General features: G+C 38.4%; 3 protein-coding genes across 3 annotated transcripts; 2 read left to right on the forward strand and 1 right to left on the reverse strand.

The window, feature by feature from the left end:
* Positions 1 to 4,654: 4,654 nt before the first annotated feature.
* Positions 4,655 to 6,143, forward strand: LOC114822015 (senescence-specific cysteine protease SAG39-like). The gene is made up of 2 exons (XM_070815908.1): positions 4,655 to 5,238; positions 5,408 to 6,143. Exons 1-2 carry the CDS (start codon positions 4,803 to 4,805, stop codon positions 5,845 to 5,847), a joined length of 876 nt encoding a protein of 291 aa, XP_070672009.1. The 5' UTR covers positions 4,655 to 4,802; the 3' UTR covers positions 5,848 to 6,143.
* A 794-nt stretch (positions 6,144 to 6,937) lies between these two features.
* On the reverse strand, positions 6,938 to 42,682 carry LOC114822014 (calcium-transporting ATPase 10, plasma membrane-type-like). The gene is made up of 65 exons (XM_070815909.1): positions 42,479 to 42,682; positions 40,532 to 40,648; positions 40,406 to 40,448; positions 39,755 to 39,864; positions 39,535 to 39,666; positions 39,330 to 39,419; positions 36,365 to 36,434; positions 35,607 to 35,677; positions 35,435 to 35,518; positions 35,268 to 35,345; positions 35,117 to 35,188; positions 34,834 to 34,917; positions 34,665 to 34,747; positions 34,476 to 34,584; positions 34,339 to 34,394; positions 34,103 to 34,145; positions 33,922 to 34,005; positions 33,341 to 33,478; positions 33,177 to 33,242; positions 32,981 to 33,079; positions 32,561 to 32,671; positions 31,682 to 31,849; positions 31,455 to 31,514; positions 30,472 to 30,636; positions 30,229 to 30,345; positions 29,915 to 30,013; positions 28,578 to 28,718; positions 28,367 to 28,467; positions 27,777 to 27,822; positions 27,526 to 27,651; positions 27,072 to 27,179; positions 26,890 to 26,981; positions 26,628 to 26,727; positions 26,254 to 26,296; positions 25,603 to 25,712; positions 25,383 to 25,514; positions 25,178 to 25,267; positions 18,818 to 18,887; positions 17,517 to 17,587; positions 17,346 to 17,429; positions 17,179 to 17,256; positions 17,017 to 17,088; positions 16,732 to 16,815; positions 16,569 to 16,651; positions 16,380 to 16,488; positions 16,242 to 16,297; positions 14,924 to 14,966; positions 14,743 to 14,826; positions 14,212 to 14,349; positions 14,048 to 14,113; positions 13,852 to 13,950; positions 13,433 to 13,543; positions 12,904 to 13,071; positions 12,677 to 12,736; positions 11,740 to 11,904; positions 11,497 to 11,613; positions 10,734 to 10,832; positions 9,409 to 9,546; positions 9,194 to 9,294; positions 8,521 to 8,566; positions 8,276 to 8,401; positions 7,794 to 7,901; positions 7,610 to 7,701; positions 7,348 to 7,447; positions 6,938 to 7,254 (listed from the first exon to the last, which is right to left on the reverse strand). The coding sequence occupies exons 1-65, from the start codon at positions 42,617 to 42,619 to the stop codon at positions 7,243 to 7,245; spliced, it is 6,159 nt and encodes a 2,052-aa protein (XP_070672010.1). The 5' UTR covers positions 42,620 to 42,682; the 3' UTR covers positions 6,938 to 7,242.
* Positions 42,683 to 48,022: 5,340 nt separating this feature from the next.
* Positions 48,023 to 58,731, forward strand: LOC114822292 (zinc finger BED domain-containing protein RICESLEEPER 2-like). Its single transcript, XM_029096624.1, has 5 exons — positions 48,023 to 48,745; positions 48,864 to 49,409; positions 55,341 to 55,402; positions 55,507 to 55,643; positions 58,655 to 58,731. Exons 1-5 carry the CDS (start codon positions 48,023 to 48,025, stop codon positions 58,729 to 58,731), a joined length of 1,545 nt encoding a protein of 514 aa, XP_028952457.1.
* The last annotated feature ends 13,358 nt before the right edge of the window (positions 58,732 to 72,089 follow it).

The following is a 72,089-nucleotide window of genomic DNA, read 5'->3' on the forward strand; positions in this document are numbered from 1 at the left end:
TCAAGAATGGTGGGGCCGACGGGACCAAGAGGGAGAACCATGGTGTTGGTGGTCGAACACCAGAAGCATAGGGCGGTTAGGAGAAGCTCCTTGTCGAGAACGACATCCATAGACGAGAGAATGATGTCATCGTAGATACCGAGAGCCTTCCATTGCTCGCCGAAGAGCTTTTCCATTCGAACAACCCAGGCTGCCCAGGTTGTAGTGGTCGAAGGCCAGGAGCCTTGAGGTTTCGCCGCATCCCATCTCGACCATTCAAACCCTTGGAGCAAGGGTGATAGGTAATGCTCCTGGAGAAGTTCAGTAATGGCTGACGGTACTGCCGCTTTAAAAAGAGAACCCAAGATTTGGTGAGAAGTACTCATGTCACTTTCAAACCGTATAGTTTTGATCGAGCTTCGATCAAGAATCTTTTGACACTGATCACATTCCTTGGAAAGTTTGGAGATAAAGGAAGCCATTGTGGGAAGGATAAAAAGTACGATGTGAAAGGGGTTTTTCTGGGTTGGAGACTTGAAGATGAAGACTCGGGGAAAAGGAATGTGCTAAAGCAATGGCAGAAATTCAAAAAATTTGAACGCGTAAAGGTACAAATGAGAGGATTTCGGTATTTATAGGACGATGAAGGGAAGGGCAATCGTTCGAAATTCCAAATAAAGGGTAGAATCGATCGAGGAATTCGCTAATCATTATGAACATTCAGAAAATCCAGTTGAGAAGACCGAGGGTTTCTTGTTTTGGGGGACGCACGATTACGTGTGACGGCGAGATTTATGGTGAAAGACGGTTTGGCGTCTGCACGATACTGGATGGTTCGTAGATCGAGGCGGCAGCGTGGTGTTCAGCAACAAGACCATGATGATATGACGGTTCAGGGGGCTACACACTCCAAACGTCACTACGGATTAAACCTATAAAAGAAGGCCACGTAGAATGGTGGTTAGCAGAATCGAGATCGTGGGATCGTGTTCAATAAATGCACCTCGGAAGGGGAGCATTTGAGTTTTGAAGTTTTAACTTCACTTCTTCAAGGCCAAAGCTCAACCAGAGGGTTCAGGTCGAAGGCCTCAGAAGCGAGGGGGCAATGTTTAGGCCCAAAATAATAGTTTGGGCCGAGTAGAGAATCATTCTCGACCCGAAAGGCATTGCGGCATGGATCGTTCAGTACGTAGGCCTCCAAACCTAGGTCGGCTAGGTCAGGACGTAGGATAAGTCGAGTCCTGGTGCAATAAGGAGTCTCGGCATGATTAATAACCCGAGAGCGAATCCGGCTCAATAAAGGACTAGGTTCACAGTCATAATGAAAGTAGGATTGGTCGAGTCAGTGTTTGATTGGGAGAAGAAGTCCTAGTCCGAATGGGGTTTCAACTCGACCTTGGGGGGAGCCGTTGCTATAAATAGAAGAGGCTGTGCATCATTTGAGACCCTCGACAATTCAACACAAAACTGCCCTACGCAAGCTTTCTCAACAACTTTGAGATTTTTTCTTTTCTTTTCTCGCTGACACATCTTTCATTGTCATTAACAGCACTGTGGAAGCAACCGGTGATATCTTAAGTCGGCATAGATAGCTCTGTTATCGTAGAATCAGTCGGTCTCGCAGTATCTTCCGTTGACATGAACAGCACTGCGGCGAGGACGGTTAGTTACCTATCCAAGTCTCGGTCGAGAAGGATTTCTAGATCCTTATTGATTGAGGTCATCTCATTAGCCTCCTCGACGAAGTGAAGTGTTACAGTATATCGAGCTCGGTGCATTGTACGCCGAGTTATTTTATGATTGGATATTCCCAAGTGGGATTTAGAGTTCGCATTCGGACGGCCGAACCACGTTCACCATTAAAACTTATATTTGCTTTGAGTATTTGTGCCCTTACACTTTGGTGTCTATTCGGCGTGAGTTTACTCTGACGAATAACATCACTGTGACTGAATCCGACGACGACGACTCGTGAACTTCGTAAGAATAGTAACCTTGTCTTCAGGTTCGAGAACCCAAGAGGCCGAGACGCGTTCCTTCCTCGGTCGCAATCGAAAGACGCAGGAGTTAGCCGCGCACCCAACGCAACATCAACAAATTTAATCCTCGGCCGAGCTCGGCCGACGAGTTGGCACGCCCGCATTCACCGAAGGACGTAGTTAGCTTATAGATTACTCGGCCTGCGCGCCACGTAGGCTTGGTAGTTTCTAGGGTCAACATTATCACATCAAAAGAACCTAGAAATTTAATGAAGAATTCTCCAAAACCCACAAATTTAAACGTAAAATTCTACAAAATAATGAAAAATTTAATACAATCTAATTATATTAATCACCATATTGAATTAGATCTTCACATCCAATAAGTAACAGAGTTTGAAAACATTATACCCGAAGAAACCCCAAATTTACAGAAATTGGGAGCACGATGGGGCGGCGAGGAGATCAAACAGATGGGGAAGTAAAGATCGAAGAGATCGATCTCACGAAGCCGACATCGAAATCGTCAATCGTGTTGTAGAGCACAGTTTTTTCGTTTTGGATTTCTAGATAAAGATTCAAACCCAAAACTGAGTAATTTATAAAAAAAATTCACTGAATCGATTCGAGAAAGTACAAAAATTATCAGACCTGATCTTCCGCAATCATCCAAGTAGAGAAAAGTTGGACGATCTCTCTCTCTCTCTCTCTCTCTCTCTCTCTCTCTCTCTCTCCACCTAGGACCCTTCCCGTCAACCCTCTCCACCTGCAACCCATTAACCCCTCTGTGAACGATGCCTCTGACCTCTCTTTCTGCGTTCTTCCCTCTATGCAAGCCCATACTCACCAACTCCCTCAATCAACTCTCTCTCTCTCTCTCTCTCTCTCTCTCTCTCTCTCCCTCTCTGCCTTCTATGTCCGTGAATCCCTGTGCATCAATAATCTGAAAACCCAGTTCGATTTTTCATTGCTTGGATGGAGAAAATTGAGGAATGAAAGAACAAATTAGGGTTAGGACTAAAGTTGAGAGAGATGGAGAGTTGGGAGAAAGGGAGACTCTGAAAGAGAGTGAAAGAGAAAGGGTTAGAGAGAGGAGTGTGACAGAGATGAGAGGAAAACACGGGATGGGATTGCCAATCCCTGAAATCACTCTCCCTACCCCCCAAATACCTGAAATCTCTCATTCTCTCACCGTCGCCCTCCCACTTACCCATGCCAGGATCGGCATGGCTTTGTCTGTGCCAAAGACAGAACGAAGTGACGGGGCAGTCTCATGATAAAAAGATGATTCTACCCCCTCCATCTCATCATCCTCACCGTGGGATCTGAAGATGAGATGGGCAGTCTTGTCATTCAACACAACAAAAAATTTCTGAAGCAGAGCAATCCTGGTAAAACCGTAAATATTTTGAAATCTGATCAGAGACAAAATTAACCTCCTAACTTTTAAAAACTACCTTCCAACCCAGCCCCAAATCCCATGGTTTTGTTGTAAATAAAGCAAAATCGAAGGGGGAGGAATTGACCTCAAAAGACAAAATTACCCTCCTAACTTTTAATAACTACCTTCCAACCCATCTCCAAATCACATGGTTTTGTTGTAAATAAAGCAAAATAAAAAAAAATGAAAAGCGCCTGCCCTCCCCCCTACTTTAGAATAGATAATTGTAATCTATGTGAAGCTAAACTAATAAAATTCCAACATAATAAAATTGTGTTATATTAATATTAATTTTTTTATAATTTATTGTAGGAGAAGTAGCATCCATATCGCTAAAATTTCCAACAAGAATTTGCTGCCAACCCAGAGGCCAAGGATAAAAATCGACAGCTGAAGATGTTTTATCTATTTTTCTCTCTTGTGGTTAGAGTTATTTCTCTTCAGTTGGTGTATTTAATTTCCCACTTGATACTCGTGTAATTACACCCCTCATTTTCTCATTTCTAAAACCAGTCATGCTACTACAATGAATGGATTATAATGGAATAGGCTGAAAAAAGGAGTTCATTTGGAATGCAAGCTTTTATGTTTGATTTTACATGGAAGTGTAGAAACGTTATCCATTTTTTACACGTACATATCTGTTTTGTACAACAAGTTACATTTTTGCCTTTGATTATATATCCTTCACCACCAGCCCCTATCTATCTCTAAGTTTCACATGGCTTATTCATGTCGTAACAAAAATAGAAACTTAAACACAAAAAAAAAAATAAATAAATAAAGTTATATTGTAACCCAATGTGGCTTATTTAACTACTTATATTCTGCATTTTTGCATTTTGACATATGGTTCAATATCTTAGTGGATAAGGTGTTGAGTTTTCACTCATGTGTCTCGGGTTCAAAATTCCCCTTCCTAAACAATTGTAACAATTTCAACATTCCCCCTCCCCTTAATAATAAAAATATAAAACTACTTATATTCTAATTAAGCAAAGTTATTTGCGTTATAACATGAGATTTAAAATTTCAGCCTAGTTCTCCAAGTTAATGAATTTTGCAAATAAAACAAAGTTATATATTTGTATTGACTCACATAGACTAAGGTTATATGAACCAGTATATATGCACATAAGGACATGTCTTGCTAGTAATTTATATTGCGACTTAAAACAAAAATAATATAAAAATACATGCAAAACCTCGCAGGTATGCATTTATATATGTCAGGGCATCTTAGGGTACGAAGATTGCAGCTCAACTTTTGGGGCACGGAGATCGCAACGCTATTCTCTTACCTGTATAAACCGTGAAGAGACTGCCATTTCAGTATAGCTTAGTTGCTTGAATTCATTTACTTCATCAAATACTCTAGTTGCTTCCCTTACTAGCTATACACCATGGAGTCCATTAACCAGTACTACTCCAAATGTATCTGTTTGGCTTTGATCTTCATGTTGGGACCCTTGTCTTCTCAAGCCACTTCTCGCGCTCTCCAAGATGCATCAATGTACGGGAAATACGAGCAATGGATGGCTCGTTATGGACGTGTATATACCGACATTAACGAGAGGGAGAAGCGTTTCAACATATTCAAGGAAAATGTGGCATTTATTGAATCTTCCAATAAGGATGCATACAAACTTTACAAATTGAGCGTCAATCAATTTGCAGACCTTACAAATGAAGAATTCAAAGCCTCAAGAAATGGATTCATGGGGCACGAATGTTCAGCAAAGACGACTTGTTTCAAATATGAAAATGTTACTGCACCACCAACTGTAGATTGGAGAAAGAAAGGAGCCGTTACACCCATCAAGGACCAAGGCCAATGTGGTAATCAATTTTATTTGGAGCCTCACCCCGTTTGTGTAGATAATATCGTTTGTTAAAAAAAAAGTACGATTTAATTGCAAGATTAAAATTCAATGTCTATTAATCTAACCCTGGTTTAATTTATCAAGCAAAAACAACACAATATTTAATTTCAATTATATACATGCAGGATGTTGTTGGGCTTTTTCAGCAGTGGCAGCAATGGAAGGGATTACAAAGCTCACAACTGGTAAATTGATATCTTTGTCTGAGCAAGAGCTGGTTGATTGTGACACAAGCGGTGTAGACCAAGGTTGTCAGGGTGGTTTGATGGATGATGCATTTCAGTTCATCAATCAAAACCATGGGCTTAGTACCGAGGCTAATTACCCGTACACTGGAGTTGATGGTACTTGCAACACCAAGAAGGAGGCCAATCGTGCAGCCAAGATAACTGGTCATGAAGATGTGCCTGCAAACCGTGAAGATGCCCTAATGAAGGCCGTTGCTAATCAACCAATTTCTGTTGCCATTGACGCTAGCGGTTCCGACTTTCAATTCTATTCAAGTGGTGTCTTTACAGGAACTTGTGGAACGAGTCTTGATCATGGTGTTACTGCTGTTGGTTAGGGAGTTAGTGATGATGGTACCAAATATTGGTTGGTGAAGAATTCATGGGGCAAAGAATGGGGTGAAGAAGGGTACATAAGAATGCAGAGAGGTATTGAGGCAAAGGAAGGTCTTTGTGGCATTGCTATGGAAGCTTCCTACCCCACTGCATAATTTGAATTACCATAAAAACCAATGCCTGGTATATATCAAGATATGTACATGATCAACTTGTACGTTTGGTACAATATGTTACATGGTTTCTGTATTAAAACTAGCAACTTTTATAATTACCAAATAAAGAAATCATTTTATTTTAGTTGAATTGTCCAGTTACGCGTACATTTACCCTTTGCTTGGAATCATTACGTAACAACTAAATACACACTGATATAATTACGACTTAAGGTTTTGGTTTTCAAATTTTTTTTTTAAATAAGGGGACTAATTGGTAGCTTCACCACGGCAATCCACGCTTCCAAAGGCTGAAAAGACTCACAACAACATTTCAACTTCCCCCTGGTTACGATTGTGCGATTCACCAGCGCCATGTACTTTAACGAAAAGCTCGCGATATTGTTCGCTTTAACGAAAAACCACATTTTTACACTAAAAAATCAATCTTGGTACTATTCACTTTACCCTTTATTTTGTCCTTGTCGTTAAAACTCAAAGTTTTTAAGTCATTTTCATTAGTTTTCCTTTTATTCTAATGGACGCGAGGAACTGTCTTTAATCAAAATGCTCCTTATGGTTTTGTTAAATGTAATTCTGAATTTGAATGTTCAATGTCTATATACATATGTTCAATGTCTATATACATATATGTTCACTGGCTTTGTATTTGTCATATGTGACCTGTTCTCCCACAATGTTGCTGGGAAGAGAGCCATCCGGCTTAACCATGTTTTGCATATCATTATTATTTTTTCGAGAACCACTGATGGCATCAGAAATCAAATCTCGATTGATGAACCATTCAAAATCCAAATCAAGTATTGACAACATAACGATCAGACGCAGACGGCATATTAAAAAACTGATCATTTCGGTAGTTGGGATTTGAATACTGATCATTTCGGCAGTTTACCTTTGATCTTACTGCTTAGGGTTTAGGTTGAAATTTTTCTTTTTTATAGACTAATCCATCATTCCAAAAACAAGTCGAACTGTAAAACCCCAAATCAGTCTTTAAGTACATAAACTGCACAAGTAAAATTCCGGTCAGTGGAGACCAAACCAAGTATGGCTTCTGTAAAGCCGAATCGCTGCAAGTACATTCCCTACTTAACAAAAGATTAGTTTGTGGATTCTGTGAAATATGATCTGTCACAGCCAAAAACCGAAAAAGAGAATGATGCAGATCCAGAAAACTATGAAACCAGCTGCTGTAAGTGCGGTATATCTTCACACTTCCTACCGACTACCCTGAAAGACCAAAGTGCAGGTGACTATTAGTCACGGGCTCGGAATATAGTAATACATCTTAATCCCGAAGCTAAAATATACAAGAACTCTTACCTCTGGACTGTTTCTTCGCCCAGGGATCATTCTTGTAAAATACTTGAAGAGAGGAGTTTCTGGAACCGGAATCAGCTTCCCGAGAACAGCAAGAGGCCAACTGCAGAAGAGGAGAGTTGAGTCAACCAACAAAAGAAAACTAGAGACACCAGAGGGTTTAACTTATACTACAAAACACGCCATAATCATAGCTTCGTTTCGGACAAATAATAAATATCATCATAACATCAATTGAACTTTAACGGTATCTTCACCAACTCACCTGATAAAAGCTATTACAGCTGAAATTAGCCAAAGATTCCAAGTAAGTGGTTTTGTTTTAGTGAACTTCCCAAGGAACTCGACGATGATAATCTGACAAAAAAAGGAGAGGGAAAAGCCAAGTGTAAACAAATGCAAACTTTCACCAAAATCCCATGAGAAAAACAAAAGCACTAAAGTATCACCTGAAGTACAAGAGTTACTGTCACTATTCCTATAAAAAGGTAGTTCTTGGTGATCCCTTTGAATATATTGAACTCATCAGGCTTTCGAGCATTGAATTCATTGAAAATCTGCAAGTTATTACACTTATTAAAGATGTTGCAAGTTGAACGTTACACTGATTAAAGACGTCCCTTTGATAAATCATGTTTAAAAGTACAAATGAATAAACTCTGGTAGCTTCATCCTCAATCAGCTGGTAACAACACTAGAAATCCAAACAATATTCCATTAGATCTGAACTAACATGTTACATATCATTTTCGACAGATCAACTTTAGTAGCAACTTAGTACAGAACTTAATAGGAAAACTTGACATGAGAAGCTGATTGCTCAGACTTACTTGACAAGGGGCACCAGAGAAAACAACAAACGTAGACTACTCAATATTAACCAGCTACTTTTCCAGAAAAAAATAAATAAATAAAAAGAGCTATGACTTACCTGACATAGGACAAATGTATTGAATATCAGAGTATTCTTCACTGTGTTAGCATTGGGACCATGTAGCTTCAGTATACTTATTCCTCGGAAGTTGAAGACAAGTAGGACAGTGACTTGGTAGAAAGCCTGAAGTTCAGACAATAATATCAAAAATACAAACGACAAAAGCAGAGTACGGCATGACAATACATGTTATAGAGCACCAATACTTCAATTTACAAAAAAATCTTAAGAAACGCATGTACCTGAACCAACAAGTTCCTCCACATTATATTTGTTATGAGCGGCTCTCTGTAAAACATTGTACCATAAGTTCATTACTATAACCATCCGAAATGCAAATACTCTGCTTAATGACATGAAATATCCAATAAATATGGGCCAAGAAGAAGGCATGAACATTCAAAACAATAACACAATACTTTTGGATTCTGTGCACAAGACTGTAAAAAAGATTTCGAAATTTCTCTCGCAATCCCACAGATGCCTTACAATTTCAGAAGTTAGTTTCTTGTTATAGTTATTTAAATAATATGGCTATGATATGCATTGTCAAATGTTGATAAGGACCTGGAAAACTAGATGTAATCAATAAAAAAGAAACCTAACTGAAACACAATTTGGCACAAAATACTGTAACTAAGTTTGTCATAGAAAATATGGAGTCTTGTTCCCTTGCATCCCTTTTGAGGGTAGAGATCCGGAGCACAACATAAACAAGAACTTTATCCTAAACAGCATGACAAAATAAATAAATAAAGGAAGAGATGATAATTTTTTGTCAACTAAAACAAAATGCTCCCAAATTTTCACAAACTTTAGGTGACTAACATATAGATTAAGATAGCGTATTTCGTGATCTAATGGGATTTTATGTTTTTGTTCTGTAAAAGGAAGCCGTCATCACATAAATCTTACCTTCGACCAACAGGGGGTCTGTCCATCAAGTGATCTGTAGGTGGCTCCGTAGCTAATGCTAGTGCTCCAAGAGTATCCATGATAAGATTCACCCACAGAAGCTGCATCAAGCACAAGAAAAAGAGGCATCAACAGGTGTACACATGGAGGACGAGAGATATATGCATATACACAGAGATAGAGAGAGAGATAAAGAGAGTAGAGAGAGAGAGAACCTGAACAGCATTTAGCGGTACATCACCAGATGAAATGGCTGCGACGACATTTATAATTAGTGCTGCTACATTTACTGTAAGCTGGAATTGGATGAATTTCTGAATATTTGCATATACAGATCGACCCCATCTAACAACCTACAACCATTAGATGAACAAAAACACTGCTAAATATTGCAAATTTGGTTTCTGAATTGGCACTTGAAATAATAATGAAAAAACAGACCAAAATAGATATTAGATACACATACGGCCTTTCTCCAATCCGGACTTTAACAGTACATTCAACAACTCAGACGTGACATGTAAACACAGTTAATGGCATATGGTTAATCTGGTCAGTTTATCACCATGCTGACACTCCCTAAACAACTGCCCTTTTTCTTTTTGTTTAATCAAAACTTTGTATGCACTTCTTTCCCACATTTTGCTTCCCCCTACTCTATCCTCTCAACATATTTTCTTTTAAATCCACACTCTAGGAATTAACTCTCAGCCATCTCCAAAACTATTGACATCTCTCAGCCTGACCACCAATTTCAAAATGCAAAACAAACCCTCCCCATGGGTAAATGGTTCCCAAAGCAAAGATTGGAAGATTAGAGGAATGATTTCTTGGATGGTTCTCTGAATGGTCAAACCAATTTCACGACGACTTTCCATTTCTACCTCAGCAGAAAACCAAAGATTTTGTAATATCATCTACAAACCACTATAAAATTGTGTTGCTACGATGGGTCTAATCAGATATAATCTCAATCTTTTTGAATTCCCATCTTTTCCAGGCATTAATTTGTTTCAGTGATGCTGTGCTATTGAGGATAAAAAGGTCACTGATGTTCTCAGTTGTTTGCCATTTTCGTCTAGCAGTTTTATTGAAGCAATATTCTTGACAATGCATTCGATGCTATTTTTCTGTAATTGTATGACTAAACGAAAAGCAAACTTCGAAGTATAAAAGCCTAATGTGGAAAAGTAAGTTGTACATTTGGGACACCATATATGCACACTGAGTGATATCCTATTCACTGAAGGGTGAGGGAGATGTGAGAAAAATTAAAAGTGAGAACTGAGAGAGAACAAAGTAATAAATTAATTAAAAGTATGTATCATTTGTTGGATGGAATTGCTGAATGAAGCACCTGAACTTTTGTTACAGTCCAGATAGAAGAATGAGCTTGTGTGTATGTTACTGATTAATTAAAGCACTAGACAACATGTCTATTAAAGAAAGGAGTTATGAACAGAAAGGTAGAACAGAGTGCGACAACACAATACACAATGATATTACTAAGAAAAATTGCAAAATGTTCACAGTTACTAACCTTCACAACTGAAGCAAAATTATCGTCCAAGATAATGATATCTGAACTCTCTTTGGCAACTTCAGTCCCTTGAATACCCATTGCAAGACCGATGTCAGCCTGAACTCGAATGTTGATTATTTCCAAAGAAAAAAAAACGATCAAAACATAAACTCATTTAACACTAAAGCTAAAAGGGACAATAAATGGCCCGCTACACTACAAAACCCACTGTTCTAAAAATCCCCGCATAGCACCGCCTAGGCTGTAGGCGGCTGGCCACCATTCAATTAATGCCTAGGCGTTTGAAAATTAAGAAACAGTGCCTAGACTTGCAGAGGCACCTGCCTAGCCCTTGCTTAAGCGCCCGCCTAGATTGCAACTCACTTAGACAGAAAATAGATAACTTTCATTTTGCATTTTATTTTTTTCAATAAATTGTAAGACTTGTTACATACTTATATATACACGCATTGTATCTTTGTTCCCCATGTTTTCATTATGTTCCAATACTTCTTAATATGTATGTCATTCTATTTTTTAGTTTATGATGAAAGTATATATATTTTTATGTATAAGCAGACACTTATCACATGAAATATAATAAATTTACTTAAATCCGCTTGTCCACCTAGGTGCCCGCCTAGGCCCTGCCTACCGCTCGACTAGCGCCTAGCGTTTTTTAGAACCTTGACAAAACCAGTGCAGGGATTCAAACACATTAACTGCTACAATAAAATAAAATAAAAAGACAAAAAGACTGAAGTTAAAACATTTGAGAGACCTCGTGCAGTGCAGGAGCATCATTAGTGCCATCTCCAGTTACAGCAACAACATGACCCCTTCTCCTCAATGCTTGCACAAGCAGAAGCTTGTCATTGGGGGAAGACCGCCCCATCACCTGCACATTACACAAAAAAGAATCTATTTTCCACAAAGCTGGTGTTCATACTTCAATCATCAAAACATGTCACCAGAAACAATATGAAAGTAAATACGATTAGATATTCAATTACTCAGATCATACCGAAATCTTTTCAGCACAATCTTCTCTCTGCTTATCTGAAAGTTCACGGAAAGCTGTTCCTTCAATGAGAGTTGGCTGGTTAGCATCTGAATCTGGAGCAAGTATGCCACATTCCATAGCAATCGCTTTCGCAGTTTGAAGATTGTCACCTGTGACCATGCGTACCTACAAAAATTATCAGATTGGAAGAACTTAAGCTACAACATCCACATGTTCACTTTCTAAGAACAATAATTAAAAGGATACCCAGAAAATAATTTATGAAAACAAAATTTTAAACAGTAGTAAATTTCTATATAAACTAAATTGATTCTTCTGATTTACAGTTACTGTACAACTAAAATACAGATAGACATATATCTAAACCTAACTAAAAATAATCACAATAGGACATATATTGCCACATAATGACCTTACCACCAGTGCAAAAACAACTGCATTTAGACCAAGTGTATAAAACTCAAAATAAAAATAAAAATTTTAAGAGCAAGGAAATGAGGGAGCAAGTGGAGGCTGGAAAAAAATCTACAAAACAATACAATAAATTCAGGGTGGTACTACCCACACCCCTTTTTACCTTCCAGACACCCCTCTCAATTCCAGCCATCAGATCAAATGAATTGAGGAGGATCAAAGGACATAAATTACCAGGGGGTGTTTGGAAGGTAAAAAGGGGTGTGTGGATTGCACCACCCTGAATTAATATGCATAGGACACCCCTATGACAAACAAAGAGAGAAGTTGATCTACCATTGTTGCAGAATAAACAAGAAATTGATACAAGTTGACAGCCAAACTTATTAGCATAGAATCTTTGGGCTTTCTACAAGTTGGGGACTGAACCCTTTCTGTTCTCTCCGGCCTAATACTCTTGATCCAAAAATAATGAAGAACAAAAATTCAGAAATCCACGCACATTGATGTTACTAAATAATACCTTAACACCAGCTTTTTGGCATAGTCGCACTGCATCTCCCACCCCAGGCCGACAAGGATCCTGCAATTTTTTTAATTCTCTAAATAAGCTAAACAAACTACAAGTGAATGCAAATATGGAAGGTGCCGCAAAAGAAGCAACATATCAGCTTAGAACAGAGGATGTTAAATGTTACATGCTCCTCATTGAAGTTAGTAATGCAATGTCTGAATTTATGAACGCACTACCTTTATACCAACAATAGCAAGCAAGACAAGGTCATCATCAGGCAATGCCCACTCAGATAGTTGTTCATCAGCTGGAACATTTTCCAATTCATGTGGTCTATAAGCAATGGCAACACAACGCAAACTGCGAGCAGCCATATCCTCAATTGACTTCCTGAACATGGTTGACTGCAGAAAAAGGTATATTTCATTCGAATGAAGCATTAGTTGTAACCTTCCAAAGTTCAAAGAAAACATAAAGGGAACACAAAATAGTAATAAAATGAGTTTAGGAACAAGATTCATATAAATGATAATTCTGGATAATTGTACAACTTCAAATTTGTTCTTTAAGCTTATAAAAAAGGTTATTATGTCTTGCAAGATCATAAAAACTTACAGGGGCGTTAAAATCATCTCAACCTGGAAAGAAGTGACTAAAATAATAGGAAGAAAAAATAGAGACTGTATTATACGAGTGTTTCACTAAAGGTGAAACTGCAGAAGTTAACTATCATTTTATCATGTAAAAGCCAAAATTTTCTCCTACCTTGTCTTCATCCATAGCTACTAACTGGTCATTAGGATCCAGGTACTTTGTACAACAGGCCAAGACTATTTCAGCAGCCCCTTTCCATTGAATATGAACTTCGGTATTGGGCTGTACAGATAGATAAAAGACAATTAACCATTACTTGCAGTATCCCTTGAATGCAAAAGAGGTTATCCACAATGAGAATACTAATATTCTTCCCTGTGTACTGTAACTGAGATATGAAGACATTTTACAAAAGAGAACATATAATATTAAATCATCCAGATTCCTGAAATACTTTTTGTATCCAGGAAGGTAACAAATAGACACAATAATGAATGTATAACTACTAAACAAAAGTAAAGTGCCGCATAATATATCCCATATAACCAAGAAAGCTTAGTGTGGCAAGGTAAGATTCTTAAGTTGCCTACCAATTTAACTGCAGCACCGCCTCGTTTTTTCTCTGAGTTGAATGGGAACACGTGAAGAATTGAAGACTTGGACCTGATGGCATCAAAATTCATTCCGAGCTGCAAAGAAGTTATCAACAATTAGTGGCGAGTTTAAGGGATGTAGTCACCCGTGAGAAGTGGCAAGATACATGAATTGGAAAACCAACTAGAGAACCTTGATTCCCAATTGCAGAATTGCCTTTTCAGTTGGTGATCCAGAAACCTCTATATCACCGCCAGTCTACAAAAGGGAAGAAACAGTCTGAGCCTCAGCCTTTACCACTCAATATTCTGCTAAAATAATGTACCAAGAAAGCAACACAAATACATTAAGCATACCTCAGGCGTATAGACACTGCCATTTGTATTCAACGCAATGCCTTCAATAAGCAAAGATGATAGTATTGGAGACACGTCTGACTTACTGCCAGAGAGATCGATTTTCCTCCCACCAGTAAAAGCCTCAACAACAGTCATCTATACTCAAAGGAATGTAAAATAGAATATCACTCATTAGCAATCTTAAACTAGAGAACAAAAAAGTGAGAGCGAGAGAGAGAGACAGAGAGAGTGACGGAGCAAGAGAGACACAAACCACCAGTGTCTTCCCCTGTCCTATGCACAATTACTAAAAAACTGTCCACAACATTTGTTCTGCTCACATCCACCACCATTTTTAATCTCACAACAGCCACACCAAATTGACTAGATTTTCTTTTAGTGAGACATCACTTTAGCTTATTAGAACCATCAAAATAACATCATCAAAACTAGCCTGGTCAATAAGACCTCAACACCTCTGTCGTCATACATTGAACAACAGAAGAAACTATGCGTTTAGAACTCCATCGTGGGGTAAGTTATACCCACCTGGTTCAATGTTAAGGTTCCAGTCTTGTCGCTGCATATGGTAGTTGCAGAGCCCATGGTTTCACATGCAGACAGCCTCCGCACCTACATTTAGAGCTCCATCATACGCTTAAACCCCAACAAAAGTATATAAAATTAAAGTTCTACAAAGCCATAAAACTGAAAAACAATTAAGACATACCAAGGCCTTATCTGCCATCATTTTTCTCATCGAGTAGGCAAGCCTGTGTCATAGCCAAAGAATGAAAGGGGGGAAAGTATGAAACGAGGAATGTAGAAAGATGCTTGTGTGCAATAGAAACGTATGTTTTTAAAAGAGAAGATAAAACATAAGAGCGTTCAATTTTTATTTTACGTTTGGCTTGGAGGGATGGGGATGGCAATTCTAACTGTTAAACCCGATAACCGTGGATAACCACCCGAATGGATTGGATTTGGATATGAAAATTCGGGTATGGTATGGATATGGGGAAAAACCGTGACTTTATTCGGTTATGGTTTTGGATATGGTTATAGGGGTTCCCAATCCATATCTGTCCCCGAATCCGACCCCAATATTATATATATATATATATATATTTGATATACAATATAATTTTATTCAATTTACCAAACCCTCCCTATACTAATTCATTATGCATGCATCAAACCCTATACTATCTTTATTATGCACCAACCATCATGCATGAAGCATACCAACAACCTCATCAATTCAATACTCTTATTGTTATACTCAACCAAATTAATTCATTGAATCATTTTATATATCAATTATCAAATGTTCCAAGTTTATCAAATTCATCTCTCTTCAAGAGTCTCAACTAGCTTCTTGTTCTAATGCACACGTCGGTTGCTGCACTTATTTTGAAGATATGGATATGGATAAGGTAAGTATTAGCAATTACATTATATGTATATAACTATCTTCTTTGTAGATTATGTGTACAACGATTCATATTAATTATTTCGTCATCATGCTCCATTGATGGGTGTGAAGGAGGAGCACCATGAAATATGATGCTAGCTTGGTGGAACTAGAAGCTAAGTGCAAATATTTCGTTCATTTGTCGTCACAAGTTTTGGAATTATTAGACAATTTGTTTTGTCTTCCTTTCGTATTTGCTTTTGTCCTATTTTTCTTTTTTATTGGACCAATTTATCATGTTGGCTTATCATGAACAACTTCAAATATATTGGTATGTTTTTTGTAATTGGATGTCGTTATTTAATGACGGAATTAGTATCTACTAAAATTTATAGTGTCAATTTGATGAATATAATTTTTTTTTATTTTTTTGACGAAGATGGATATAACCGATAACCGATTGAAAAACCGTTACCCAGTGGATATGGTTATGGATAATCCCGATGGTTAATTTGCAGTTATGGATATGGTTAACTTTTGTGGCTATGGTGATGGATATATCATTTTTGTCCCCAAACCAAACCGTTGCCATCCCTAATGCCCAGGGACACAACACATGATATAAAAGACTTACGTCAAGGTAACAGCTAATGGGAGCCCTTCAGGAACAGCAACCACCACAATGGTGACCTAAAACAGTTTTCAGATTAGTCAAATTCACACAAACGCTCGCATGAAGCAGAGTGAATATCCAAGGAGTTAATTGACACACCGCAATAGTAACAATTTTAATGGCTCCATCTATGGCATCTCCAAATTTTGTCTTTCCCGCTTTAAACTGAGGGCTTCCATTTGCATTTTTTGTATGGCCAGTAAAGTATCTGCACACGTAACAGTACTTTATCATAAATCAAGTGTCACTGTCATAGAGAAGGGGTCACTGGTGAAGATCGAAATATACCTAACCAACAGGACTATCAAGACAAGTAAAGCCACTGTGAGTCCAACAATACCAATGAAAGTTGCAACCCCGTTTAAGCGCACCTGTTCAGAGATGTAATATGTTTGAGTACAGGATTTCATGCATCGAATGACTATATTCAAGTTAATAGTTCATTGCTGACCTGCAAAGGAGTTTCCTCACCAGTATCTTCTGAAATACTAGCCATGAGCATTCCCCATTCAGTATTAGTCCCAACACTGGTTACCTGAAGAAAAAATGATAATAATATTAAAAAATTGAAAGTTACATTTCAAAATTACATGGGCAGCAAATAAAAACAAGCCTACGGAAAACAAAGTTTCAGTAATCAGAAAGAATTTCAGATATGTCATTGACTGACTCTAGAAAAAAACTCTTATATATCTATGTGTCATGGGAAAAGGAAAAGAGAGATTGGAATCTTTACCAGCATGCTACCATTTCCATCTGCTACTTTGCAGCCTGACATTAGAAATGGATTTTTGGAGTCCTTGCGTACCTGAAAAAAGGAAAATATATACATCATATGTTTTACAGAAAATAAATGGTCAATGTTCAAACAAGGATGGGAACATGTATTGAGGCTCACAATCTTGCTCTCTCCAGTCATACTAGACTCATCTATGGCAAGTGAGTGTCCAGTTATTAAAATGCCATCAGCAGGGACCTACATATAGAATCACAATATCAATAAAATTTTCAATTGGAATGTAATTGTGAAATATATATGAAACATTTTCTGAAAAATGTGCATACCTGATCGCCGATGTTAAGGGGTGCAACATCACCAACAACAAGATCATAAATTGAGACCTCAACACGTCTACCACCTCTAATGACCTGCACAATACCTCCAAAGCTAATATCGGCGCATGAGAAGAAATAAAATTCCCATAAATCTGACAGAGATGAGAACCAGAAGCGCACCTCCAAATGTATATTTCTCTTTTCCTCATTTAGATTCTGGAACTTAAGAGATTGTCTGTAATCACTAACCGCTGCAGGTAAAAAATATAGGAAAACTTGTGAGTGTGTACCACTTCAGATTAATAGAAACTCGCATGTATTTAGAATTCAAGTAATAAACTTGTAAACGCTCATGATTGACATATGCTTAAACACCCCAAAAAAGAGCAAAGATGATTAAACATCATCCAATTTGTAAATCACATATATGGTGATGAGTGACATAAATAGTACCCCCTCCAATAATGATACACACACAGACAAACACAAACACACACATATACGTGTCATTAAATGATTAAATGAGGACCCTTGGATGTTATGGTAATCTAATGGCTCAAAAGGAATGTAATCCTATTCCACACCACCCCCCCTCAAAAAAAACACAGAGAGAGAATCGGGGAATTGATGTATTCTGGCCACCATGAACAGTCTTCACTCAATTTAGTTTTTGGGTAATAATTACAAAACTTGCAGAGCGTATTCACAGAATTTTATTTGAATATGGAGAGGGAAAGAAAGAAAACTGTTAAAACTCTATAATATATATATATATATATATATATACATGTTTAATATTTGAAGCAAGTTGACTAGTACATGCAACCAATGTATTAAAAGCGTGAGGTGTGGGCGAGGCGTCAAAGAGATAGCCCGGCCTAGGCGTGAGGCGAAGCCTCCAAGGATTTAAATTTTTTAATATATACACTGAGCGTACACATATTATATTAAAAAACATTATTAATCAATAATCATCCTGAGCACACACATATATTATAAATATATACACACATATATATATACATATATTATATTATATATATATAATAGAGGATGAAAAGCACAATGAGGACACATATAACAATGCACGCAGACAGCATACACATCCATTATATACAAAAATAAAAAAAAATAAAAAAATAAAGGCAGAGAGACGATAGTGCAAGGAAGAGGTATGAGGCAATTAAAACCCTACCCAAAATTTGGGTTTGGGAGTAAAAAAATAAAAATAAAAAATAAAAAACATTGAGGCGCGCCAAGGCTGCTCCGGCGACGCCTTCCGCCCACTCCCTCAAAACAGAGGCAGCAACCCTCGTGCCCAGCCCCAGAGGAAGCCTAGGCGCACCCCGAGGCGAGCCTTTTAAAACATTGCATGCAACACAACAGCCCCTACAAGCAAATTAACTAAAATGTTGGAAACAAAAATGACACTAAAATATATACATTTTAGCCATCAGTGAATACACTTGCTCGATCAATACCTGTGACAACAATGACAAGGAGAAGTGCAAAAGCAATGCTGCCTCCATCATACCATCCCTCCTCTATACCCTGTAAGCAACAAAGAACGCATAAGATGAACACCGTAAAGAAATTTAGGGTTTAAGATGAATAAATAAAAGGGAACTTTAACGAAAAGCACCTGGTACTGTTCATTTTAACGAAAAACCACATTTTTACACTAAAAAGTCAATCCTGGTACTATTCACTTTACCCTTTATTTTGTCCTTATCATTAAAACTCAAAGTTTTCAAGCCCTTTTCATTAGTTTTCCTTATGGGATTCACAAGGATTTGTGATATCACTTTTCTCCAAATATGATTATGAATTCATCAACACTCCCACAAAAAGTGACAGATTTGCAACCATATAAGCACTATATCTGTGACAATCAATGTTTTAAAAGGCGAGGGCAAGGCCAAGGTATTTCTTGGATAGCCTCACCTGGCGATAATCTCAAGGCGTGAGGCGAAAGTCTCACAGTACCTAAAATTATTATAATACTTCATATATATACATAAAATATAATACTTTGTAAAAGAAATATCCATTGTAATTTAAACAACTAAGCCAAAAACAAGCATATAAATCAAATAATAGTCAAGATCATCACAAACAACTACAACAAAGCCTTATCCCACTAAGTGAGGTTGGCTGTATGAATCCTAGAACGCCATTGCGCTAGGTTCTGTGCCACATCTTCCGTTAGACCCAAGTACTCCAATTCTTTTCTTAAAGTCTCTTTCCAAGTCTTCCTAGGGCTTCCTCTACCCTTTCGACCATGAACCTCTATCTCTTAATCGCATCTTCAAACCAGAGCGTCTGTAGGCCTTCGTTTCACATGTCCAAACCACTTTAACCGATTTTCTCATCTTTCCTTCAATTTCGGCTACTCCTATTTTACCTCGGATATCCTCATTCCTAATCCTATCCTTTCTCATGTGCCCTCACATCCAATGAAGCATTCTCATCCCCGCTACACTCATTTTGTGTACCTGTTGATGCTTCACCGTCCAACATTCCATGCCATAAAGCATTGCTGGCCTTATTGCCGTCCTATAAAAATTTTCCTTGAGCTTTAGTGGCATACGACGGTCGCAGAACACACCCGATGCACTCTTCCGCTTCATCCATCCAGCTTGTATTCTATGGTTGAGGTCTCCATCCAACTCTCGATTCTTTTGCAACATAGATATTAGGTAGCGAAAACGATCGCTCTTTGGTACTTCCTGATCACCAATCCTCACCCCTAACTCATTTGAACCTTCGTTCGCACTGAACTTGCACTCCATATACTATGTCGTTGACCGACTTAGGCGAAGATCTTTAGATTCCAACACTTTTCTCCAAAGGTTGAGCTTCGCATTTACTCTTTCCTGAGTTTCATCTATCAACACTATATCATTTACGAAAAGCATACACCAAGAAATATCATCTTGAATATGTTATGTTAACTCATCCATTACCAATGCAAAAAGGTAAGGACTTAAAGATGAGCCTTGATGTAACCCTATAGTTATGGGAAAGCTTCCGGTTTGTACTTCATAAGTTCTTACGGCAGTCCTTACTCCATAATACATTTCCTTTATAGCTTGAATATATACTACTCGTACTCCTTTCTTCTCTAAAATCCTCCAAAGAATGTCTCTTGTACCCTATCATACGCATTTTCCAAATCTACAAAGACCATGTGCAAATCCTTTTTAATATCTCTATATCTTTCCATCGATCTTCATAAGAGATAGATTGCCTCCATGGTTGAGCGTCTTGGCATGAACCCAAATTCATTGTCCGAGACCTGTCTCTCATGCCTCGGTCTATGCTTAATTACTCTCTCAGAGCTTCATGGTATGCCTTATTAACTTAATACATGCAATTTTGTACGTCGCCCTTATTCTTGAAGATAGGCACCAAAGTGCTCTTTCGGCACTCATTTGGCATCTTCTTCGTTTTCAAAATCTTATTGAAATGGTTTGTGAGCCATGATATACCCGTCTTTCCCAAGACTTTCCACACTTCGATCAGTATATCATATGGGCCCACTGTTTTTCTATGCTTCATCTTTTTCAAAACTACAACCACTTCTTCCTTCCCAATACAGCGGTAGAAGGAGTAGTTTCTACACTCTTCTGAGTTACTCAATTCCCCCAAAGAAGTACTTCTTTCATATCCTTCATTAAACAAGAACCTTTCCATTCTCATCCTTGATGCACCTCACTTGTTTCGGGTCTCTTGTCTTCTTTTCCCTTACTCTAGCTAGTTTATAGATATACAACTCTCCTTCTTTGGTATCCAGTCACTTATATTGTCAAAAGCCGCTAGCTTTGCTTCTCTCACAGCTTTCTTCGCTTCCTTCACTATTCTATAACTTTCACAGTTTTCGTCGGTTCTATCCTTGTATTAGCCTTTACAACATTCCTTCTTAACATTCACTTTTGTCTGTACCTCTTCCTTCCACCACCAAGATTCCTTTTGGTGTGGAGCAAAACCCTTGGACTCTCCTAATACCTCTTTTGCTACTTTTCGGGTGCAACTAGCCGTGGAATCCCACACATGGCTGCGAGACATTTGCAGGCTGTCGCTGACCTGCTGCTCTTGCTCTGTGTTCTTTTACGCAAACGCAAAGTGAGAGAGACACTATTTCAGTTGTAAAAAACCCTGCCCAAAACGACATCATTTTGGGTTTAGCTTTTGTAAAAAACAAAGGTTAGAAATAAAAAATCGAACGCCCACATCTCGCCTCCCCGACGCCAAGACGGAATATAGCCCACTCCCGCTGGGCAGAGGCATTTTCTTGATAGCACCGCCCAAAAAACTGCCTAGGCTGGTCTCAAACTAGTTTTTTAAAACATTGATTAATGATAGAGGTCATTTCTCTAAATTTGGAACACCATGGCCTTCGCAATATATGCAATCAACTAGGGTGCAGTATTTCTCAGAGAAGAACCTGTGTGTCGAAGATTAGACAGATTTTTATGCTCTACAGGTTGCGAAGATATCTTTCCTGAGGCTAGACAAACGGCCTTGGCAAGGGTCATTTCCGATCATTGTCCAATCCAGCTAGACACCAACAAAGTGAAATGGGGGCCATGTCCTTTCAGATTTGAAAACATGTGGCTCCAAGATCCAGAATTCAGGAACAAATTCAAGGAATGGTGGCAATCGGAGCAAGTGGAGGGGTGGGAGGGTTATAAATTTATGATCAAGTTAAAAGCCATGAAAAAAAAGGTGCAAAGCTGGAGTAAGGAGAGTTTCGGCGAAATCGAAAAAGTCTTGAAAGAAGCGGAAGCAAACATAGAGGAGTTGGATAAGAGAGAGGGGACGGAAGGCTTAGATTTTGAAGCTAGAAGTAAAAGGGAAGAACTCCAAAACCTGGTGGGAGACTTGGCTTTTAAAGAAGAAGTGAAATGGAGGCAGAGAAGCAAAGTGGAATGGGCAAAGGAAGGGGACGGTAATACAAGATTCTTCCATCGAGTTGCTAATGGAAGAAGGAAGAGAAACTATATTGAAAGGTTGGAGCCGATTGGAGGGGGATTAATAGAGGATGCAAAGGAGATTGAAGAGCATATTGTAAATTTTTTCAAATCCTTATTTAGCAGTAACGACGAGGCATGTTGTGGTTTAGAAGGTATAAATTGGGCCCCAATAAGCGCCCTTGAGGCAATTTGGCTTGAGAGGCCTTTTGAGGAAGCAGAAGTTCAAAGAGCAGTTTTCGATTGTGGAAAGGACAAGTCACCAGGACCAGATGGCTTCTCTATGCAAATGTTCCAACATTGCTGGGATATTTTGAAGGAAGATATAATGAAGATCATGGAGGAATTCTTTGAGAAAGGGATAATAAATGCAGTGACGAACGAAACATTCATTTGCCTAATCCCAAAGAAGTCAGATTCTTTGAAGGTGACGGACTATAGGCCCATCAGCTTAGTAACTGGATTGTATAAAATCATAGCGAAAACACTGGCTTCAAGATTGAAGGAGGTTTTGGTTACCACTGTCTCCCCACATCAGGGGGCGTTTGTTAAGGATCGACAAATTTTGGATGCAGTCCTCATTGCAAATGAAGTGGTAGAAGAGATAAGGCAGAAAAAAAAGAAGGGATTGGTGCTCAAGATTGACTTTGAAAAAGCGTATGATCATGTTGAATGGAGATTTCTGGAAGAAGTACTACAAAGAAAAGGTTTTGGCAATAGATGGAGGAAATGGATTCAAGGATCTTTATGCTCTGCAAATTTTTCTGTTTTGATCAATGGGAGGCCTAGGGGAAAATTTCAAGCTTCAAGAGGACTAAGACAAGGTGACCCACTATCACCCTTTCTCTTCACCTTAGTAGTCGATGTTTTGAGCAGGTTAATGGAGAAGGCTCAAGAAAATGATCTCATCAAAGGTTTGTGTATCGGGCAAGAAAAGGTGGAGATCTCTCATCTTCAATTTGCAGACGATACCATATTCTTTTTGACGGAAGATGAGGAAGTTTGGAACAACCTATTACAAGTGCTCAACTTATTCTGTTCGGTCTCAGGACTGAAAATCAACAAAGCGAAGTGCTTTTTGGCAGGAATAAATTCAGAAAGTGAGAAATTAAACAGGATGGCAGATTCTTGGGGTTGCGAGGTAGGATGTTGGCCTATAAAGTATCTGGGACTTCACCTTGGGGGAAGGCCAAAAGCTATAAGGTTTTGGGATCCAGTGGTAGAAACAATGGAAAGAAGACTTCAAAGTTGGAAGAAGGCTTTCCTATCCAGAGGAGGTAGATTGACTCTAATTCAATCAGTCTTGGGAAGTTTGCCGATTTACTATATGTCATTGTTCAAAATTCCCTGTGGGGTAAGAAGACATCTAGAAAAATTAATGAAAGGGTTTCTCTGGGAAGGCGTGGAGGAAGGTAAGAAAACCCATTTGGTCAAATGGGAGTTAGTTACTAAAAACAAGGAGGAAGGAGGTCTAGGGGTGGGGAATTTGAGGAATCAGAACGAAGCACTATTGGCTAAGTGGTTGTGGAGATTCCCAAGGGAGTCTCATTCCTTATGGCACAAGGTGATAAGAAGCAAGTATGGGCTACAAGTTAATGGATGGAATGTACTTCCTCCAAGGAGGGTTTCAAGTCGTAGCCCATGGAAAGACATTTCGAGTGGTGCTCATCAGTTTCTTAGTTGTTGCAAGTTTGAGGTGGGCAATGGAGAGAGGGTTAGGTTTTGGGAGGATGGGTGGTTAGTAGGGGGACCGCTGAAGGAGCAATTCCCCAGATTATTCTTATTATCGAGGAAGCATAATCATAACATATCTAGCTTTGTGGAAGCTTCGTCAAGTTCCTTGAGTTGGAACTTTGATTTTAGGAGAAATCTGAATGAGATGAAGATAGAAGAGGCGGCCAGCTTATTACAGAAAGTGGAAGTGGTTCGCTTGTCTCCATCAAAAATGGATAACAGAAGGTGGAACCTAGAAACTTCAGGTTTGTTCACATGCAAATCCTATCGGTCATTACTGAACAACAATGGGATTGTGCACTATTATCCACCCTACTCTCAGATTTGGAAATCAAAAGTTCCTCCGAAGGTTAAAATACTTGTATGGCTTGTGGCCAATGGGAGTCTCAACACTTGCGACAAAATTCAAAGGAGAAACCCTATGATGTGTTTATCCCCACATTGGTGTAGTTTATGTAAAGCTAAGGAGGAGAGTGTAAATCACATCTTTCTTCATTGCTCCTACTCGATACAACTGTGGTGGAAACTGTTTCAGGAGGTTAAAGTAAGTTGGGTCATTCCTAAAGGGTGTTTTGAGCTACTAAGCACCAATTTCAAGGCACTTGGAAAAGGGAAAAAATCCAAAGCTTTGTGGGGTTGCCTGGTATCGGCAATTTTCTGGAATATATGGCTGGAACGCAACAAAAGGATTTTTGAAGACTATACTGGAGTGGGGGCAGAAGTACTTTGGGGGAGAGTTAAATATTGGGCATCTTTTTGGGCTTCGGTTACTAAAGAGTTTAATAATTGCTCTCTATCTCAAATACTGTGGGATTTGTTAGCAGCAGTTAAGTGAGCTTGGTCTAGAATTGGCTACTGTAGCCAATTCCTATTAGGATTTTCCTTTCTAATTTGTTGGTGGACTTCTTATCCACTTCTGTGTTTTTCTCTATTCTTTAATAAAATTGTTTCTTCTCAAAAAAAAAAAAAAAAAAAAAAAAAAAAAAAAAAAAAGACAAATCAAGGGTGTAGTCTTTAAGAAAAGACAAATCATGCTACAACAATAACTCAAGACTTCAAAACAAACAGGACATTATCAGAACACATCCTACTGTGATGAAGGACGCGGCTATTAAGCAGCCAATGCCAGCTCACCTCTGTTTTTATACCCAGCGCTAAAGAAGCCATTGCAGCTACCATCAATATGATCAGAGTAAGATCTTGACAAGCTACCCAAAGAAATCTCTATCAGACAGAAAAAGAAAAAAGAAATTTATTATAACAGAAAAAAATTTCCTCCTTTTTTCCTTATTATATCCAATGCAGAAACTTCAAAAGTTCACAACTGTAGCAAATTTACCCAGAAACTTCTTGCTTTTTTCCGAGGATATGTGTTCGACCCAAATGCATTTTTCCGTTTTAGTAAATCAATATCATCTCCATGAATTCCCTTGTCGAGATTTGTTTTCAACAAGTCCCCTAAGCCTGTGACCTGATGTAAGAAAACAACAGAACAAATATAAGCAACAGTGTTTATGTACCAACTTCAGATCATGAAAGGGGTTATGTGGTGGACTTGCCCCCCCATATTGTTGAAGAGCAGCAAATTTATGATCCCTCGTCACTGAAACTAGTTCCTCTTGTCCAATGGGAAAATCGCCAGTAGGACTTGGTTTCGGTACTACAATCCCTGACAATAAGAAGCAACAAGTTGACTATAGAACTATCGCAAAGAACAGTTTACACAACAGGATTTATGCATCATGATGGTGGAGCGAATGAGAGAAATGTCTAAAACACAATCCTTAAAAAATGAAACAAGAAAGCAACCTTACAAATCCAACAACAATTTAAATGACAGTGAACCGGAAATGAACAGAGCATGACAAACAAATTGCCATAGCGTCTTGGGAAAGAAAAATGAATGTTTACAATAGGAACATATGCACAATATAGGAAATCAAACATCTGCTTGTTACCAGGTATTCTACAAGAAGAGTGAGGCAAGACTACACACACTTGCCCAGAACTGAACAATGGCATGCTCGAGAACTACAGCAATTTATTCAGTGAGATAATTTTTCGAAATAAATACTCTTCTACTAGTATCATACCACTGTTGGATCTAAATAATTGAAGCATGTGGCAATATCAAATTAATGCTGCATTTTTTTTTCACACAGATAATGTTTGCAAAGAATTAATGGAAATTAAAATAATAAAAAAAGTACCATTCACTTGTTGATCTGCAGCTTCCTTGAAAAGATATGCAGCCTATTTTAAAAATAAAGAAAAATCATATGTTAGGATACTAGTGTATAAATTCCCTTGAAAGATGGACGTTTTGTGTTTTATTATCATATCCAATATGGTAATTTCCTTTGGCAATTTGTTGCTGTTAACCAATCCATTAAATTAAGAAGATTGAAACATGAACAAATACGTACATAACTTGCATCAATCATAGGTGGGGAAGTCAAGAGTAACTCATCACAACTCCCCACGGTTAAATACATAAACAAATATACAAAGAGAACCTCAAAAATCATAATTTCATTTGGTAATACATCTTAATCCCGAAGCTAAAATATACAAGAACTCTTACCTCTGGACTGTTTCTTCGCCCAGGGATCATTCTTGTAAAATTCTTGAAGAGAGGGGTTTCTGGAACCGGAATCAGTTTCCCAAGAACAGCAAGAGGCCAACTGCAGAAGAGGAAAGTTGAGTCAGCCAACAAAAGAAAACTAGAGACTCCAGAGGGTTTAACTTATACTACAAAACACACCATAATCATAGCTTCGTTTGGGACAAATAATAAATATCATTGTAACATCAATTGAACTTTAACGGTATCTTCACCAACTCACCTGATAAAAGCTATTACAGCTGAAATCAGCCAAAGATTCCAATTAAGTGGTTTTGTTTTAGTGAATTTCCCAAGGAACTCGACGATGATAATCTGACAAAAAAAAGAGGGAAAAGCGAAGTGTAAACAAATGCAAACTTTCACCAAAATCACATGAGAAAAACAAAAGCACTAAAGTATCACCTGAAGTACAAGAGTTACTGTCACTATTCCTATAAAAAGGTAGTTCTTGGTGATCCCTTTGAATATATTGAACTCATCAGGATTTTGAGCAATGAATTCATTGAAAATCTGCAAGTTGTACATTACACTTAATACAGACGTTGCAAGTTGAACGTTACACTTATTAAAGACGACTCCTTTTGATAAATCATGTTTAAAAGTAGAAATGAACAAACTCTAGCAGCTTCATCCTCAATGAGCTGGTAAACAACACTAGAAATCCAAACAATATTCCATTAGATGTGAACTACCAAGTTACATATCATTTTCAACAGATCAACTTTAGTAGCAACTTAGTACAAAAAACGTAGACTACTCAAACGTAGAAAACAACAAACGTAGACAACTCAATATTAACCAGCTACTTTTCCGGAAAAAAAGAAGAAAAAAAGAAGAAGAAAGAGCTATGACTTACTTGACATAGGACAAATGTATTGAATATCAGAGTATTTTTCACTGTGTTAGCATTGGGACCATGTAGCTTCAGTATACTTATTCCTCGGAAGTTGAGGACAAGTAGGACAGTGACTTGGTAGAAAGCCTGAAGTTCAGACAATAATATCAAAAATACAAACGACAAAAGCAGAGTATGGCATGACAATACATGTTATAGAGAACCAATACTTCAATTTACAAAAAAAAAAAAAACTCACGAAACGCATGTACCTGAACCAACAAGTTCCTCCACATTATATTTGTTATGAGCGGCTCTCTGTAAAACATTGTACCATAAGTTCATTACTATAACCATCCGAAAAGCAAATAGTCTGCTTAATGACATGAAATATCCAATACATATGGGCCAAGAAAAAGGCATGAACATTCAAAACATTAACACAATACTTTTGGATTCTGTGCACAAGACAGTGTAAAAAAGAATTGGAAATTTCTCTCGCAATCCCACGGATGCCTTACAATTTCAGATGTTGATAAGGACTTGGAAAATTAGATGTAATCGATAAAAAAGAAACCTAACTGAAACACATTTTGGCACAAAATATTGATAAAAAAGAAACCTAACTGAAACACGTTGAGTAGAGATCCGGAGAACAACATAAACAAGAACTTTATCCTAAACAGCATGACAAAATAAATAAAGGAAGAGATGATAATTTTTTGTCAACTAAAACAAAATGCTCCCAAATTTTCATAAACTTTAGGTGACTAACATATAGATTAAGATAGCGTATATGGTGATCTAATGGGTTTTTATGTTTTTGTTCTGTAAAAGGAAGCCATCATCACATAAATCTTACCTTTGACCAACAGGGGGTCTGTCCATCAAGTGATCTGTAGGTGGCTCCGTAGCCAATGCTAGTACTCCAACAGTATCCATGATAAGATTCACCCACAGAACCTGCATCAAGCACAAGAAAAAGAGGCATCAACAGGTGTACATATGGAGGGCGAGAAATATATGCATATACAGAGAGATAGAGATAGAGATAAAGAGAGTAGACAGAGAACCTGAACAGCATTTAGCGGTACATCACCAGATGAAATGGCTGCCACGGCATTTATAGTTACTGCTGCAACATTGAGTGTAGTAAGATGGAATTGGGTGAATTTCTGAATACCTTCGTATATAGATCGACCCCATCTAACAACCTACAACCATTTGATGAACAAAAACCTGCTAATTATTGCAAATTTGGTTTCTGAATCGGCACTTGAAATAATAATGGAAAAACAGACCAAAACAGATATTAGATACACATACGGCCATTCTCCAATCCGGACTTTAACAGTACATTCAACAACTCAGACATGACGGGTAAACACAGTTAGCATATGGTTAACCTGGTCAGTTTATCACCAAGCTGACACTCCCTAAACAACTGCTTTTTTTTCTTTTTGTTCAATCAAAATTATCTATGCACTTCTTTCCCACATTTTGCTTCCCCCTACTCTATCCTCTCGCATATTTTCTTTTAAATCCACACTCTAGGAATTAACTCTCAGCCATCTACAAAACTATTGACATCTCTCAGCCTGACCACCAACTTCAAAATGCAAAACAGACCCTCCCCATAGGTAAATGGTTCCCAAAGCAAAGAGAGCAGATTGGAAGATTAGAGGAATGATTTCTTGGATGGTTCTCAGAATGGTCAAACCAGTTCCACAATGACTTTCCATGCCTTTTCTACCTCAGCATAAAACCAGAGATTTTCTAATATCATCTACAAACCACTATAAAATTGTGTTGCTTCAATGGGTCTAATCAGATATAATCTCAATCTTTTTCGAATTCACATCTTTTCCAGGCATTAATTTGTTTCAGTGATGCTGCGCTATTGAGGATGAAAAGGTCACTGATGTTCTCAGTTGTTTGCGATTTGCGTCTAGCAGTTTTATTGAAGCAATATTCTTGACAATGCATTCGATGCTATTTTTCTGTAATTGTATGACTAAACGAAAAGCAAACTTCGAAGTATAAAAGCCTAATGTGGAAAAGTAAGTTGTACATTTGGGACACCATATATGCACACTGAGTGCTATCCTACTCAGTGAAGGGTGAGGGAGATGCGAGAAAAATTAAAAGTGAGAACTGAGAGAGAACAAAGTAATAAATTAATTAAAAGTATATATCATCCGTTGGATGGAATTGCTGAATGAAGCACCTGAACTTTTGTTACAGGCCAGATAGAAGAATGAGCTTGTGTGTATGTTACTGATTAATTAAAGCACTACACAACATGTCTATTAAAGAAAGGAGTTATGAACAGTACGGTAGAACAGAGTGCGACAACACAATACACAATGATATTACTAAGAAAAATTGCAAAATGTTCGCAGTTACTAACCTTCACAACTGAAGCAAAATTATCGTCCAAGATAATGATATCTGAATTCTCTTTGGCAACTTCAGTCCCTTGAATACCCATTGCAAGACCAATGTCAGCCTGAACTCGAATGTTGATTATTTCCACACAAGAAAAAAAAAAAAAAAAAAAAAAAAAACCCATCAAAACATAAACTCATTTAACACTAAAGCTAAAAGGGACAATAAATGGCCCGCTACACTACAAAACCAGTGCAGGGATTCAAACACATTAGCTGTTACAATAAAATAAAATAAAAAGACAAAAAAAGACTGAAGTTAAAACTTTTGAGAGACCTCGCGCAGTGCAGGAGCATCATTAGTGCCATCTCCAGTTACAGCAACAACATGACCCCTTCTCCTCAATGCTTGCACAAGCAGAAGCTTGTCATTGTGGGAAGACCGCCCCATCACCTGCACATTACACAAAAAAGAATCTATTTTCCACAAAGCCGGTGTTCATACTTCAATCATCAAAACATGTCACCAGAAACAATATGAAAGTAAATATGATTAGATATTCAATTACTCAGATCATACCGAAATCTTTTCAGCACAATCTTCTCTCTGCTTATCTGAAAGTTCACGGAAAGCTGTTCCTTCAATGAGAGTTGGCTGGGTAGCATCTGAATCTGGAGCAAGTATGCCACATTCCATAGCAATCGCTTTCGCAGTTTGAAGATTGTCACCTGTGACCATGATTACCTACAAAATTCTCAGATTGGAAGGAGAACTTAAGCTACAACATCCACGTGTTCACTTTCTACGAACAATATTTAAAACGATACCCAGAAAATAATTTATGATAACAAAATTTTAAACAGTAGGACATATATTGACACATAATGACCTTACCACCAGTGCAAAAACAACTGCATTTAGACCAAGTGTATAAAACCCAAAATAATGATAAAAAATTTAAGAGCAAGGAAATGAGGGAGCAAGTGGAGGCTGGAAAAAAATCTACAAAACAATATAATCAATTAAGGGTGGTATTATCCACACCCCCTTTTACCTTCCACACACCCCTCTCAATTCCGGCCGTCCGATCAAATGAATTGAGGAGGATCAAAGGACATAAATTACCAAGGGGTGTTTGGAAGGTAAAAAGGGGTATGTGGATAGCACCACCCTAAATTAATATGCATAGGACACCCCTATGACAAACAAAGAGGGAAGTTGATCTACCATTGTTGCAGAATAAACAAGAAATTGATACAAGTTGACAGCCAAACTTATTAGCATAGAATCTTTGGGCTTTCTACACGTTGGGGACTGAACCCTTTCTGTTCTCTCCTGCCTAATACTCTTAATCCGAAAATGAACACCCCTCTTTATTTTCATAAGGATTCGACGTAATCATGGAGTGCCGGCTGTCGACTACCTGACGCCCTCCCCCTCCTCCTTTATTCGGGCTTGGGACCGGCAATGTAAGATAAACTTACACGGCGGAGTTGAACACCCCTCTTTATGAAGAACAAAAAATTCTGAAGACCACGCACATTGATGTTACTAAATAATACCTTAACACCAGCTTTTTGGCATAGTCGCACTGCATCTCCCACCCCAGGCCGACAAGGATCCTGCAATTTTTTTAATTCTCTAAATAAGCTAAACAAACTACAAGTGAATGCAAATATGGAAGGTGCCGCAAAAGAAGCAACATATCAGCTTAGAACAGAGGATGTTAAATGTTACATGCTCCTCATCGAAGTTAGTAATGCAATGTCTGAATTTATGAACGCACTACCTTTATACCAACAATTGCAAGCAAGACAAGATCATCATCAGGCAATGCCCACTCAGATAGTTGTTCATCAGCTGGAACATTTTCCAATTCATGTGGTCTATAAGCAATGGCAACACAACGCAAACTGCGGGCAGCCATATCCTCAATTGACTTCCTGAACATGGTTGACTGCAGAAAAAGGTATATTTCATTCAAATGAAGAATTAGTTATAACCTTCCAAAGTTCAAAGAAAACATAAAAGGAACACAAAATAGTAAGAAAATGAGTTTAGGAACAAGATTCATATAAATGATAATTTTGGATAATTGCACAACTTCAAATTGTAAAACTTAAGAACAAACAAGGATCATTGTCGTTAGACAGTAAGGCTCAATACCATGTAAAACTTAAGAACACAGAGATTTCACTTCAGTTGCATACCCCTTGAACGGGTGGGATGCATGTATTTATAACCACTTACAGATTACAATCAGGGTTTGAATTGACCCTACTTACACGGAAGTTCAAAATTCAAAAGATACAAACTAAATCTACAAAGATTACAACCAGTATCAGTTAAAAGAATAATTCAAAAGGAAGTCCTATAAACAAGGAGATAAGACTCCTAAGCACAGCACGACTCTTCAAGAAGCGTTGGTTACCACCAACGGTTGACTTCATCTAACACAAATTTGTTCTTTAAGCTTATAAAAAAGGTTATTCAGTCTTGCAAGATCATAAAAACTTATAGGGGCGTTAAAATCATCTCAACCTGGAAAGAAGTGACTAAAATAATAGGAAGAAAAAATAGAGACTGTACTATACGAGTGTTTCACTAAAGGTGAAACTGCAGAAGTTAACTATCATTTTATCATGTAAAAGCCAAAATTTTCTCCTACCTTGTCTTCATCCATAGCTGCTAACTGGTCATTAGGATCCAGGTACTTTGTACAACAGGCCAAGACTATTTCAGCAGCCCCTTTCCAGTGAATATGAACTTCGGTATTGGGCTGTACAGATAGATAAAAGACAATTAACCATTACTTGCAGTATCCCTTGAATGCAAAAGAAGTTATCCACAATGAGAATACTAATATTCTTCCCTGTGTACTGTAACTGATATATGAAGACATTTTACAAAAGAGAACATATGATTTTAAATCATCCAGATTCCTGAAATACTTTTTGCATCCACGAAGGTAACAAATAGACACAATTAATGAATGTATAACTACTAAACAAAAGTAAAGAGCCGCATAATATATCCCATATAACCAAGAATGCTTAGTGTGGCAAGGTAAGATTCTTAAGTTGCCTACCAATTTAACTGCAGCACCACCTCGTTTTTTCTCTGAGTTGAATGGGAACACGTGAAGAATTGAAGACTTGGACCTGATGGCATCAAAATTCATTCCGAGCTGCAAATAAGTTATCAACAATTAATAGCGAGTTTAAGGGATGTAGTCACCCGTGAGAAGTGGCAAGATACATGAATTGGAAAACCAACTAGAGAACCTTGATTCCCAATTGCAGAATTGCCTTTTCAGTTGGTGATCCAGAAACCTCTATATCACCGCCAGTCTACAAAAGGGAAGAAACAGCCTGAGCCTCAGCCTTTACCACTCAATATTCTGCTAAAATAATGTACCAAGAAAGCAACACAAATACTTTAATCATACCTCAGACGTATATACACTGCCATTTGTATTCAATGAAATGCCTTCAATAAGCAAAGATGATAGTATTGGAGACACGTCTGACTTACTGCCAGAGAGATCGATTTTCCTCCCACCAGTAAAAGCCTCAACAACAGTCATCTATACCCAAAGGAATGTAAAAAAGAATATCACTCATTAGCAATCTTAAGCTAGAGAACAAAAGAGTGAGTGAGAGAGAGAGAGAGAGAGAGAGAGAGAGAGAGAGAGAGAGAGAGAGAGAGAGACTGACAGAGCAAGAGAGACACAAACCACCAGTGTCTTCCCCTGACCTATCCATAATTACAAAAAAATGTCCATAACATTTGTTCTGCTGACATCCACCACCATTTTTAATCTCACAACAGCCACTCCAATTGACTAAATTTTCTTTTAGTGAGACATCACTTCAGCTGATTTGAACCCTCAAAATAACTTCATCTAAACTAGCCTGTTTCATCTAACTAGCCTGGTCGATAAGACCTCAACACCTCGGTTGTCATATATTGAACAACAGAGAAGAAACTGTGCATTTAGAACTCCATCGTGGGGTAAGTTATGCCCACCTGGTTCAATGTTAAGGTTCCAGTCTTGTCGCAGCATATAGCGGTTGCAAAGCCCATGGTTTCACATGCAGACAGCCTCCGCACCTATATTTAGAGCTCCATCATATGTTTAAACCCCAACAAAAGTATATAAAATTAAAGTTCTACAAAGCCATAAAACTGAAAAACAATTAAGACATACCAAGGCCTTATCTGCCATCAATTTTCTCATCGAGTAGGCAAGCCTGTGTCATAGCCAAAGAATGTAAAAGGGGGAGTGGGAGGGAAGTAAGAAATGAGGAATGTAGAAAGATGATTGTGTGCAACGTATGCTTTTACAAGAGAAGATAAAACAAAAGAGTTTTCAATTTTTATTTTACGTTTGGCTTGGAGGGAAGCCCAGAGGCACAAGTTCAACACATGGTATAAAAGACTTACGTCAAGGTAACAGATAATGGGAGCCCTTCAGGAACACCAGCCACGACAATGGTCACCTAAAACAGTTTTCAGATTAATCAAATTCACAGAAACGCTCATATGCAGCAGACTGAATAACCAAGGAGTTATTGACATACCGCAATAATAACAATTTTAATGGCCCCATCTATGCCATCTCCAAATTTTGTCTTTCCCACTTGAAACTGAGGGATTCCATTTGCATTTTTTGTATGGCCACTAAAGTAACTGCACACGTAAGAGTACTCTGTCATAAATCAAGTGTCACTGTCTTAGAGAAGGGGTCACTAGTGAAGATCGAAATATACCTAAACAATAGGACTATCAAGACAGGTAAAGCCACTGTGAGTCCAACAATACCAATGGAAGTTGCAACCCCGTTTAAGCGCACCTGTGCAGAGATGTATATGTTTGAGACTTGAGTACAGGATTTCATGTATCGAATGACTATATTCAAGTTAATAGTTCATTGCTGACCTGCAAAGGAGTTTCTTCACCAGTATCTTCTGAAATACTAGCCATGAGCATTCCCCATTCAGTATTAGTCCCAACACTGGTTACCTGAAGAAACAATGATAATAATATTAAAACATTGAAAGTTATATTTCAAAATTACATGGGCAGAAAATAAAAACAAGCCTATGGAAAACAAAGTTTCAGTAATAAGAAAAAATTTCAGATATGTCAGTGTCTGACTCTAGAAAAACTCTTATAAATCTATGTGTCATGGGAAAAGGAAAAGAGAGATTGGAATCTTTACCAGCATGCTACCATTTCCAACTGCTACTTTGCAGCCCGACATTAGAAATGGATTTTTGGAGTTCTTGCGTACCTGAAAAAAGGAAAATCTATACATCCTATGTTTTACAGTAAATGTTCAAACAAGGATAGGAACATGTATTGAGGCTCACAATCTTGCTCTCTCCAGTCATACTAGACTCATCTATCAAAAGTGAGTGTCCAATTATTAAAATGCCGTCAGCAGGGACCTACATATAGAATCACAACATCAACAAAATTTTCAATTGGAATGTAATTGTGAAATATATATGAAACATTTTCTGACATACGTGCATACCTGATCGCCGATGTTAAGGGGTACAACATCACCAACAACAAGATCATAAATTGAGACCTTAACACGTCTACCACCTCTAATGACCTGCACAACACCTCCAAAGCTAAACATCGTCGCATGAGAAGAAATAAAATTCCCATAAATCTGACAGAGATGAGAACCAGAAGTGCACCTCCAAATGTATATTTCTCTTTTCCTCAGTTAGATTCTGGAACTGAAGAGATTGTCTGTAATCACTAACGGCTGCAGGTAAAAAATATAGGAAAAGCTTGTGAGTGTGTACCACTTCAGATTAATAGAAACTCGCATTTATTTAGAATTCAAGTAATAAACTTGTATACGCTCATGACTGACATATGCTTAAACACCCCAAAAAAGAGCAAAGATGATTAAACATCATCCAATTTGTAAAAACCACATATATGGTGATGAGTGACATAAATAGTACCCCCTCCAACAATGATATATACACACACACATAAACACAAACACACACGGATATACGTGTCATTAATTGATTAAATGAGGACCCTTGAATGTTACGTAATCCAATGGCTCAAAAGGAATGTAAAAATGTTATTCCATGATACTACACAGCCCCCAACCACCCCCAACCACCACCAAAAAAAAAAACAACCAAAAAACACACAGAGAATCGTGGAGTTGATGTATTCTGGCCACCATGAACAGTCTTCACTCAATTTAGTTTTTGGGAAACAATTACAAAACTTGCAGAGCTTATTCACAGAATTTTATTTGAATATGGAGGGGAAAGAAAGAAAAAAAAAATATATATATATATATATATGTTTAATATTTAAAGCAAATTGACTAGTACATATAACACAACAGCCCCTACAAGCAAATTAACTAAAATGTTGGAAACAAAAACGACACTAGAATCAGTGAATACACTTGTTCACTCAATACCTGTGACAACAATGACAAGGAGAACTGCAAAAGCAATGCAGCCCCCATCAGACCATCCCTCCTCTGTACCCTGTAAGCAACAAAGAACGCATACGATGAACACAGTAAACAAATTTCAGGTTCAAAATGAATAAATAAATTGGGATTCACAAGGATTTGTGATATCACTTTTCTCCAAATATGATTATGAAATCATCAACACTCCCCCAAAAAGCAACAGATTTGCAACCATATAAGCACTATATCTGTGATGATCAATGTTTTAAAAGGCAATGGCAAGGCCAAAACGTTTCATGGATAGCCTCGCCTAGGCGATAAGCTCAAGGTGTGAGGTGATAGTCCCAAGGCGTGAGGTGACAGTCTCAAGGTGCCTAAAATTATTATAATACTTAATATATACACATAAAATATAATACTTTGTAAAAGAAATATCCATTGTCATTTAAACAACTAAGCCAAAAACAAGCATATAATTCAAAAAATAGTCAAGATCATTCCAAACAACAACAACAAAGCCTTATCCCAATAAGTGGGGTCGACTGTATGAATCCTAGAACACCATTGCATTTGGTTATGTGCCACGTCTTCCGTTAGATCCAAGTACTCCAAGTCTTTTCTTAGAGTCTCTTTCCAAGTCTTCCTAGGTCTTCCTCTACCCTTTCAGCCCTCAACCTCTTGTCTCTTAATCGCATCTTCTAACTGGAGCGTTTACAGGCCTTCGTTTCACATGTCCAAACCACTTTAACCGATTTTCTCTCATCTTTCCTTCAATTTCGGCTACTTCTAATTTACCTCGGATTTCCTCATTCCTAATCCTATCCTTTCTCGTGTACCCACACATCCAATGAAGTATTCTCATCTCCGCTACACTCATTTTTTGTACGTGTTGATGCTTCACCGTCCAACATTCCGTGCCATAAAGCATTGTTGTCATTATTGCCGTCCTATTAAAATTTTCCCTTTGAGTTTAGTGGCATACGACGGTCGCATAACACACACAATGCACTCTTCCACTTCATCCATCTAGCTTGTATTCTATGATTGAGGTCTCCATCCAACTATCTGTTCTTTTGCAACATAGATCCTAGGTAGAGAAAGCGATCGCTCTACTTCGTAATCTCCAATCCTCACCCCTAACTCATTTGAACCTCTATTCGCACTGAAATTGCACTCCATATCCTTTGTCTTTGACGACTTAGGCGAAGACCTTTAGATTCCAACACTTCTCTCCAAAGGTTAAGCTTCACATTTACTCCTTCGTGAGTTTCATCTATCAACACTATATCATCTGCGAAAAGCATACACCAAGGAATATCATCTTGAATATGTTTCGTCAACTCAGCCATTACTAATGCAAAAAGGGAAGGACTTAAAGATGAGCCTTGATGTAACCCTATAGTTATGGGAAATCTTCCGGTTTGTACTTCATAAGTTCTTACGACAGTCCTTACTCCATAATACATTTCCTTTATAGCTTGAATATATACTACTCGTACTCCTTTCTTCTCTAAAATCCTCCAAAGAATGTCTCTTGTACCCTATCATACGCATTTTCCAAATCTACAAAGACCATGTGCAAATCCTTTTTAATATCTCTATATCTTTCCATCGATCTTCATAAGAGATAGATTGCCTCCATGGTTGAGCGTCTTGGCATGAACCCAAATTCATTGTCCGAGACCTGTCTCTCATGCCTCGGTCTATGCTTAATTACTCTCTCAGAGCTTCATGGTATGCCTTATTAACTTAATACATGCAATTTTGTACGTCGCCCTTATTCTTGAAGATAGGCACCAAAGTGCTCTTTCGGCACTCATTTGGCATCTTCTTCGTTTTCAAAATCTTATTGAAATGGTTTGTGAGCCATGATATACCCGTCTTTCTCAAGACTTTCCACACTTCGATCAGTATATCATATGGGCCCACTGCTTTTCTATGCTTCATCTTTTTCAAAACTACAACCACTTCTTCCTTCCCAATACAGCGGTAGAAGGAGTAGTTTCTACACTCTTCTGAGTTACTCAATTCCCCCAAAGAAGTACTTCTTTCATATCCTTCATTAAACAAGAACCTTTCCATTCTCATCCTTGATGCACCTCACTTGTTTCGGGTCTCTTGTCTTCTTTTCCCTTACTCTAGCTAGTTTATAGATATACAACTCTCCTTCTTTGGTATCCAGTCACTTATATTGTCAAAAGCCGCTAGCTTTGCTTCTCTCACAGCTTTCTTCGCTTCCTTCACTATTCTATAACTTTCACAATTTTCGTCGGTTCTATCCTTGTATTAGCCTTTACAACATTCCTTCTTAACATTCACTTTTGTCTGTACCTCTTCCTTCCACCACCAAGATTCCTTTTGGTGTGGAGCAAAACCCTTGGACTCTCCTAATACCTCTTTTGCTACTTTTCGGGTGCAACTAGCCGTGGAATCCCACACATGGCTGCGAGACATTTGCAGGCTGTCGCTGACCTGCTGCTCTTGCTCTGTGTTCTTTTACGCAAACGCAAAGTGAGAGAGACACTATTTCAGTTGTAAAAAACCCTGCCCAAAACGACATCATTTTGGGTTTAGCTTTTGTAAAAAACAAAGGTTAGAAATAAAAAATCGAACGCCCACATCTCGCCTCCCCGACGCCAAGACGGAATATAGCCCACTCCCGCTGGGCAGAGGCATTTTCTTGATAGCACCGCCCAAAAAACTGCCTAGGCTGGTCTCAAACTAGTTTTTTAAAACATTGATTAATGATAGAGGTCATTTCTCTAAATTTGGAACACCATGGCCTTCGCAATATATGCAATCAACTAGGGTGCAGTATTTTAAAAAAGACAAATCAAGGGTGTAGTCTTTAAGAAAAGACAAATCATGCTACAACAATAACTCAAGACTTCAAAACAAACAGGACATTATCAGAACACATCCTACTGTGATGAAGGACGCGGCTATTAAGCAGCCAATGCCAGCTCACCTCTGTTTTTATACCCAGCGCTAAAGAAGCCATTGCAGCTACCATCAATATGATCAGAGTAAGATCTTGACAAGCTACCCAAAGAAATCTCTATCAGACAGAAAAAGAAAAAAGAAATTTATTATAACAGAAAAAAATTTCCTCCTTTTTTCCTTATTATATCCAATGCAGAAACTTCAAAAGTTCACAACTGTAGCAAATTTACCCAGAAACTTCTTGCTTTTTTCCGAGGATATGTGTTCGACCCAAATGCATTTTTCCGTTTTAGTAAATCAATATCATCTCCATGAATTCCCTTGTCGAGATTTGTTTTCAACAAGTCCCCTAAGCCTGTGACCTGATGTAAGAAAACAACAGAACAAATATAAGCAACAGTGTTTATGTACCAACTTCAGATCATGAAAGGGGTTATGTGGTGGACTTGCCCCCCCATATTGTTGAAGAGCAGCAAATTTATGATCCCTCGTCACTGAAACTAGTTCCTCTTGTCCAATGGGAAAATCGCCAGTAGGACTTGGTTTCGGTACTACAATCCCTGACAATAAGAAGCAACAAGTTGACTATAGAACTATCGCAAAGAACAGTTTACACAACAGGATTTATGCATCATGATGGTGGAGCGAATGAGAGAAATGTCTAAAACACAATCCTTAAAAAATGAAACAAGAAAGCAACCTTACAAATCCAACAACAATTTAAATGACAGTGAACCGGAAATGAACAGAGCATGACAAACAAATTGCCATAGCGTCTTGGGAAAGAAAAATGAATGTTTACAATAGGAACATATGCACAATATAGGAAATCAAACATCTGCTTGTTACCAGGTATTCTACAAGAAGAGTGAGGCAAGACTACACACACTTGCCCAGAACTGAACAATGGCATGCTCGAGAACTACAGCAATTTATTCAGTGAGATAATTTTTCGAAATAAATACTCTTCTACTAGTATCATACCACTGTTGGATCTAAATAATTGAAGCATGTGGCAATATCAAATTAATGCTGCATTTTTTTTTCACACAGATAATGTTTGCAAAGAATTAATGGAAATTAAAATAATAAAAAAAGTACCATTCACTTGTTGATCTGCAGCTTCCTTGAAAAGATATGCAGCCTATTTTAAAAATAAAGAAAAATCATATGTTAGGATAGTAGGACATGAGTGACATATGACACGTTTATTTTGAAGTGAATTACTCGTATGGCTTGTGCATGTGCTTTAATCTTCCTTAGTGTATGCTGCTTTTCTTCTTCCTTTTTCAAGTCTAAGGTGTACCGGAATCGACGAGAAGCATTCAGCACAAGTGCCGCATGCTACAACAAAACAAAAAAAATAGTTTAGCCAAAAGTCTCGATAAAAAGATCCGATCAAATCAAATAAAACAAATGACTTCCGCTAAAAATGTAAACTAAGCACCCAAACGAAATTTCCAATTTTTAGTTTAAAAGTACATGGAAACCAGCTATTTCATGGACTCTCACCAAGCCTGACCTGGTGGCATCTAGGGTATAAATTCCCTTGAAAGATGGGCATTTTGTGTTTCATTATCATATCCAATATAGTAATTTCCTTTGGCAATTTGTTGCTATTAACCAAACCATTAAATTGAGAAGATTGAAACATGAACAAATACGTATATAACTCCCATCAATCATACATGGGGAAGTCAAGAGTCACTCATCACACGTCCCCACGGTTAAATACATAAACAAATATACAAAGGAATGTATTAAAAGCGTGAGGCGCGGGTGAGGTGTCCAAGGAATAGCATAACCTAGGCGTGAGGTGTGAGGCGAAGCCTCACAGGACCTAAATTTTTTAATATATACACTGAGCGTACACACATATTATATTAAAAAAAGAAGAAGATTATTAATCAATAATCATCCTGAGCACACAAATATATTATAAATACATACACACACACATATATATAGATATATACACATATACTATATTATATATATATAAAATAGATGATGAAAAGCACAATGAGTACACATATAACAATACACGTAGACGGCACACACATCCATTATATAAAAAATAAAAATCAGAAAACAAGGTAGAGAGATGATAGTGCAAGGAAGAGGTATGAGGTAGTTAAAACCCTACCCAAAATTTGGGTTTGGGAGTAAAAAAAAAATAAATCCCTGAGGCGCGCCTAGGCGGCTCCGACGACGCCTTCCGGTGCTTTCCGCCCACTCCCTAAAAACAGAAGCGGCAACCCTCAAGCCTTACCTCACAGGGCGCCTAGGTGCGCCTTGAGGCGAGCCTTTTAAAACATAGAACCTCAAAAATCATAATTTCATTTGGTAACACCCTTATACCAAAGATACTCGTAGAACTTTCCGATTTTATTTCAACTGTACATCCACTACTTTATAGGTTAAACTTATAACTCTAGCCATACTAAACCTAAAAAACCGTTTCGAAAAGCCCTTTTCCCCTCTCCCTAAAAAATGAGACTAATCTTTTCCACATAGAGGGAGCAACTACACTATTAATAGAAATTTGCCATTAGTACCGAAAACCGACATTAGAATCCAAAACCGAAACCGCAGAGGAAGATACGTACACAAATATAGGGTGAACTACCAATTTAGTCCCTAAATTATCATCTCAGTGAACAATAGATCCTTAAACTATTTTTTGAGAAAAATTAGTCCTTGAATTATAAAAATCTGCCAATTACATCTCTAATATTAGATTCAAAACTACTATATTCAATTGTTCATCAATTTAAGTCATGTTACCTGCATGTATGGAGTTAACTTTGGGAGTTAAATTAGACGTTAGATTAGCAACCTATATGAAATGTTAAGGACTTATAGGCGATAAAATGATAGTATTTCATTCTAAAGTGTGTCAAGTGATTTAAGTTTACCAAAAATGGGATAAAATAACTTTGAATATAATAGTATGATGAAATACCAATTTTTAATGAATTTAGGAACTTTTTTACCGAAAAAATAATTCAATGACTAAATTGGCAGATCATCCTAAAAGGGTATGAACAAAAAATACACCTCTAAAACAGCATCAACATATACAGAGCTGAAGAACAAGTAGCAAATAAATAAATAAAATATATACAAATGACCTGTAAAACTGCAAAATGTAATACAAATTGGAAAGCATACCCTCCAGCGCTTGAGGCGATGGACCGGAGCATCCTTAGTTCTGGCAATATAAAACGGACTGGACGAGGACTCGCCGTCCAAGTCACCGGAGCGGCTGCCGCTGGCCTTCAAATCCGAAGGTGAGCCTCTCGATTGATTCATCGTTAAAAACCTGTCGCAGGAGAGATGACGCTGTTAGTTGCACCCAACCACTCGAAAACCTTCTCACACTCACAAATTCTCACTCTCCGAACCAAATTTCAGCTCCCGAATCTCCAATTTCACTTCAAATTTTCGCAAACTCGAACGCTCGTCACTGATTTTCCTACTGTCTAACCCATAGTAAAAATGAGTGCAACTTCTGGCCCCGAACCTCCCTCCGCTCCGCCGCACTTTCTCGCTCTCGAAAACGCTCCGGCTCTCCACTTTCTCTAAACCTGGAAGATACGTTGGGGATCCAAAACCAAAAGCGGAAAAGTTTGACTACTATGTGTAGCTTGATAGTGCGTTCACTTTTTCAGTCGAGAGACTCCACTGGGAAACTTTGGGTCGGCATATTAATCCAAATTCATGTAAGAATGGAGTAGAAAATATTATAAAAACATTTTTTAGGGTGGAAGTTAAATTAAGGTATAAAACTCCAACAGAGAGGAGATAAAATTACTACAGCTGGAAAAGTTTGGTCAAAATATTTTGGAGCCCAGGCAAGAAGTGGCATTTTAAATATGTACGAAAAAGTAAATAAACAGGAAGAAACAAAACAAGATGATGACTTAAGGCAATAACTCTCCCTCCTCCCATTTTTCCCTAGATCTTAATTTGTTTATTGCTTAATATCAATACATATTATATTATTCTAAATTTTTCTTTTCTGTCTGAATCTGATACATATATTTTTCTTCCAGTTATGAATAAACGCTGAAAATTAATTAATTAAAGCCGATTAAGTAAATTAGTACGTACCAGATTTTGCAGAATATATATTCAGAACACCGCCGAAGTGTTGTCTGATATATTTTCAGAAGAAAAAACGATGATGATCAATATCTCTGCATCGCCAAATCTTATATACATAAGAAGCCTGACCTGCTATTAATAATCCACCATGGACGTATATATTATTTTTCTTTTTTTTTGAAAGCTGTATATATTATTTTTCTTGTCTAAGAGTAAGAGTGCATGCTCTGAAATAATTTCCAGTAATTACTCTACGTACAGCATGCAGTACTCTCAATCAAAACGGACTAATGTAAACTGGATACAGCAGATTTATATATAAGCTAAAATAGATCTAGGGGGGAATTTGCTTGTCAATTGGTTTTGGCACTGCTTATCCATCCATGCGTATAAATTAAACGAAGTGTGTGTAAGAATCAGTTTTGGCACTGCTTACCTTACACTATTACATTATACATATGATCGACAAATGTCTAACCCATAGGAAAATCAGTTTCCATAGTAAAAACTAGTGCAACTTCCGGCCCCGAACCTCCCTCCGCTCCGCCGCACTTTCTTGCTCTCGAAAACGCTCCGGCTCTCCACTTTCTCTAAACCTTGGCAGAAACGTTGGGGATCCAATATCAAAACCGGAAAAGTTTGACTACTATGTGTAGCTTGATAGTGCGTTCTCTTTTTCAGTTTTCGAGAGACTCCACCGGGAAACTTCCTACTACATTCTCAAAATACCAGTGAAACAAGGCACCGTACGAATAGGAAGGATACTTTGGACAAGGCCAAAAAGGTAATTTCAAAATATTCCCCCTCACCTTCAAACCCGGGAAACTTCCTAGATTGTCCGCTTCTAGTATAGAAAATTACAACAATTTCCCTAAACTTTAGCCAAATTGGAGTTTTGGCTAAATTAAAAACCCGTGAGTATTAATCATGAATTTGTTATAATGTAGAGCAATGATCTTTTTGCTAACTCTGATATAACTTTCTCTAGAATAAATGGTTTAAAGGGGCAAAAGATGAATGGAAGTTCTAAAAGAGTTAGCCAAAATTACCATTGTTTTACATCATTACAAATTCATGGACTAATATTCATGAATTTTTAGTTCTGAAACTAAAACTGTAATTGAGTTAAAATTGAGAAATCATTGCTTCAATTATCTCTTGATCGAATATATGTGTTGATATTCGTTTTTTTTAACCAATATATGTGTTGATATTCTAATTTTTGAAGATTTGTCTTGAGCGTCTAGTTCATCTTATTCCTTGTTGATTATGGCCTTGTTGGTTATGTCGATGCAGGATACTTATCCGATCCGCACAAAGCGCGCTCTCAAACGGGTTATGTCTTTACCGTTGGAGGCACCGCAATATCTTAGAGGTCAACTAAACAGACCTTAGTTGCCACTTCGTCTAACCATGCTGAAATTCTCACCTTACATGAAGCAACTCGGTAATGCTTTTGGTTGAGAGCAGTAGTGGGCCATATTCGAAGCTCCTGCGATCTTCATCCCGTCATTGATGTCCCAACGACGATCTTTGAAGACAACGTAGCTTGCATCGAAGCTCAAGAAGGGTTACATCAAAGGAGACAACACCAAGCACATTGCGTCGAATTTTTCTTTTCACATCAACAACAAGACCATCAGAAGATTAAAGTCAGACAAATTAGTTCACAAGACAATCTGGTTGACCTCTTCACTAAATCACTGCCGAAAACGACATTTCAGAAGCTTGTTCATGGAATTGGTATGCGTAAACTTTCTGAGTTTTAACTTTGCTATTTCTCTTTGGAATTATGTCAAACTCAGGGAGTATCCTGTAGATACTTGCTTGATTTTAATGTACTCTTTTTCCCTACGATTAGGAGCATTTTTCCCACTGGGTTTTTGCTACCTAACTAGGTTTTAACGAGGCACCCACCTTGGGCTGGTCATATCCATGATGACGTCCTGTGGACGTTTCTTTGAGTTTTGCATTTCTCACACATTTTTCCTTAGACTATGGATTTTGTCCCTCCTCAGGTTTTTGCCATAACCTTAGGGTTTTTTAGTGAGACATACTACTTATGCAAATTCCTACCTTATTGAGAATAAGTGTTGTTCCTTAGAATCAGTGCCGATGAGTCGACTTCCTCAACTTCTACATGATGCTAAGTCTACCTTGAGTATTTACACACTCAAGGGGTGAGAGTTGTAAACATTCCTAGTTTAAGTGTGATTGTGTAAATCCTAGATTATATTTGATTCTAGGTATCCTTTCCTATTGTATCTTGTATTCCTTGGGGATGAAGGAATATCTTCTCTCATTTTTATAACTATTAATAAAGGCACAATGTAGGAGGGATAACAACACACACATTCCCTTACAATTCTACAAACACATCTCTCTCTCTTCTTCTCCTTGCAGTCGACCCTCTCTCTCATTGTCAGATAAAATAGACTACAACACCAATTTAAAAATTCAAACAAAAACAATTGCTTCAACAATAATTAGACTTGGCATAACACGTATAAGATGTATGATAATTTAGAATATCGCGTGATTAGAAGAAAAATTATAACAAGAGTTGAGATTAAAATAAAAAAATAAAATAAATAATAAAAAACTTGTATACCTTGTAATTGGTGGCAAAATGGAAGCAGTATGACTCTTACATGCTCCAATCAAACCGTTAAATGAGTTTAACTTCGAACAAAAAAAACATAGTTTTTAGTTAAAAATAAAGACAGTTGATACATAAAAGACGAACGTCCAAGTCAATTATCTTCCTATTAAATACCCATTTTGACCAATGAGAGTTTACAAACAAATAGATAGATAAGAGACGGGACACGTGAGAACTTTAATATTCGTACAATAAATTGTATTTACAGTGTTAATTACTATAGGGGTATTTCTTGTGGCCTACGCGTTATTAGTGAATGACGTACGTTTCCGCGTGGTGTCGGTGGGTGGAGGATGAGGATGGCAATTTTAACCGTGAAACCCGATACCCGTGGATAATCGCCCGAATGGATTAGGTTTGGATATGAAAATTCGGGTATGGTTTGGATATGGGGAAAAACCGTGAACTTTATTTGGTTATGGGTTTGGATATGGTTATAGGGGTATCCAATCCATATCCGTACCCGAATCCGAACCGAATATTTTATATATATATATATATATATATTTGATATATATTATATTTTATTCAATTAATTCTTAAAAATTCAATTTTCCAACCGGGTCCGGGATTCACTGATTTAGCAGTTGTGTAAAATGACATGATTGTCCATCTCATCTTCAGATCCTACGGTGAGGATGATGAGTTAGAGGGGTAGAACTAGAATCATCTTTTTATCATAGGGTTTCAGTCTTTCAGATTAGGACTTGAATTGAATCTTCTTTCTTGGGCGCAGCTGCGCAGGTAAGGCTATGCATGCTGCCGATCCTGGCACGGGTGAGAGAAAAAGAGAGTGACAGTGAGAGAAAGAGAAGAGAGAGTGGTAGTCCGGATAATAGGGAGAGAAAAAAAAAGGGAGGGGTTGGGATGGTGAACAGAGACGAGTAAGGTCCCTCGTCGACTCCGGGACTCCCTCAGTGTCAGTCCATGAATCACTCTGGATAGTCCATTCCCTTTTGCGTGTTGGATGTGGCTGGATTTCGAAAGCTAAGTTCCTTTTTTTATTGGATTCTTTACTGTTAGCATATATTTTCATCATTTCAGCCTTTTTGCTGTGAATTATATCCGAATTTTGTTGCACTGTTTGGTCAGGTTTTGGGGGTTCCTTTATTTGTTTCATTCTCTGTCATTTTCTTTCATTTTGTTGATGCAACATCTCTCTGTTCTGTGTATTGTTCTTTGTTTTAAGGTCAGTTTTTTTTTTTTTGGTTGGTTTTCAGTTCATTGATCTATGACTCTGTGTTTAGATTTTTGTTCGTGTATGATTAAATGGGTATTGGGTTTTGGTGGTTGAAAATATGTTTTTTTCTTGCTTATGCTTCTTGCTCATTTTCCTGGGATTTTTTGTTTTGAGTTGCAAGGGTAAAGAAAACACTGAAATCTCAGGTTAAATGGGTATTGGGTTTTGGTGGTTGAAAATATGATTTTTTCTACTTTAGCTTCTTGCTCATTTTTCTGCAATTTTTGTTTTTTGGTTGCAAGGGTAAAGAGAATACTAAATCTTAGAAATCGGTTTTGGCATTTGTGTTAATGCATTTCCATTTTTGGTTTGCATGATAGGTGGATGCATTTAGACCTAAAAATATTTGCGTGAACATCATAAAGTTTTCTAAGGCTCCAAACGTTGAAGGGTAAGTGTTTTTGAGCTATGTTCAATTCTTAATTCGATTCTCTACTGTTGGGGATGCATCTCTGATCTCTCCGTTCTGTGTATTGTTCTTTGTTTTAAGGTCAGTTTCTTCATTTTTTTTTTTTGGTTCTTTTTGTGGGTTTTTAGTTCGTTAATTTGTGACTCTTGTGTTTAGATTTTTCGTTGGTGTATGATTAAATGGGTATTGGTTTTGCTTGTTAAATCAATAATTGTCTTCTTGTTTATTGTTATATATTTAGTTTACATGTTAATTGACTCAATTTCAGTATTATACCATATCTTTGTTTACATATTAATGGATTTGGTTGTGTTTGCAGCAATCAAAATGTCTAAAAGAAAATTTAAGTCTCAAGAAGAAACAATATGTACCCCAACTGATTGTAATCTAGCACCTACATTGCATCCAAGTGTTGTGCAACAAGAAATACCAAGTCAAATTGCTCAGCCCCAAGATATACCAACTCCAAATGAGGTCGCTGGTGAGATTGAGGAACCTGGGGGTGATGATGGTGAAGGTAATAATTCGAGACTTCGCAGTTTGGTGTGGCAACATTACACAAGAACACTAGTTGATGGGGTGATGAAAGCAATATGTAATTATTGTAGCAAGAAGCTTGGTGGGAACACTGGAAATGGAACCAGCCATTTGAGGCATCATGTGACGATATGTCCACGTCGGAGACAAAAAAATTTGAAGCAAACACTAACCCAAAAAGTAGGAGATGGGAAAGTAGAGTTGTATACATTTGACCAAGAAAGTGCAAGGAGAGCTCTCGCCCAAATGATAATATTGCATGAGTATCCTCTTTCCATGGTTGAGCATGTTGGATTTAGAAACTTCATGAGTGTTGTCCAACCGTTGTTTAAGGTTGTTTCAAGAAACACAATCAAGAGTGATATCCTCAAAATATATGATTATGAGCGTTTGAAAACAATGCAATTGTTGGATGAAAATAAGAGTAGAATTGCCATAACTACTGATATGTGGACTACAAGTAATCAGAACAGAGGATTTATGGTAATAACATCTCATTTTATTGATGACTCTTAGACGTTGCAGAGCCGAATAATAAGGTGATATTTTTAATACTTTAACTTCTATTTAATTGTTGTCTAACTTTAGATTTATATTTCAGATTGTTTATTGTAACCATCTTCATTGTCATTTTTTCAGATTTATTTATGTGCCTTGTCCGCATACCGCCGAGACACTTTTAGATGTTTTGATGGAGTGCTTGCTAGATTGGAACCTCGATCGTAAGCTTTCTACCTTAACAGTAGATAATTGCACTACAAATGATAAAATGATTGATCTTATTCTTGAAAAACTTTCTGGTAGTTCACTTTTGTTGGGTGGAGGGTTCTTTCACGTGCGTTGTTGTGCACATATATTAAACTTAATTGTGAAGGATGGTCTCCAAGTTATTGGTGGTGGTATTGAGAAAATTCGTGAGAGTGTTGTTTATTGGACAGCAACACAAAAAAGAGAGGAAAAATTTGAGGAAGCAGCACGTCAGTTGAAGCTTCCAGGCACTAAGAAAATGGTGCTTGATTGTAAAACTCGGTGGAATTCCACCTTTTTAATGATTCAATCTGCTTTGATTTACAAGGATGTTTTCCCTCGTTTGAAACAACGAGAGTCACCATATAAGTGTTTGCCTGATGATAGAGATTGGGAGATGGCAAGAGAGATTTGTGAGAAGTTAAAGTTGTTTTATAATGTCTCCGAGTTGTTTTCTGGAACTAAGTACCCTACAGCCAATCTTTATTTTCCAAAGATTTGTATGATCAGGTTGTCGCTAATGGATGAGTTAACAGGACATATTCAAGATGATATTCCTTGGTGTATGCTTTTCGCAGACGATATAGTGTTGATAGATGAAACTCAGGAAGGGGTAAATGCAAAGCTTAACCTTTGGAGAGAAGTGTTGGAATCTAAAGGTCTTCGCCTAAGCCGATCAAAGACAGAATATATGGAGTGCAAGTTCAGTGCAAATGGAGGCCAAAACGAGTTAGGGGTGAGGATCGGAGATCAAGAAATGCCAAAGAGCGACCGTTTTCGTTACCTAGGATCTATCTTGCAAAAGAACGGAGAATTAGATGGAGATCTCAACCATAGAATACAAGCTGGATGGATGAAGTGGAAGAGTGCATCCGGCGTGTTGTGTGACCGCCGTATGCCACTGAAGCTCAAGGGAAAATTTTATAGGACGGCAATAAGGCCGGCGATGCTGTATGGCACAGAATGTTGGGCGGTGAAACATCAACACGTACACAAAATGGGTGTAGCGGAGATGAGGATGCTTCGTTGGATGTGTGGGCACACGAGAAAGGATAAGATTAGGAATGAGGATATCCGGGGTAAAGTAGGAGTAGCCGAAATTGAAGGAAAAATGAGAGAAAATCGGTTACGGTGGTTTGGACATGTGCAAAGAAGGCCTACTGACGCTCCAATTAGAAGATGCGACTATGGGACAGAGGTTCAGGGCCGAAGGGGTAGAGGAAGACCTAGGAAAACTTTGGAAGAGACTCTAAGAAAAGACTTAGAGTACTTGGATCTAACGAAGGACATGACACAGGATCGAGCACAATGGCGTTCTAAGATTCATATAGCCGATCCCACTCAGTGACTTGGATTTTCCAAGTCTCCAACCGAGAAGTTTTCCTCACTCGGGAAATTAAGGGAACACTACCCCAACCTACATGCTCCACTCAGAAAGCTTTAACATACAAGCTTCAACAAAAGAAAATTCAAAGAACTTAGCGAAGAAGGCTTTGGTGTATTTAACACAATACGTTGAAATGAAGGAAAGCTTATTTATTGATATCCCCGATAAGCTACAAATATGTACATATACATGAGTCAAAATAAACACACAAGAGGGAGCCTTCACAAAGGTTGCTTAGGAGAAGTCTCAGCAGTCGGTAGAGCCCCAGAAAGAGAAGGCACCGGAGGGGGATCATTTGGAGCCTCAGTACTGGACAGAACCCTAGAAGGAGGAGGCATCAGAGGTTGATCATTTGGAGCTTCATTACGCGGTACAGCCCCAGAAGACGAAGGCAATAAATGCCTTTGGAACAAACCCACAAATCTCTGATGATCAAGTAAAACCTGACCATCAGTTTCCTTCATCTGGTCAAGCTTCCTCTTCATGTTTGTAGCATAGTCATGTGCGAGCCGGTGCAACTGTTTATTCTCATGCTTGAGCCCTCTAATCTCCTGTTTGAGACTCATCACTTCAGCCGCCAATGATTCAACTTGGCGGGTTCGAGCAAATAGGCGTTGGGCCATATTAGACACAGAACCTGCACACTGAACACTGAGAGCCAGTGAATCCTTAACAGCTAACTCATCAGACCGTTTGGAAAGTAGTCTGTTATCTTTGGGAGTGAGAAGGTTCCTGGCCACCACCGCAGCGGTCATATCATTCTTCATCACGGAATCCCCAACGGTAAGAGGACCAGTAGGGGAGACGAAGGATGGGCGCCATATGTTGTCTGGAGAAGGCGGGGCTGCCTCTTCAACAAGGTTCAAGTCAAAACGACGGTCGGAGGGGCCAGACATTTTCAAAGGTGTTGAAGAGAGAAGAGGTCGGACAAATCAAGATCTTAGAAGTGCAAGAATGAAGCTTCTACTGGTGGAGATTCAAGTGTGCTTTAGAACTTAATGCCAGCCCCTATAAAAATCTGCACTCGACGGAGCTTCAGAAATCGAAGAGGCGCCTGCTCAGAAATCGAAGAGGCGTTTGCTTTCTCAAAAGCTGAGCTGCTTAGAGATCACGAGGGTTGATCTCAGAAATCGAAGAGGCTTTTGCTTTCTCAAAAGTTGGGCTGCTCAAAGACCACGAAGGCCGATCTCAGAAATCGAAGAGGCGCTCGCTTTCTCAAAAGCTGGGCTCCCCAGAGACCACGAGGTCCGATCTCAGAAATCGAAGAGGCACCTATTTTTCCAGCCTTGTCAGCACCTGTCACACGCACACTCAGCTTTGCGGAAATTATGGGCATTCTGTCGAAGACTTCTGGGGAAGTAGAAAACACATGAATCTTACTGTTCAATCACCCACTTCCCACACGCAACAATAGCTCATGGGTACCACAGATAACTTTGCCAAAGTTCTCTGCCAAAGTTGAGCACGTGAAGCTTGCAGCTCCCACTACATCGCTCTGACCAAGAAGGGTAAAAGAATAGCAAAGAAACAGCACTAACAAAGTTTAGACCCATAAATTTTGAAGGTCTAGCTACCATATTATTACCCACAAGGGTAAAGGAACAGTACCACTGCTGGATAATTGGAAAGTCCCTGTGTGTCAACCTCTGTGCTTCGTGGCAAGGTAGACTAGCAAACATGCCCAACCTTTACTCACATTCGAGAAAACACTCCCAACAAGATTGCTTGCTCCAAAATCGAAGAGGCACCGCCTTCCGAATCTCGAGAGCCAGACTCCCAACATGATTACTTTCTCAAAAATCGAAGAGACACTGCTCCCCGAATCTTCGAGAGCCAAACCCCCAGCATGATTGTTTTCTCAAAAATCGATGAGGCATCGTTCTCCGAATCAATCGAAGAGGCGCTCGCTTTCTCAAAAGCTGGGCTGCTCAGAGACCACGAGGGCCGATCTCAGAAATCGAAGAGGCACCTACTTTTCTAGCCTTGTCAGCACCTGTCACACGCACACTCAGCTTTGCAGAAATTATGGGCATTCTGTCGAAGATTTCTAGTGAAGTAGAAAGCACATGAATCTTACTGTTCAATTACCCACTTCCCACACGCAACAATAGCTCATGGGTACCACATATAACTTTGTCAAAGTTCTCTGCCAAAGTTGAGCACGTGAAGCTTGCAGCTCCCACTACATCGCTCTGACCAAGAAAGGTAAAAGAATAGCAAAGAAACAGCACTAACAAAGTTTAGACACATAAATTTTGAAGGTCTAGCTACCATAATATTACCCACAAGGGTAAAGGAACAGTACCACTGCTGGATAATTGGAAAGTCCCTGTGTGTCAACCTCTGTGCTTCGTGGCAAGGTAGACTAGCAAACATGCCCAACCTTTACTCACATTCGAGAAAACACTCCCAACAAGATTGCTTGCTCCAAAATCGAAGAGGCACCGTCCTCCGAATCTCGAGAGCCAGACTCCCAACATGACTACTTTCTCAAAATCGAAGAGAGGGTAAAGGAACAGTACCATTGCTGGATAATTGGAAAGTCCCTGTGTGTCAATCTTTGTGCTTCGTGGCAATGTAGACTAGCAAACATGCCCAACCTTTACTCAAATTCGAGACAACACTCCCAACAAGATTGCTTGCTCCAAAATCGAAGAGGCACCGCCCTCCGAATCTCGAGAGCCAGACTCCCAACATGATTACTTACTCAAAAATCGAAGAGACATTGCCCTCCGAATCTCGAGAGCCAGACCCCCAGCATGATTGCTTTCTCAAAAATCGAAGAGGCATCGTTCTCCGAATCTCGAGAGCCAGATACCACAGACCACTTTTTCAAAGTGCTCTGACAGAGTTAAAACATGTGAAACTGACAGCTCCCACTACCGTGCTATGACCAAGCAGGGTAAAGGAATAGCATTACTACTTGTTGTTAGGGAGACGCCTATATATGTCAACCTCCATCCCCAACGGACAGGCAGACCTGCAAAAATGCTCAACCCTTCATCATATCTGAGAGGGCACTCCCAACGAAGCCTTTCGAAATATTCAGCTTTCTTTCCCCCCGATAATACCTCTGCAAACAAGCTATACTAGAGCAAGAATATCTCATATCATCAGGGTTAAAAGCAAGAGTATCCCATATCATGCTTTTTCCCTATCTTTTCCTTTGGCCTTGTTTTTACCTGCAAGACAAGGAGAAAGAGAGCAATCAGTCAGCACTTGGAATCAAGCTTCCAGCCAGGAACTGACTGCCTGGAACCCCTTACCTGATTACTTACCTGGCATTGCTCTCGAGTACTCATCTTCAACATCTTATGTTTCCAAGGAAGATTCCGCATCTGCTTGAGGAACAGATAGGGCAAGTGCGAAGGATACAAGGAAGCATGTGGAGACAAGCGTAACAGCACACGTGCCGATACATCCATTACTCTGTCAAAAGCAAAAGTATCCCATATCAGCAGGGTGGAACGTACTCTAGATTTGATGGACTTGTTTTGACCCTCAAATTCTTCAGTCGGCCTTATACTCTGGAGGAAACCAGAAAACCCTCCAGCTCAGTTCAAGAATAAGCCTGTGGAAAGTTACTTCTTCAAAAGCAAAAGTATCTCATATCATCTCTTCTCATTTTTCTTCTCTTTATCCTTCATGCTGTTGCAAGATGGGGAGAAGGTGAACAATCAGTCGGAGCTCTGATTGCTTACCTTGTCTGTCACCTCTTTCAGCAGACCCCCTAGCTCGGCGACTTGGGGGACTCCTACTACATGGTTTGTATCGCGCTTGACCAAGCCTGAAACTACAAGTAAGCTTCAAGTGAAATTGATACATTACCTTGTGCATCTCCACCAGTTAAAGATACCACCCCTGGATGGAGGAAAAGTACTTCCAGAGAAGATGCCACATCTACCTATGAGACAGATAAGGCAAGTCAAGACGACACCACACTCCGATACTTAGAAGTTTCGTGATTACGAGATCATTCTCCCACAATATTTCCTAATGTCATTTGTACTAAATCATTCACTTGTACTCACTAAAGGAGAGCTTGAACCTATGTACTTGTGTAAACCCTTCACAATTAATGAGAACTCTTCTATTCCGTGGACGTAGCCAATCTGGGTGAACCACGTACATCTTGTGTTTGCTTTCCTATCTCTATCCATTTATATACTTATCCACACTAATGACCGGAGCAATCTAGCGAAGATCACAAAAAGCGACCGTTTTCGCTACCTAGGATCTATCTTGCAAGAGAACGGAGAATTAGATGGAAATCTCAACCATAGAATACGAGCTGGATGGATGAAGTGTAAGAGCGCATCCGGCGTGTTGTGTGACCGTCGTAGGCCACTGAAGCTCAAGGGAAAATTTTATAGGATGGCAATAAGGCCAGCGATGTTGTATGGCACAGAATGTTGGGCGGTGAAGCATCAACACGTACACAAAATGGGTGTAGCGGAGATGAGGATGCTTCGTGGGATGTGTGGGCACACGAGAAAGGATAAGATTGGGAATGAGGATATCCGAGGTAAAGTAGGAGTAGCCGAAATTGTAGGAAAGATGAGAGAAAATCGGCTCCGGTGATTTGGACATGTGCAAAGAAGGCCGACTGACACTCCGGTTCGAAGATGTGACTACGGGACAGAGGTTCAGGGCCGAAGGGGTAGAGGAAGACCTAGGAAAACTTTGGAAGAGACTCTAAGAAAAGACTTAGAGTACTTGGATCTAACGGATGACATGACACAAAACCGAGCGCAATGGCGTTCTAGGATTCATATAGCCGACCCCACTTAGTGGGAAAAGGCTTTGTTGTTGTTGTTGTTGTATTTGTGCTGCTGTGCATGTTCTTTAATCTTAATTTCGAACTTATTTTTCAAACTTAATTAATTAGTATGCATTCAGTTTTTAGAACTAATTTAAGTCTTCAATTTCATGTTTCACAACTAGCTTCTTGTTCTAATGCACACGTTGGTTGCTGCACTTATTTTGAAGAAATGGATATGGATGAGGTAAGTATTGGCAATTATATTATATGTATATAAATATCTTCTTTGTAGATTATATATGTACAACAATTCATATTAACTATTTCGTCATTTTCTTAATAATGTAGGATTCATGCTCCATTGATGGGTGTGAAGGAGGAGCTGCAGGAGCACCATGAAATAATGATGATGGCAGCCTTGGCGGAACTAGAAGCAAATTGCATATATCTCGTTCTTTTGTCGTCAATATATTGTTATGTTTTTTGTAATTGGATGTCGGATGAGTGGCTGGATTCTTTACTGTTAGCATATATTTTCATCATTTCAGCCTTTTTGCTGTGAATTATATCTGGATTTTGTTGCACTGTTTGGTCAGGTTTTGGGGGTTCCTTTATTTGTTTCATTCTCTGTCATTTTCTTTCATTTTGTTGATGCAGCATCTCTCTGTTCTGTGTATTGTTCTTTGTTTTAAGGTCAGTTTTTTTTTTTTTTGGTTGGTTTTCAGTTCGTTGATCTATGACTCTGTGTTTAGATTTTCGTTCATGTATGATTAAATGGATATAACCGATAACCGATTGAAAATCCGTTACCCGGTGGATATGGTTATGGATAATCCCCGATTGGTTATTTTACGGTTATGGGTATGGCTAATTTTTGTGGTTATGGGGATGGATATTGCTTTTCCGTCCCCAAACCGAACCGTTGCCATCCCTAGATGAGGACCTCTCACATCCTATTCGTCTCTAGGATATTATACGGTCAATTTTAGTTAGACAGTATTTGTATTTAATTTTAAATAAAAAATTAAAAATAATTTTTGATAACGCGAATGATGTACGTTTCCGCGTGGTGGCGGTCGGTGGAGGATGAGGACCTCTCACATCCTATTCGTCTTTAGGATATTATACGGTTAATTTTAGTTAGACAGTATTTGTATTTAATTTTAAATAAAAAATTATAAATAATTTTTGATACATTGATAGGATATAAGGATTCTGATGAGGAGAATTCGGATGAGGAGAAATTTTTTATTATAACAGGAACACGAGTGGTACATCACGTGTTTTTATATAAGTGATGGAAAATTTTATTTTTTAAGTTATAAATTTTTTAACATACATATCCTACCATTTGTATAATAATACGGTGATGTACCACTTTATATGTCTGTCATACTAAAAAATCTTCTTCGAATGAGATCCAAACCCGTGGGGGAAGACCTGAAGAGTCGAGGTGTTACACTAGGCACGTTGGGATGTCATTTACATAGTGGTTTAATGCTGGATATGAACGTGGGTGCCTTTTATTGTTCCTTTGGTTTGCTTTTCTGACCTTTTTTTTTTTTTTTTTTTTTTTCTGTGGGATACTTAATTAGTTAATTTCCTTATTAGGGAGTAAATTAATTGGCGTGATGTTTCTTGGAAGCAAAGAATCGAATCATGTGATCGTTTAATCTAAATCTTGTATTGGGAATTTGATTTCATGTTTGTTTGGAAGCAAGGAAAGAATCGAACGGTGATGATAAAGTTTTGCCTAAAAAAGCTACCACTTTCAAAAAAGAAATTTAATAATCAAAAGATGAAAAAGTTTGAGATAGTTATACTGTTGTTCAGCATCGCAAGTTTATTTTTTGTGCAATAGTGCTCGATCAATATCGTTACACACTCGTTTAAGGATGGCTGTTTCTAAGCAAATCTTCTGGCTATCTCTGCACTCCACCTCCTTGATCATCGAGTGGTCATTTAGTGAGTTTAGATTATGATTTGGATTGTTTCTCTCGATGATGAAGGTTATCATCCTACCATTTTACTGGCCGACCTTGACTCTTATTATTTTGAGATCATATCTAGTATTAAGAGTTTACTTCAATTTAATATTGCTCTCGTGGCCGCACCGTGCTTTGGCCCTAGTTGTTCAGTCGCGCGTGTACTACTACATTCACTAGGCTATCATTTCCATGGAGAAAATAGATTGAGTGACTCTCTTAACATGTGGAAACAAAAACCTAGTTTGGGAATTAGCTTAAAAATGTACTGAATGAGCTAGGCGAGAAAATAATGAAGTGCGAACAAAGGTATAGAAACTAGGGCAGTTATTGAAAGGTTATTGAGTCGGCCCTGGAGACACTGCTGGAGCATCACCATTCGTGATTTGGTCACAATTTGTTTATATATATTTGATGTCGATCGATGCGGTGTGGTGGTACGTACTACAGATTAGATTCTTGACGGGTGGAAAGTTAGAGCAGACTATCCAAAGTTTTGAGTGTCAGGCGTTGATTGGGAAAACAGCGAGGCAACATATGGGCGTGACTTGTGGCAGTTTGGAACTAGATTTTGTTGTATGATGGAATAAAGGAGTATGGGCAAGAGAAAGTCTGAGAGAGTTGAATAGAGAGATAAGATATAAAGATAAATAAGGGAGAAAACATTATCCTTGGATACACAACTATGGTCGAGAATAAAATAATGTAGTGACTAGAATTAAGACACTTCTTGAATTATTTAGAGTTAGTAATTCAATTATAATTTTAAAGGATTTTAAAATTTCGGGATATCAATGGAATGTTATAAGATGTTTCTTGTGTCGACAAAAGTTTATAGGTTGTCAATAAAAATTTTAGAAGACACAAGTGGTCTTCTATCACAATGGTGGGTGGAGTGTTGCACCACGACATGCGTTCTGACTCCGTTAATTCCTTATTCTAACATTTAATCTAACAAATTTATCATTTGACAAAAAACAATATATAAGTTCTAGAAGACATTAAACAAGTGTGTGCAAATCAAAGTGTGTAAGACTTTGTTAAGTTGTTGATTTCGATGGATTTTAAAGTGAAATGTATATAGCAAAGTTCATAAACAGTCTCACACTTCCTCCAAAAATTGCTTTGCATTCTACTCCCCTCCTCCCTGTTAAGCTCGCTCCCGTATCAATTTTGTCAAGTCTGAGTTTGGTTTTCGTGGTTTTCTTCGATAAGTTTCTCTTAACGAGGTTCACATCGTTAGTGTAAAATGTTTAGTTTTCTTTGTTTTAGAAAAGGCTGTATTTTACCTAGAGAATTGGCGATGTTTATACGATATTTTGTTTGTTTATGCTCTCTGATAATATTTCACTTTGGTGTCTTTTTAAAAATGCAAGTTTTGGTCTTGATAATCACGTTTAAGTTTTGGATTGTGAGTGTTTGAATGACATTTATTGTAATAATAAAAGGTATTTATTTTGTTTATTCTTTAACCCCGTCTTAAAAGTTAAAACCACGATGGTTTACCGCAGTACAGCAGCAGGAAGAGGAAGAAGAAGAAGAAGAAGAGGAGGAGGAGGAGTCGCGTCGTCCGGCAAGCAACGACTGATACCAGTGACCAACAAGGCAGCAAGGTCAAGGTTGGTCAACGTTTTTGTCAAATAAGAACAAAATGGTCAAAGTCACGACAATCATTGTTATTATTTGTCTCCAGTAACTCGCTTGCAACGATGATATGCCAGTTTTCCATTAGAGTGATGATATTATGAGTGCATAGGATTATGACAAGTGTTTATGTATGATTGGTAGTAGTCTTAGTTACTTAGTGAAGTGTGTTACAAATGTATAAATACCAAGAGTTGTAATTATTTTATACAAGTTGAATGAAAACAATATTATTCAGATTTAACAAACTTTCCCTCTCTACTTTCTCTCTCTTAGTTTTTCCTTAGCTTCTAAGGTTTTACACTGTTATAATGCAATACACCAAGATCTTTCATGTCAAACTCACTAGTTAACTGACCAATGACATTTTGAACCTTCATAGCTTCACTACCAGTGAGAATGATATCATCAACATATAATAAGAGAACAAGAATTGATGAACCATCACACTTGACAAATAATGAAGGATCTACATAGGAAGACTTGAACCCAAGCTTAAGCAAATAACCTGAAAACCTGTCATGCCAAGCTCTGGGAGCTTGCTTGAGACCATATATAGGCCTCTCTAATTTGCACAAATAATCTGGATAGGTAGAATCCACAAATCCTTGGGGCTGAGACATATAAACTTCTTCCTCAAGAAAGCCATGCAAAAAAGTATTCTTGACATCTAACTGTTTTAGTTTCCAATTATGAGATGCAGCCAAGGATAGAACTAATCGAACTGTGGTTGGTTTGACCACAGGGCTGAAGGTTTCATAACAGTCAAGACTAGCTTCTTAAGAATACCCCTTAGCTACAAGTCTAGCCTTGTACCTAGCCACTGACATCTGGATTTCTCTTAATCTTGTAGATCCACTTACAACCAACAAGACTTTTATGAGGTGGTAAGGGCACAAGTTTCCAAGTATGTTGTTGAATCAAAGCATCCATCTCTTCTTTCATGGCATTTTTCCATTGAACACACTTGACTGCACTAGAAAAAGATTGGGGTTCCTTTATGTCAGAAGCCTGATTCACCTGAGCAGTAAACACCTTCTTTTTCACAATCCCAGACTTAGGCCGGGTTTGCATGGGATGACAATTTTGAGCATTGATACACACTAGTTGGAGATCATCCACTTGAGACACTATAGTATTGGGATTATCTTCTAAATACACAGTAGGCACAACCTCTGAAGAAGGCACAACATTTGCGGAAGAGGAGATAAGATCACCAAAATTAGTGAATGGAGAGGATGACAACTGAGTAACATGCTGTGATTGAGAGGTCAGAGAAGTGGGACCAATAAATGGAAATGTGGAAGAAATACTAGGTGGATGGAGGAATGTGTTTGAATGCACAATAGACACTGGTGAGGAAGGATGACTAGAAGTAACTTGAGAAGTAAAACCCAAAGCATCATAAACTTTAGGGAACTTGGATTCATAAAAAACAACATGTCTAAAGACTAACAATTTCTGATCTTTGATAGAGAAGCAAATGTACCCTTTATATTGTGTAGCATACCCCAGAAAAATGCACTTAGTAGTTTTAGGTTCAAGTTTATTACTTCTATATGGTTTTAGTGAAGGATAGCATAAACACCCACAAATTCGCAAGAGATCAAGCTTAGGTGGAGATTTATATAACATTTCAAAAGGAGACTGCATATGTAAGGTAGGTGTGGGCATTCTGTTTATAAGGAAAGTAGCAGTGGCACAAGCATGGAACCAGAATATTAAAGGAAATGAAGCTTGTTGTAAAAGGGTAATGGCTGTTTCGACAATATGTTGATTTTTTCTTTCAGCCAACCCATTTTGTTCTGGGGTATAAGGATAAGAATTTTGATGAACAATGCCTTTGGTAAGAAGAAATTGCTTGAACTGAGTACTAACATATTCCCCACCCCCATCACTTTGCAAAATTTTCACATGAGCAGCAAAATAATTAAAGACAAAAGCAAGAAAACTGACAAACACAGAGAACACTGCAGGTTTATTATTTAATGGAAAAATCCAGGTATATCTTGTACATTCATCAATAAAGGAAACATAATACTTGTAACCTTTTATAGACAGACTAGGTGAGGGACCCCAAACATCTGTGTGAATTACTTCAAATGGTGTAAGGGATTTTGAAGCAATTACAGGAAAAGGAAGCTTGGTAAACTTGCCTTTCAAACAAGCTTGACAAGTTTGATATTAAGGGTTACAAGGAAAAGATATACAAGACTTATTAAGCGATGTAGTGACAATGGAATGTGCAGGATGACCTAATCAGCAATGCCACAATGGAGAAGAAATCTTTTGAGCCACAAATGCAATTGGTTTAGAAACAGGAGAAATAGACCTTTGTGGTTTGATTATGGGAAGTGGATAGATAGCGTTATTACTCAGCCCTTGGAATAGCACTCTCCCAGTGACCTTGCCCTGTAGACAGAGAGAAACATCATCAATGATACAATGACACTGATTATCTTTGCACAATTGATTCATATATAATAAGTGTTGTGACAGTTTTGGAACATGTAACATAGAATTTAACTTGAAATTATGTGACTTAGTGACAAGAGAAGAGGAACCAATATGTTCGATAGCTAAACCTTAACCACTAGCACTGGTCACAATATCATTTGATGGATAATTTGTTGCCAAGTGCAAGTTTGACAAGTCTGAGGTCATATGATTAGTTGCACCAGAGTCAAGAAGCTAGAAATCTTGTTGATGAGTTGAGGATGATGCACTAGCTCGTGCTTGCATAGCAAGAGAAGGATTTTGTGAGGATATAGTAGAGGGATACATCTGTGGTAGTACATGATACTGAGTCTGGGGGTTAGTAGGCTGTGGAATCATGCTTTGTAAAGGACCAAATAGATTCCAGCCAGGTGCTTGACCATATGACTCAGTAGGCATTGGAGTTAGCATAGAGGAAGAGAAACCCTGAGAGAAATGCCCTGATGTGCCTATGGAATTCTTATTCTGATCAAAGCAAGTAGCATCAACATGGCCTACTTTGTGACAAATTTAACATACATGTTGAAAACAATTCAATGCAGAATGACCTTTACGATCACATATTTGACAGATCTGATTCGGATTATAGGCCTGAGACATAGACTGTGGTGTGCCAGTATTTGGAGAAGAATTCGAGACAGTATAAAACTGAGGCTGATGAACACCCCCTGGACCATTATACCGTCCTCCAGAATTGTTATATCTTTTCCATTTGCCTTTGCCTTTGTAATTGTTTCCCCAGAAATTGTTGTAAGAACCAGAACTATTTTGAGCAACAAAGGCCATTGGAACATTGGACACATAATGCAGAAGAAATTGATTAAAGGCTTGAGCACCTATTGAAAACCCTGAAGAGGCATGGATGACACTGGTATAAATGGCATAGAAGAACTAGGGGAGACATTAAACCCTTGAGTCATGGAAGGCACATATTTAGTCCCTGAAGAACCCCCATTGTCATAACTAAATCCAGATGCTTGAGTGAACATAGCAAACATCAGTGGAATCTGTTTAGTAGCTTCATCCAAGGTGATTTCTTCTGCCTTTAATTGAGAACGCAGTTCTTTTAATGACACAAGATTCTCTCTTCCACGAATAACTGCTTTAATGGCGTTATACTCACTGGGTAAACCTCGCAGAGCAACAATAATAATGTCTTCATATGAAATCGTGACACCAGCAGTTGCTAGTTGATCTCTGGATTCTTTGATTCTCTGAAGATATGCATCAACAGATTCAGGGCCTTTCTTAATATTCTGCATATCAATTTTGAGTTGAACAATACTGGTTCTAGTAACATTGGAGATTTGTTCTCGAAGATTCATCCACATCTCTTTGGAGCTCTGACAGCCAGATACATGAGGATTGTTATCAAAATCTGCAAACTTATCAGGACAGGGAATGGATCCATTTACAAAGCCTACAATTCCATTTCCTTCCAACAGTAAGTCCATTTAAAAGCTCCAGGTGACATAATTGGAATCATCAACCTTTACTGTAACAGTATTCCCAACACTCGGGATCAACGACGAAATAGGGGATTGTGTAAGAGCTAATTGAACAAAAGTCACCATAGCTCACAGACTTGAAAGAATACAACTTCAACAATCTTGCTACAATTTCAATACTCAACCGCAATTAAGAGCACCAGCAACAACAACAACCTAGTAATTGCAGGAAAACAACAACTTTACGACGACAACAGAAGAAACCCCCAAAAAATAGTGTTACATATTCTCAAAGTATGGAAGCAATCGCACAGAACAAATACACTGAGCAAAGAAAAACGAAAGAATCAACAAAACTTGAAGTACTCAAGCGATCACGAGAGCAGCAATTCACCGACTAAGAGAAGACGATCAAGAACACACCGACACTCCAATACGAACAACAAGGAAACCACAAAGACGTAACCAGAGAAGATGAAACACAGACGATCAGATAGATCACCAAACACCGATCACCAAAGTAGAGGAATAGCAGAAGCACCGAGGATCGTCAACCGGAGGCGCGAGCCATTTCCGGCGAAGATACCATGATAACAGTGTAAAACCTTAGAAGCTAAGGAAAAACTAAGAGAGAGAAAGTAGAGAGGGAAAGTTTGTTAAATCTGAATAATATTGTTTTCATTCAACTTGTATAAAATAATTACAACTCTTGGTATTTATATATTTGTAACACACCTCACTAAGTAACTAAGACTACTACTAATCATACATAAACACTTGTCATAATCCTATGCATTCATAATATCATCACTCTAACAGAAATGTTGGTTAAATAAATAAAAAAACTCCAGCATTGTTAGCATAAAAGGAAGGGTTAGGATAGTGACAGGTGTCATTATCATAGTAGAGAAGATTTAGTTAGTTATAAGGAGATTGTATTTATATATAAAGTAGTGGGTTTAAACTGAAGTTAGTGTGTGTGAAAATATACAAAGGAATATCTTTTCTCTCTCTCTACTTTCTCTTTCTATACTCTCTCTATACGTTTCTCCATTGCTACTCTCTCTGTACTTTTCTCCTTAGCTGTTATCATGGTATCATCGCCGGCAAAGGGTAACACCGTCGTCGGTTTCTGATTCCTGTGCTTCCGCTCGGTTTTCTTGGTAGTAGTCGCTTTCGGTGCTTTCCAGATCTCAGTCGGTCACTGAAACCCTAGACTTCAATTTGGGGATTTCTTGTTTTCTGTAAGTCGGTGGCTGTTCTGCTTGTAATTTCTTCGTTAATTGTTGCTCTTCTGTGTTGATTGTTGGTGTTGTGTGGTCGCTTTCTCAGTACGGTTATTGTTGAAGTCGCATTGTTGCTGAAGTCGAATTGTTGGTACTTGTGGTTCTTGATGCAATTTGCTTTGTTGCTGAAGTCGAATTGTTGGTACTTGTGGTTCTTGATGCAATTTCTCTTTGCATTCGTATTGTATTGAAGATCTGTGTTGTCGAATTGCTTTTCTTTGAAGAATTGTGGTGGTGAATTGTGGTCAGTTGGCTTGCATTGGTTTTTCTTTGTCTTGACGATCAAATTGATCTGTTGCAGCTCTCATCATGGTGACTGTTGCTCAATTAGCTCTTACTCAATCCCCAATTTCTTCGTTGATTCCTAGTGTTGGTAATACTGTCACTGTGAAATTGGATGATTCCAATTATGTTACCTGGAACTTTCAGATGGGACTTCTTTTAGAGGGTAATGGGATTTTTGGGTTTGTGGATGGCTCTATTCCTTGCCCGGACAAGTATCATAGTTCTGATTCTGAGGAAGAAACTGTTTTCAATTCTCACACTATTACTGATGATTACAAAGTGTGGAAGATTCATGATAAAGCTCTTATGACCCTTATCACTGCTACCTTGTCTACTGCTGCCATATCCTGTGTTATTGGTTGTTGTAGTTCACAGGAAATGTGGAGTAATCTCAGGGAACGGTTCTCTAATATGACTAGAACTAGTATTGTTCAAATGAAGATTGATTTGCAGAACATTAAGAAAGGGTCAGAGTCTATTGATCTCTATCTGCAGCGTATCAAGGATTGTCGGGATCAACTTGCTGCTGTTGGTGTTCATATCTCAGATGAGGATATTGTCATTGTTGCTCTCAAAGGTCTTCCCCCCGAGTTTAATACTATTAAGGCAGTTATAAGGGGCAGAGAGAATCTTGTGTCTTTAAAAGAGCTGAGATCACAATTGAAAGCTGAAGAGGCCACTTTGGAAGAGGTTATTAAACAGGCTCCTATCATGTCTGCCATGTATGCTTCTAATTCCATCTATGATGTTGGAGGATCATCTGGTGGTGCAGCACACCCTTCTTCTCAGAATGCATTTAGTGGATCATCTCAGTCAATGCCTTTTGAGCATCATATGGTTCCGATGCATACTCCTCTTGCCTTTGTGTCTCAGAGTGGTTCCGGAACTTATAATAACTTTAGGGGGACTAACTTCAAATCAAAGGGGAAAGGAAAAAGGTTTTACACTCATTTTCAGCAACCTCAACACCCTGGGGCTCCATTTCCACATCAGTCTTCTTCACCTCAGTTTCAGGGCTCTTCTTTTCAGTCTCCTAACTCCTCTATGGCTGCTGAGCAAGTGTATCAACCTATTCATCCCTGTCAAATATGCAATAGGAAAGGTCACAATGCTCTAAATTGTTTTCAAACAGGGTGTCAAATCTGCAATCGAAAAGGGCATACAGCTGCAACTTGTTTTGACAGAAACAGTGGTCCTTCTCCACTGATGGCTTCTCCATTTTATTCATCCCCATCACCTCCTCAGCAGTTCCCGTCTTCTGGTTCTCCTTATTTCAGATCTCCACAGCCTCCCTTCTCTTCCCAATTTCCATCTGCACCTGTGGTTTCTCCACCTCCGTTTAATCCTACAATGATGCACTCTCAACATCAGGCTCCTGTTGCCATGACTGCACGGTCTACTTCTTCTCCCTCCGCACCACAGTCAGAATATTGGTTACTCGACTCGGGGGCGACACATCACATGACGTCTGACTTGTCCAACCTCCATGTGGCTGCTCCTTATTCATCATCTGATACTGTTACTGGGGCTAATGGCGCAGGTCTACAAATTGCTCATATTGGACAGTCTACTCTTTCTCTACCAACTAATAATCTTTATTTAACATCTGTCTTACATGTTCCTCAATTATCACAACACCTATTATCTATGCATCAACTATGCAAGGATAATAATTGCAGGTGTCATTATCATAATAGAGAAGATTTAGTTAGTTATAAGGAGATTGTATTTATATATAAAGTAGTGGGTGTAAACTGAAGTTAGTGTGTGTGAAAATATACAAAGGAATATCTTTTCTCTCTCTCTACTTTCTCTCTCTATACTCTCTCTGTACGTTTCTCCATTGCTACTCTCTCTGTACTTTTCTCCTTAGCTGTTATCAAGCATCACTAGTCGGCCAATTAATCCATCAAAAATATGGGTCGGCATATAAATCCAAATCATGTAAGGTTGGAGTAGAAATTATTATAAATACATTTTTTAGGGTGGAAGTTAAATTAAGGTATAAAACTCCAACAGTGAGGAGATAAAATTACGAGAGCTGGAAAAGTTTGGTCAAAATATTTTGGAGCCCAGACAAGAAAGTGGCATTTTAAGTATGTGCGAAAAAATAAATAAACAGGAAGAAACAAAACAAGATGATGACTTAAGGCAATAACTCTCCCTCCTCCCATTTTTCCCTAGATTTTAATTTGTATATTGCTTAATATCAATACATATTATATTATTCTAAATTTTTCTTTTTTGTCTGAATCTGATACATACATTTTTCTTCCAGATATGAATGAATAAACGCTGAAAATTAATTAATTAAAGCCGATTAAGTAAATTAGTACGTACCAGATTTTGCGGAATATATATTCAGAACACCGCCGAAGTGTTGTCTGATATGATCTTCAGAAGAAAAAACGATGATGATCAATATCTCTGCATCGCCAACGAGATTGAGATCTTATATACATAAGAAGCCTGACCTGCTATTAATAATCCACCATGCACGCGTATATTATTTTTCGTGTCTAAGAGTAAGAGTGCATGCTCTGAAATAATTTCCAGCAATTACCCTACGTAAAGCATGTAGTACTCTCAATCAAGGCGGACTAATGTAAACTGGATACAGCAGATTTATATATAAGCTAAAATAGATCTAGGGTGGAATTTAAAACATAAAAAGGTTCTATGTATGTAGGTTGGATTGGAATAGCTTTGTGTATAGGTGGAAAGGTATAAAAATTATGCAAATCTACCTTTTATACGCTTATTGTCAAATTAAGCACTTTTAGTTGGTGGCAAAACTCAACTTAAATGTAAATGGTTGAGTCTAATTCGTATATTTTTTATTTAACACGTCTGATCAAACAATTGTCGTCCAATAAATTTAAAGTTTAAAATTTCTCCAAGGATTAAGGTAGATAGTAGTTGCTAAAAATGGTCATTGATCGACTACAATTAATTAAAAATGGTCATATCCTAATTTAGAGAAAGTAATATTAAACGAATTGAGAATAACATTGCCATATTCGAACCCAAATGTATATGAAAAGAATTGATCTTCACCTCTTTATAATTAACAACTTTCATATTCAGATATGTATGGCTTTATGAAGTTTCAAGGAAGGTATAAAGCTTCTCCGTGAATACATACTATATTTGGACCACCTTTCTTTTTTCTTCATTTTTTTTTGGTGCTTTATTTTACTTTATTTTTTCTAATTGGTCTTATTTGGTATATCGATCTGTATGCTTTAAGTGGGGCGGCCTTTGCTTGTCAATAGGTTTTGGCACTGCTTATCTATCCATGCGTATAAATTAAACGACGTGTGTGTAAGAACCTACCTTTCGATTGGAACAGTCTTCACAGGCTGTCTTATAAGCTTTCTTGAGTTTCTTCTCTGATTTAGGTTAGGGTGCATGATTTCACGTCCAAGTAACCTAATCCCTGTCCTAATTAATCCTGTTAAATGTTAATCTTTATTCTGATAGTCTTGTAATTAGTTTTATGGATGGAAGGACTCTGTCATCTGTGACAGGTTAGATTGAGAGGTTACCTTACACTATTACATATGATCGACAAATGTCTTCATCACCTGCAGGTAATAAGGTGGAGCCTCACATAACACCATGCAAACCAACAAAGAAGTGGGATCGACAAAACGCAACACACAAGACCTAGCCTCTTGCAAAACAGACCTGGATGCTAGATTTAGATGGCGCGGATCGATTTCATCACATACTGGCTACTTAAAATATTGAAGCATATGTCGTACAACAGAAAGATCTTGAAGTTAAATTCCATTATATTGTTCGAATGGGATCGTTACTAATTGCATTGAGACTTGCATAAGACTTCGCACCTAATAAATTGGAAACAATGTGAATAATGGACTGCGATAACATGTTTGAAACTTTTGACACTTAAATCGGTCATTGTTGCATTGTATCTAAACAATGATGTCACTACTACATTAAACACTTTACGCAATGAGGGAGTATTTGTCGTGCGAAGCATTTCCAGGTCGCACAAAACCTATGGCGATGCAGAAATCGTCACATAGAATTTGTCGCGCAAAGGTCTTGAAGAAAAACCTTGCGTGATGACATGTGTCAGGAGATTTATGATTACAAGGGCTTCCATGGGATCAATAGACTAATACTGGCGTTTCCAATAGCACATATTTCACCTTTTACGAATAAATATTCATCATGTAAAATTTATAATCAGAATTGTTCAACTTGTTAATCTTCATTTGAAGATCAACCCTCCAAAAAAAATTTATTTGAATCGAAGATTGTTTAGTCATCTAAATGTATCAAATAAATAAACGGTTCATCTCGAATATGTTATTGATAGTCATAACATCGTTTGTTTCATATATTTGGATGACAAAACGATTTCTAATTTAATGGCTTTTTGTAGAGATGATCTTCGAATGAAGATTAATAAGTTGAACGATTCCAATTCTAAAATTTATACGGTGAACATTGTAAACACGGGAATTCCTGCGATAAACGAGACAAGAACACGTGTACAAAATAATATTTGTATTAATGATTTAGGGGTTACAATCTCTTCTACAAATTTATCCTCTGATTCTATCTTTGAAACGTGTAGATGTAGTGTTGTTGATCCAAGGGCCGTCGAGGCTTGATCTTGGACGAACAGTTGATGAATGATGAACACCTTCTTCAAGGGCCGTCGGGGCTTGATCTTGAATTGGTGGAAGTTCTTCAAGAGGGGCGTTAGGGCTTGATCTTGAAGGAGGATTTCACGAAGAACGAAGAGGGCTTTCTTGATCCTTCGGGATTTGCTTGAGAGCTTCAGAGTTTCGAGGCTTCAAGGCTTTGGTGTGGTGTGAATTCTCTTCCAATTTGGGAGTAGAGAAAATGTATGCCAAAATCCTCCCTTGATTCTTTGATGGATGAGCCTATTTATAGGCTTTGGGAATGAACCACCACCATCCATTTGTTTTGGTGGATGTTGTAGGTGAATTTTTTGGTGGATGTTGTAGGTGAATTTTGGTGGATGTTGTAGGTGAATTTTGGTGGATGTTGTAGGTGAAGTGAATGAAGGTTGTAATTTTAACACAATGGTCAACATTTATTTCACTAAAATTTCAATGTTTACAAATGTAATCTTAATGCAATGGCTAACATATATGCCACCGAAATTTCAATGTCTACAAATGCCCCCACTTCAAGGCGCGTTGTATACATGTGCTTGTTACATGTAGAAGATGCGTTTTGAAGTCCCTTAATGCAGTTGTCGATCCAAGGGCCGTTGAGGCTGGATCTTGAACTGGTCTGGGAGTTTCTTCAAGTGCCGTTAAGGCTCGTTCTTGAATTTTGTTTGAAATTTCTTCAAGGGCCGTTGAGGCTTGATCTTGGATGAAATTGGACCACAAGGAGCTTCGTGTAGTAGACGATCCTTGGCTTTGATAATGGATGAATCGGCACGTACTTTGTTGTGCTTGTTGACTTTCCACAGCTTTGATCTTGAACTAGGCTGGAGGAGTTTTCTGGTTTCCTCCAAAGGACTTTCCACAGACTTAATCTTGAGCTGGATTTGACTCAAGGGTGGTGGACACTTGATCTTGAGTCAGGGTCGTTGAGGCTTGATCTCGAACTTAAACATGACCGCGAGCAGTTTTAGGACATGCATGCTTTGAAAGATCAATGAAGTTTGCAGCATTTTCATATGAACCCTGAGCAGTTTGGTCAACAGTATGATCTTCAAGATTGATGGGCTTTTCTTCCAGTTGGTGACTTGATCTTTAAGGATTATCGAGACTTTGCTCTTCGGTGACAGTGCCAGCGAAAGGTTGTTAAAGATTTTCGAGCCTTTTGGTTAGAGCAACGGTGTCCATCTTGGATCTTTACTTGAACTCCTCCGTCTGGATTGTGTGGTTATGCAGGGAAGGGCTTCGTGCTTCATGATTTGTTCCAGCTCGTTGTGTTGCATTCTTCTCTGCTTGTTTATTTTGCATAGCTGAAGCGGTGTGCAACCTTTTGCCTTTAAATGATTCTTCGGAGCACCACCTCTCAGCGACTCACTCATGCTTGGCAGCTTCAGTGCAAAGAGCCGATGTCAACAGATCCACACTCCTGAAGCATTTGCTGAGGGAATTCGAGACATATCAGCAGTTGAAGATGAGCACTCGAGAGCAACGCCAGGTAGGTAACCAGGCAAAGGTTGCAGGCAATCAGTTCTTGATCGGACGTTTAATTTCAGGTTCCGACTGATTGCTTCCCTTCTCCTTGTTCTGCAGGCAAAAGCAAGGGCAAAAGAGAAGATGGGGGAAGAGCATGATATGAGATACCTTTGCTTTCGACCCCAATGATATGAGATACTTTTGCTTTTGAAGAAGTAGCGGACGATCAGCACATGCATTCGTCGCGCCTGTCTCCGCATGCTTCGATGCATCATCTTCACCTGCATCATCTGCTTTCCAGGCAGATGTAGAGACGAAGAAGAAGCAGAAGATGTTGAGGATGAGTATTCGAGAGCACGGCTTGATGAGCAATCAGGCAAGGTTCCAAGCAGTCGGTTCCTTACCAGGAGCTTGAGTGGAGGTTCCGACATATTGCTTTCTTTATCCTTGTCTTCGCAGTGAAGAGGGAAGACAAAAAAAAGGATAGGGAGAAAGCATGCTATGAGATACTCTTGCTCTCAACCCCAGTGATATGAGATACCTTTACTCTGGTGTGGCTTGGTTGAAGAGGCGCTTCCAGGGAGGAAGAAAACTGAGTTTTGGTTGCAGATGCCCTCGGCGAGGAAGAAAGGTCAGGCTGGATGTGTTTTCAGGGAGGAAAAAAACTGAGTTTTGGTTGTAAATGTTTTCGGCAAGGAAGAAAGGTCAGGCTGGATGTGTTTTCAGGGAGGAAGAAAACTGAGTTTTGGTTGCAGATGCCTTCGGCAAGGAAGATGGGTCAAGCTGGATGTGTGTCTTGCTATAGGATGGAGGTCGAATTATATGGTGAGCTCTCAACATCAAGTGGTAGGGTGAGCGTGGCCTTGTCACCCACGCTTGTCGGCAGAAGTGCGGTAGTTGGCGTAATGGACTTCACACGTTTTCAACTTTGTCAGTGATCTCTGACAAAGTTGCACGTGATAGCCGAAAGCTGAGATTGTGTCTGAAAAATGTTGACGGATTTTACGCAGGAAAATCCGGGTTTTGAAATTCGGAGAGTGGTGTCTCTTCAATTTATGAACGGATGGTTGTGTTGCCTCTCCTTTTAAAGAGGCGTCAATTGTATTCAACATGCACAATTTGAAGATTGCCTGCCCGTGAAAAATTATCTCTGCTACTCTTTACTTCATCCAACATTTTTTTCTTTTAGTATTTTTGAAAATGGCTTCCCCTTTTAACATTTACTTAGATTTGAGTCTTAGCAGTGACGCAGGTGCACCGCGCCAGGGTAATGTATGGCGCCCGTCTTTTTTTTCTTCTAACGGCCCTCTTACATTTGAAGACTCTGTGATGAGGGATGCAACAACGGCTACGGTTGTAGCTAGAAACCTCATCACTCCTAAAGATAATAGGATACTTTCACGACGGTCTGATGAGTTAGCTGTTCAAGAGTCCCAGGCTCTCAGTGTCCAGTGTGCGAACTCTGTTTCCAACATGGGCCAACGCTTACTTGCTCGAACTCGCCAGGTTGAATCATTGACAGCCGATGTGGCAGCTCTTAGTCAAGAGATTAGGCAGCTCAGGCGTGAGAATAGAAAGTTGCATGTGCTTGCAAATAGTTATTCGACGAGCATGAAAAGGAAGCTTGATCAGCTGATG

The sequence above is a fragment of the Malus domestica genome, chromosome 16, assembly GCF_042453785.1.
Source record: "Malus domestica chromosome 16, GDT2T_hap1".
In the NCBI taxonomy this organism is placed as follows: Eukaryota; Viridiplantae; Streptophyta; class Magnoliopsida; order Rosales; family Rosaceae; genus Malus; species Malus domestica.

Excerpts from the sequence above, each read along its gene's own strand:
- LOC114822015 (XM_070815908.1), top strand. The coding sequence starts at position 4,803 with ATGGAGTCCATTAACCAGTACTACTCCAAATGTATCTGTTTGGCTTTG. Across the intron at positions 5,239-5,407 it reads CAAGGACCAAGGCCAATGTG|GATGTTGTTGGGCTTTTTCA; the intron begins GTAATCAATTTT and ends ATATACATGCAG.
- LOC114822014 (XM_070815909.1), bottom strand. The coding sequence starts at position 42,619 with ATGAATCAATCGAGAGGCTCACCTTCGGATTTGAAGGCCAGCGGCAGC. Across the intron at positions 35,189-35,267 it reads TGACTGGAGAGAGCAAGATT|GTACGCAAGAACTCCAAAAA; the intron begins GTGAGCCTCAAT and ends TCCTTTTTTCAG. Across the intron at positions 12,737-12,903 it reads TTGCTATTGTTGGTATAAAG|GATCCTTGTCGGCCTGGGGT; the intron begins GTAGTGCGTTCA and ends AAAAAATTGCAG.
- LOC114822292 (XM_029096624.1), top strand. The coding sequence starts at position 48,023 with ATGGATTTGGTTGTGTTTGCAGCAATCAAAATGTCTAAAAGAAAATTT. Across the intron at positions 48,746-48,863 it reads ATCAGAACAGAGGATTTATG|ATTGTTTATTGTAACCATCT; the intron begins GTAATAACATCT and ends TTTATATTTCAG. Across the intron at positions 49,410-55,340 it reads ATGATAGAGATTGGGAGATG|CTTCTTGTTCTAATGCACAC; the intron begins GCAAGAGAGATT and ends TTTCACAACTAG.